This window comes from Dipteris shenzhenensis, chromosome 16, assembly GCF_047967505.1.
Source record: "Dipteris shenzhenensis isolate YYH24624 ecotype China chromosome 16, Dip_SZ_1.0, whole genome shotgun sequence".
NCBI lineage: Eukaryota > Viridiplantae > Streptophyta > Polypodiopsida > Gleicheniales > Dipteridaceae > Dipteris > Dipteris shenzhenensis.
The window spans coordinates 12,374,497-12,446,585 of NC_141611.1; the positions used below are offsets into that span (position 1 = coordinate 12,374,497).

General features: G+C 41.1%; 1 pseudogene; it reads right to left on the reverse strand.

Annotated features, from left to right (window-relative positions):
* Positions 1–19,515: 19,515 nt before the first annotated feature.
* Positions 19,516–59,609, reverse strand: LOC147892561 (uncharacterized; annotated as a pseudogene).
* Between the last annotated feature and the right edge of the window lie 12,480 nt (positions 59,610–72,089).

The window sequence follows — 72,089 nt, forward strand, 5'->3', positions numbered from 1 at the left end:
TGGATAGGTTCTGGGGAAACATTGCACCTCCTTCATAGATACCTTTATAATTAGCTCAAAACACTCTACAAACTATCATTAGACACAGAGGCCTATAACTTTCAGTAGAGACATGATATCAAATATTCAAACCCATATCTAGATGCGTCTTGAAATGGGCTTCGCTTTGATATAAGTTTTGTAAGAAACAGAGAAGCAGTCAAAAAGATATGGGTAGTTTACTGGGCAGGGGTAAAAACTATCTGAAAAAGAAATAGTCACACACAGAGTCAGATTTTTGGTTTGACATCTAATACAATAATTGAAGACTAACATGATGCTTCTTGAAAAGAGCTTCGCACTGATATAAGTTTCGTCTAAATCGGACCACTGACCAAAAAGTTATGAGCAAAATGCTGACAGGGGGTCAAACTATCATGAAAAACACCTACTCCTTCTACTGGTGCCGACTTGGGAGAATACTACCTCCATGATTAGACTTCATCAACGATCCAAGTCCCATAGAGGTCACCTAGGAGGGAAGGAAGAGCTCTTTTTGTGTCTTGGGAAATAGATAAACCATGTATGCGCAATGAGCGGCCAAATAGACAACACTTTTGAGCACCTTGGAAGAGAAAATAATGGAAAAAGGAAAGAGACACTCAAGAGAGAGAACCTGAAGTGACCTTCATTACCAATAGAGTGAGACTCCACTCCAATGCAACTCAAAATACTACAAACACAAGGGAGAAGAAGAGGTTTCATACATACAAGAGTGAGCGAAAGCTCCAAGACTACTCATAGAGAGAGATGGACTCAAGAGTCTACATAAGAGAATATCTACAAGAGGGAGAGAAGGCTCTTGTAAGAGGCTTGAAGAGACAAGAGCTACAGCAACATGAGGCCTAATGGTGGAAGAGATGTTGAACAAGGGAGAGGAGGGCTCTTTTTATAGAGATTTTGTCACCCTCCTTCACCCATTTAAAATTGATGCCTGTAGATTCTTTTCCCCATCAATCACATAAGCCCGTATGTCACCATCCATGTCCTTTTTGGCTACTCTTGCCATGTGTCCCATCAAAAGATACCTCTTAAAATATTGAGAAAGTCAAGAGTCTCCCCACATGGAGCCCATAGGGACCCTCTCTTTTCCATATGTCCACATCCTCCTTATTTATAATCTTCTCTCTAGAGTTACCAATGTATAATTTGAAAGCCTCTCTATTGTCTTCACATGTGGTCCTATATAAAAATTATTATTGAAAAATACATCCATGCAGACTACAATACAAGGCTAACAATCCAAAATACACATGATTCAAAAAATAATAACACAATTATGAGCTTTTTTTTTTGGAGCAGAAAAAGTTTTTGTTATATTAGAATATCATCATCATCATCATAAATATTTACATGTTCTTTGGTAAAGAACAACCAGTCCCCATGGGGAGAGTTTCATCAAAACATTTCTGACGTAAAACATAAACAGTGTTATGGATAAAATTGTCTAAGGAAAAAGGCATTAATATGTGTGTGTGTTTGTATGTGTGGCAATAGTATAATAAAATATGGTGTGCATAGGGCCCAAGGTTGAGGTGGCAGGGCATGACCATGTGCCACCCTTCCATGTAAGAGGACCCATAAGATGTGTTGTACATAATCCATGGTAGTAATATTATAAAATGTAAGGTGGCATGGCTCCTCCATGTGCCACCCCTCCACCTAGGCTGCATTTAGTGAGATATGGCTCAAAGTCCATGGGAGAAGTAATATAAAATAGGTGGAGATGGATATTATATTGGGTTATTCCCGCCATATAGGATAGGCCCATGTGGGGGAGGTATAGAAGGTCCAAGAGAGCAAGTTAAATAATGGGGAAGTAGGATGAGGTGGCAAGATTCCTTGTGCCAACCCTCCACTTGTCCTCCTAGATGTTTGAACATATTATAAAATTGGGAAGAGACCAAGGGAGTATCATAGACTTGAGATATGGGGCTTGATTTATGTGGAAAATTGAGGCAAAGTGTTGTCGCACACAATTGAGAGTGCGTAACCGCCTAGTCCACATGGGAGACTTTTCCACACACACCATGCATGTGGGAGGATGCATTAATTGGGAGAGACCCCCTCTTTTGGCTACAAAAGGAGGGGGCTATTCCTTGATGAGACACGCTCATTCTTGTAAAGCCACCTAGCTAGTACTTTGATATTTCCCTCTCATCCTTTCTTTTAAATAAAGTATGGTCCTCTTCCCTTGATGTCTCCATCTTTACATTCCTCCTCCTATCATGTACATGCTTCTCTTCCCCCTCTCCCTTTCCCCTTGTGTCATAGTCTCCCTCTTCATTCCTTCCCCTTCTAATTCCTTTTCCCCTCCCATGATAACGTTTCGCCCTCACGATCTCCTTTCCTCTATGGCGCTCGAGCGTCGCCATGCTTAGCCTCTAGCCTCTGGTCTTGATTTTTTTTTTTGCTAATAGAAATCTTGTGGCTGCTGGGATCGAAATCTCCATGGCTAGTGGCAAATCTTCTGCTCGTACTGGTCGCATTTGCAAAACTGTACCATCTGCACTCCTTCTAAGCTACTGCACATGCATTCGATTCGCACGTCTACTGTGTTCACCTGCACGATAGTTTTCTGGACTCATGTGCCTTCTGGTCGCGGACAGTTTTCTCACTTCGCACGTCTACTGTGTTCACCTGCGCGATAGTTTTCTGGGCTACTCCGTCTTTTGGTCGTGGACAATTTTCTTGCTTCGTGCGTCTACTGTGTTCACCCACGTGACAGTTTTCTGGGCTGCTACATCTTCTGGTCGCGGACAGTTCTTCTGAGTTTTTGCAAAATTGTAACAGTAGATCCCGCACCCCCCTCTCTCTTCTCTTCTTCTTCCTCTCCTTCTCTTTGTCTTCTCCTTCTCCTCTCCTCTTCTCTCTTTTTATTAAAGAGTAGGATTTGAACCCAAGACCTCCCCCTCCACAAAAGGGAGACTTATCATTGGGCCAACAAGTTGGAAGTGATGAAAATGTAATGATTTTTGTTTATATATTGAAATCTCGGGAACTGTAACTCTCTAACTGTGGGGAGTTTGCTCTTGCTGTAAAAAGCAAAAGTACTTGATTTCATGAGCTCTATTCACATCTCCTACTAGATCGCTGATTCAAAACTTCTCCAAGTTCACTTCACGGATGCATGCCACATGAGGAGGGTGGATATTTATGTCACTTCTCGATGCGTTTAAGGATTTAGTGCCTGGTCCTCTATGCCTTACGGCTACCAATGCACGAGATCTCTTCCTTGATCTTCATGTCAACCTTCAACGGCTGATTGTCTAGTGCATTGTTCAAGGAGATGACGGGTGGAATGATACAATGTGGATGATTCATGGTGAAGAACTACTGATACGATGGGAGAACTTTGATTTTACTTCTACTCATTGTGTGGTGATCGAACTACTTGCTGCTTCAGAGGTAATTAAAACGATGTCCTTCATCGAAGGGTGGGATGCTCCCCAAGCTTGGGGGGAGATTTGGCACATCTGCTTGTTAATTCCTGTGGATAAGCTCGTCCTAAATGGTTTATTCTCAATCTCACTACAAAGGTTTCTAGGCCTCGGCTATGGTTGGTAATGTTTCGACCAAGGAATCCATTTGTACCTAATCAACCTTTTGTGCCTCGTTTCGAGCTTCAAGTTGTAATTCTTTTTGGTCTAAAGATAAACTATCAATAAAGGATTGCAAGTTTATTTGGTGCTGAACGTTTGGCTCAAGTGTTCAATTCTCCCCACCCTCTCCTCCTACCTATCTTGGACTACCGAGAAACTTGGGATGTCTGAATTTTAGTCTTGGTGTGATGACATCTTGGATCCTTCAATTTGATGGAGCTTACAAACCTTCGACCAAGGCTGCTAGTGTGGGTGTGAAGCTCACTTCACCAGGTGGTGAGGAGTATTGTTACAGCAAGTCTGCACCTGCAAGTACTTGCAATCAAGCTGAGTACTCAGCACTCATTTTTGGGCTACAAAAGGCACAAGAACATCACGCCAAGCAACTTGAAGTGCAAGGAGATTCTTAACTAGTGTGTGAACAAATTAGTGGAAGGTGGAAGATGTGGAGCAAAGGCTTGGTTCCACGACATCAACAAGCATTGGAACTTTGCAACCAATTTGAAGAGGTAAAAATTCAGCATATCCCTCGAGCTCAAAATCTAGTTGCTGATTTCTTGGCACGTGAAGCTTGTACTTCAATCACGCACGACGCGAGTGGAAGCACCACCCCAACAAAGCCGCAAGCCACGAAGGAGGGTGATCTTTTGTAAGGAATGCAAAGGTTGTGGTCATCATGAAACTAAGTGTTGGGCATACTTGATACGAGTTCATCGGCTTTGGAAGATCATCAGAAAGGTCCTCAAAGAAATTGCTCAAAAGAAGGATGCTAGACTGCACACCCCTTAAAGAAATAGCATGGCAACTACAAGAACTCGAAGAAGCTGAAGGTGATGTGCAAGCTCTCCAACTGTTGACATTTGTCATGGCATTCTTATTTGCCTTAATGAACAATCTCATGCAGCGCCATGTCTCTAACCCTCGCTTGTAAACATGGATGTGATATCATGAGGGTTAGTCCTTTTAAGATTGTCTATGTGCTATTCTATGCTGAAGATTCTTCCCGTGTAGTATTTCACAATACACCAGTCACACCCTACCCTGCCTATGTGTGCTTTGTGGATGTATCTTCACCCGATTTTCAGTTCAAGCTTCCTCTTTCTATTGTTTGTCCATAAATAAGCCTCGTCTTGCCACTCTCTTTTCCATCTTCCAAGCATGGCTGACATTCCCGTGTTTTGTGGATGAGTGGAAGAAAATCCAAATGAGTAGCTTGTGGCCTTCAAGCGCCGTTGTGTTTCTCTCAACTTTCTTACTGAAGACAGATGGCTATTGGTTCTTCCCACATTTCTAGAGGGTTTGGCTCAAGTGTGGTATGAGAAGCAAGCTGAAGACATTCGCCAAAGCTGGCCAAGATTGACAACAGTGATGATTGAGTTTTTCGGCAAAGAAGAGGAGCCAGAGAATGTGTACCTGCAGGTGGAAAACTTGAAGCAGTCAGAAGGTGAGATGGCGCATCGATATGTGGATCGAGCAGCCATGCTCCTGAACCGTTTAATTGCCACATAGGAGGACAATGCCGGATTTCGAGCTGGAATGACTCAGCATGTGGGGGATGAGCATTTTCTGAGCGAAATCTTCCGAGCGTCCGAGCGAAGGAAAAAAAAAGCTTCCAACTATGCATAAATATGGCAAAAATCGATCAGAAGAAAACATAGTTTCACTTAGAAATATGCAAAGTATTATAGCAATGCCTATTTTATAAAAAAATCTTTAGGTGAATCTGTAGGAATGGTGAGAGCATAATGGGATGGCTTTTGAAGAAACCCACATGTAGAGTAGACTTCTCTATGAAAATTCCTTTATGATCCTTCTTACAACTTTTACTTAATAGGGGGTGACATTGAAAACCCTCTCTCAACCTATCTTCATGAAAGAGTTTCTTCAAAGAAAACTCATTGAAGCAAGCCATCCAGGTAGTTTCGCCAGCGAAACCCCTTTGAAGCAAGTCTCCCAAGGTAGTTTCGCTGGCGAAACTACCTTGGACAGCACTTTTAAAAGTGACATAACTTTCATATCCAATGTCCAAATATAGTCATTCAACCACTCAAATTGATCGGAACACCCCATTTGAGCACATCTATGGAGTTATATTTTGGAAAATCTTTCATATATAGGATTAAATATTACATGTATTTTATGAGAGTGATATATAAGCCTAAGTTAATACTTATTTATAGTAATTTAAACTTCTTTAGAAACATGTCCATAAATATGCTATAAAAACACTAAAAAGATATTGCCATATGATATAAATGTGTTAATAAGTAATTATATATGCATAGTATTATTACATTGAGAGTGATTATGAGGAATGTTTCTTAAAGGAATCAACACTTTTTTAAGGTAATAACAGGGGTACAAAGGGATGTCTCTAAATAAGAAAATTATGATGTGTAAAAATGAATGAGTGACTAGTCTGTATATTTTTATGATAAAGGGATCTAGTTCTAGTGAAAATAAAAGTGTAAAAACCATGTTTCCTAAAGAAAAACATTTTTAAAAATCTCTTGAAAAACACGCTCGGATAAACCTGCTCATAGGTTTTTGCTCGTAAAATTGACGCATCCATGCATGTGCTAGGCTACCTTGTAGCAAGAGCAAGTGATGAATTCCGCCTCAAGCTTAAATGGGAGAATCCAGAAACTATGGAGCTAGCACATGAAATTGCTCAAAAGTTTGATAAAGTTCAGTCTGACCCCGCTTCAAAGAAGACGATTGTCCCTCCGCAACCCCCTCAATTCTAGCAACAACAACCTGGGGGGTCTAACTCAGGGGCATACCCCCACCCCTCATCAGGGATGTATCCACCGCCTCTACCTCAAATGTATGGTCCTCCCTTAGATGCTTACCCTCAACAAGGTGTATATTCTCACCCTCCGCCTCGAAGATTTCCCCAGCCTCACCCACGAGCCCCCCTCCTTTCTACTCCCTCGGCCCCTCCAGCTAAAGAGGCCCCCCCTACAACAGAACCTAGAGTCAATGACCTAGCCAAGGCCCTTAATGATCTTCGACTTGAGATGGTGGGCATCAGAAATCAAGCCAACCGCCCTCCAAGAGACCGTGCTAATGTTGTATGCTACGAGTGCCACCAGAAGGGTCATTATTGCACGGAATGCCCCAATATTCCAAGGGTGAATCTTCTAAGTGAGTCTGGCACTGAGGATTCTGATGTAGAGATCCTTGACCTCGGGAAAAGAAGTCGTACCACCTCGGACCCCTCTCGAAACTGTGGACCGGGCCGCCCCAGGAAGAAGGTGTCCTTCTTAGAGCCCTCAGATGCTGAGATGGCAGACCCACCAACAGAGAAGACTAAAAGATCCCGCAGGAGTAAGTGGTCACCCTCGTATTTTCCCATCAGCTCGGGGCAAGAAGACTATTCGATTATTCAGGACCTTGCTCATCGTTCTTTGAGCATCACGCTCCCTCAACTAATAGCATTAAGCCCTAAGGTGAGATGTGAGCTGCAGCAAGGGCTCTCAACAAGGAGGAACAAGAAAAAGGGAAAGGTAAGAGAGGTATCCTCTATCTCTGAAGAAATTGATCGGCACCCACATACAATCGATGTCATCATAGATTATTGCCGTTTCAAAAATGTGTGTGTTGATGGGGGAGCTGCATGTAATATCATGGTGCCCCGAATCATGAAGAAATTGAATTTGAAATGTACAAGGCATTCCTCCACTCGAATAAAGGTAGCAGATGGTCGACGACTCGCCACCTTGGGAGTCATTGAGGATTTGCTCATCACTGTCAATGGGTTGACCACCACTGTCAATTTCTATGTAGTGGACATTGAAGATATAGGCAGGAGTTACCCAGCTATACTCGGAAGACCATGGTTGAGAAAGAGTGATGCAGTCAGCTATTGGAAGACAGGACACATGTCTTTTGGTGCTTCTAAGGAGAAGATCCCGGTGCAACCCGGTGCCATGGAACCGGAAGAAGAAGAGGAGCAAGATAGTGATACTCTCTCATCCTCGGTGTCTGAATCAATGGAAGAATCAGACGGGGGGGAGGAATTCTCAGAGGAGGAAGTTTACATGATGGGGGTGTCTCCAACCCCGCCACCTGCAGAAAAGGTAACAGCTAGTCCTCAACAGCTTGAATCTATGCTTTCCCCAGACCTCACTCCAAGTGAGAAAGACGAGTTCCTAGAAATGTTCAAAGATTTCCCTAACCTCTTTGCAACTAGCTACCACCACCTTTGCCATGTGACTACCATAGAGCACAAGATAGAGCTGAAGCCTGATGATGCGAAGCCTGTGGCTCAGAAGTATCGAAGATTAGGGCCCCTGCAGACGGATGCTTTGCACTCAAAGTTGCAGAAGCTTGTAGAGGCTGGGTTTATTGTTCCGGTTCACAATACTGAATGGGTTTCACTAGTGGTAGTCACCCCAAAGAAAAACAACAAGTGGTGGGTCTGCATTGACTATAAGAAACTCAATGCAGCCACCAAGAGGGATCATCATCCTTTGCCCTTTCAAGACCTCATTCTTGAGAAGGTAAGTGGTCATGAGATGTATACTTTCTGTGATGGTTACTCTGGGTTTTATCAAATCAGAATTGCCGAGGAAGATGTGTTAAAACCACATTGGACATTTGCATTCAAAGTAATGCCATTTGGCCTCACCAATGCTCCTGCTACCTTTCAAAGATTTATGCAGATGGTGTTTGCTCCTTATTTGGGGGATTTCTTGGAGGTGTTTTTAGATGATTTCTGTATATTCTCATCACGTAAGGAGCATGTCATGAAGGTTAGATTGGCCTTCCAAAGGGTCAATGATGCAAACGGCAGTCTCAACCCTGAGAAATGCACCATTGGAGCCACTCAAGGGAGGTTATTGGGACATATTGTCTCATCCGAGGGCGTCAAGCCTGACCCCAAGAAGGTAGAAGCTATCCTCAAGCTCTCCCCACCAACAACCAAATGTCAAGTACGCTCATTTGTCAATCTAGCAGGATACTATCGCTGCTTCATTGATCAATATGCTGCTTTGACATGACCCATGACTATGCTATTAAAAGATGGGGTTGATTTCTCTTGGGATGAGAATTGTGATCATGGGTTCGCACAAATCAAGAATGCTCTGGCTTCAGAACCCATTCTATGCAAGCGATTGGTCAAAGACTTTCTATATCAATCCTGGGTTTGGTGAGCACACTCTGGCAGGTATTCTTCTCCAGCAAGGGGAGGATAGGTTCATGTATCCCGTTCGATTTGCTTCTCGACAATTGCTCGACACTGAGCGATGTTATTCAGAGGCTAACAAGCATGCCTTGTCTTTGGTGTTTTGCATTGAGAAATTTAAGCATTATGTGGCTGGAAAGTCCTTCATTATACTCACTAGCACTGGTCTTGCAAAGCAGGTTCTTCAATCACCAAATCCCATGGGCCGGTTGGCCAAATGGTTGGCAGTTCTACAAGAATATGATTTTTCTTTTAAAATTGTAAAAGGGGGATGTTCCAACTTGAAGAATGCTTTGATTGATTTAGAGTGCCTTGATGTAACCCTTGTAGCGGCCATAGAAGTTGGGGATCCATGGGATGGTGGTATCTACAGGTTTCTGACTGCTTTCTCCTTTCCTCCAGAAAGTACTACCTATGAGAGAAAGAAGATCCGCAGAGATAGTAGGCGCTACACCCTCCTTGATGGGGTGTTGTACCGTCAAGGCATGGATGGGGTACTAAGACGGGCCATTGATGCAGATGAAGTGCCTAAGGTATTGAAGCATTATCATGATGGATTTTGTGGAGGCCACTATGCCAGTGACTATACAGCTAAGAAGATTTTACATGCTGGATATTATTGGCCGACCTTGTTCAAGGATGTCACTTTGTATTGCAAAACCTATGAACCATGCCAATTCTTTGGTAGGAAGGATTTGCGTCCTAGGAAACATCACCCAGTGATGTCCATCCATCCGTTTCAGAAGTGGGGAATAGATTTTGTCGGGCCCTTGCCCATGACTGCCTGCAAAAAGAAGTATCTTTTGGTAGCCACTCAGTATGTCACTAAGTGGGCTGAAGCTATCTCCCTCCCCATTACAAATGGTAAGGCACTTTCAAATTTCATATTTGAACGTATCTGCACAAGGTTTGGGACACCCATGGAGATTGTCTCTGACCATGGGAGTCCATTCTTAAATGAAGCAGTGGAGTTACTCATGGATCGCATGGGTATTGATCATCACACTTCTAGCATCTATTATCCGGCATCCATGGGTCAAACAGAGCGGACCAATGGCCTCTTTTGTAAAACCATGGGAAAAATGGCCACAGGGAACAGGAGCCAATGGGATTAGAATGTCACTGAAGCCGTGTGGGCTTACAACATCACTCATAAAACATCTATAGGTCACACTCCTTTTGAGTTGGTGTATGGTACTGAGGCAGTTTTACCACTAGAGATAGAGATTCCGGCCTTGAGATTGGCATAGGAACAGAGGATGACAGAAGATGAACATGTAGAGGCCAGATTGGTACAACTTGAGAAGTTAGATGAAACCCGATGCCTTGCACTACACCAAACAGAGGTCCAAAAGAATCGACAAAAGGCCCGCTTGTGTTGAGATATCGAGCTCCACTCGCAATATGCCAGGGTGACCGTTGTGTATTTATGTCACCGACTTATTAGCTGGAGATGCGGTTGGTACACCGCCCACGAATAATAGCTGGATGATAGCTATCCTTATCTACACTAGTTCGTGGCTCAGTTAGTATGCCACCTTAGTTAGTTGAGTTTGGTTTGAGACCCACATATAGGGTTCTTCTATTTCTTTGTACTAGAGTTCCTTTTGGCTTACACAACTAAGAAGAGGAAAACTGTTTTCAGCCTCCACCTTTGTGTGTATTCCCCCATTGTGATTGTGAGAAAGCCTCAAGTGAGACTCCTTCCCTCTCTCCCACTATCTTCACATGGTATCAGAGCCTTGTTCGTGGTAAGGAGCTCAAGAAAGCAAACCAAGTTCGCAGTGTCCTGGTAAAAGGACCAGTGTTGCTTTCCTTTTTCGAGTTTGGGAGCAAATCTCTGCAGGTAGCACAGCCAGAAGTGCAAGAGTGCACTGTCTCAGATTGAGACACCCTTCGCGGTGTGACTTTATTTTTCTGATTCGAGGTCATTTCGGGGCCCGTTTTGGAGGCGGAAGTTCTCCGCAGGCACTCAGAAAAAGGCCTTGTTTTTGTTGTGCGACCACTATTCTGCGGGTCGGTGAAAAGTTGCCGCAGAAATTGCATCGTATGCCTGTGTGCAGAGATATTGGGAGTTGCAGATTCATGCTTGTTGCCTGTTGATGCAAAATCATCACTAGGAAGTGACTGTGTGGTGAAATACCACTTTCGTCAATTTTGCAGATCTGCCCGTGTGAGGGAAAAACTGTGTTCTTTGCAGTGACAGAATATTTTGCAGTGTTCTGTAATGGCATCTGATTCTCTTTCACAGATTGTCACTGAAAAGCTTGACAAGAACAACTTCCAGGCATGGAAGTTCAGAATGACGAATTTCTTGATGGGAAAAGGCTATTGGGAGTTCATTACAGGAAATGAAGAGAAGAGCCTGTTCTTCCTAATGTTCCTAGTCAACAGGAAATGCAGGCATTTAAAGGATGGCATGAGAGAGCCAGGAAAGTTATGTACTAGCTGTCTATCAGTATTTCCAACTCCATGATTGTGCATATTCAGGATGCAAGTATGCCAAAGGAGGCATGGGATACTTTGGCAAAAATGTACAGCACAAACACGCAAGCCAGGAAAATGCAACTCAAACAAGAGTTGCACAATGTGCAGAGAGAAAACATGAGCATCAATGACTACCACATGAAGGTGAAGAAAATTGCGGATGCACTTGCTTCCATTGGGTCACCAGTGGATGATGACGATTTAGTTTCTGTGACCTTGAATGGTCTAGGAAAGGATTATGCATAGTTCTGGACATCCATTGCCGTCCGTGAAAATTTTCCTGATTTTGAGGAGTTGATTGCTCTTCTAATTTCTGAAGAGCAGAGAAATGGGGGTGCATCTTCTTCAGCAGGAACTTCAAAAGAAACTGTCTTCTACTCAAATGCTGGCAGAGGTAGAGGCAGAGGTAGAGGAGGCCGATCTGCAGGCCGTGGTAGAAATCAGAATATGCAGCAAACGCAAGAAAACCAGTCCTATGCAGGAGGATGTGGTAACTCTAGAGGCAGGGGTAGCCAAAGAGGCCGTGGTGGATGGCAGAGAGGCCAAAATGCAAACAGCAATGTTGAATGCTACTATTGTGGCAAAATGGGTCATATGGCTAAGGACTGCTACAAAAAGCAGAATGACATTATGAATGGAAAATTGCAGCAAGGCAATTATGCATCTTCAAGCAGGCAGGGTGATGATAGAAATGAGCATCTATTTATGGTGCAGCATATGACGAATTCTGTGACAAGTGCAGAAGAACAAAATGATGTGTGGTATGTTGACTCAGGTGCGTCAAACCACATGATAGGTCATGCACATCATCAATGCTCTGTTCTGAGCCACTGGATTCACCATCCACACAAGAGTGACCTGCATTCACATCAAACATGGGCTGATCTACCTTCTCTTTTCCTTTTCGTGATACCTGCGTACCACTATCTGCATTGCTTTGAGGAGATTCTCCTGATCTCAATCTACCTGTCCATGGCGAAGTATGTGAACCACTGCTAGAGGACACTGCAGGTCCACTTATATTTTGTGATTGCCGCTGTGAATTCTGTGCAGTATTACCATTTTGTGCATCTACATCAATCATCACATTTACTGGTTTATACCAGCTGCTCATCTCATCAAAAACAACATCTCTGCTCACTATAAACTTACGAGTAGAAGGGTTATAGCATCTATACCCTTTCTGCTGTAGAGAATAACCAATAAAGATGCACTTCTCAGCTTTTGGATCCAACTTGGACCTCAACTCATCTAGCACATGGACATAGGCAATGCAACCAAAAATTTTCAAATGAGAAATATCTGGTTTCCTACCAGTATACATCTCCTCTGGCGTCATGCCATGTATTGCTGCAGTGGGAGTCCTGTTCATTATATAAACTGCTGTAGCAACTGCTTCAGCCCAATAATAATCTGGTAGATCTTTTTCATTTAGCATAGCCCGAGATACCTCTCCAATATGCCTGTTTTTCCTTTCTGCAATTCCATTTTCCTGTGGGGTATGACTGCATGAATATTGCTGCTTTATACCATGCTCTTGCAAGAACCTTGCAAACTCATTTGAGAGGTACTCTCCCCCTCCATCTGACCTCAGGCATTTTATTTGCAGGCCTGTTTCTTTTTCAACCATAGCTTTGAAAGCTTTGAAGTGCCCAAACACTTCACTTTTCTTTTTCATAAAATAAACCCAAAGTTTTCTGCTGAAGTCATCAATAAATGTGACAAAATAGTGACAGCCACCAATAGATGCAGCTTTAGTAGTCCACACATCAGAGTGGATTAATTCCAATGGCTTTTTACTCTCTTGAACATGCCTAGGAAAAGGTTTCCTTGCCTATTTCCCAAATTGACAGGCTTCACAAACCTTGTGCATTTCTGCAACTTGAATTTAGGCAATCCTGCAACAATATTTTGGGCTTGCATTGATTTAAGTCACTGTATATTAACATGACCAATGCGTTTGTGCCAGATATCAATATCTGCAACTACACCGGTCCCATGTGCAAACATTGCTGCACTCAATTCAGGCATGTCCGCATCCAATGTAAACATCCTGCCCTTCTTCTTTCCTTTTGCTATCAAGCGACCATTATTTTTCATATCCTCAACAAAGCATCCATGAGGATTAAATCTGACCTGCAAGCCCTGCTCAACCATCTGACCAACAGAAACCAGGTTCTTGGTGATGTTCGGGACATGAAATACATCAGACAAGTATTTCTTTTTCCCATCCTGCATAGACAAAGGAATTTTGCCAATCTGCACAATAGGATGTGCAGTATCATCACCCGTCTCCACAAATCCTGGTTTTTCCATTTTCCTTGCATCTTGCATCCATTCTGATGAGTTGGGTATTCCTTCTGTTGTTACACCTGGAGTAAGGAAGACCAGGGATGTTTTGAGAGCACCTGGAAGTGAGCCTATTTTGCGCAGGTCTACCAGGGTTAGGTATCCTGTGGATAGGCTGAAATATGATGGATTTACAACCATTCACTATGCCTATATGGTCAAAGTGATACAGGAACCAGAACCCACTTCTTTTGAGCAAGCCATGGGAAATGAAAAATGGGAGAAAGCCATGGATGAAGAAATGGATGCCTTGGATGCTAATGCTACATGGGAATTGGTGCCTTTGCCTAAAGACAAGAATGCAATTGGCTGTAAGTGGGTTTATAAGATCAAGCACAATGCAGATGGTTCTGTGAATAGATACAAGGCAAGATTAGTTGTCAAGGGGTATGCACAGACATATGGCATTGATTATGTATGCACAGACATATGGCATTGATTATGAAGAAACTTTCAGCCCGGTTGCAAGGATGGCAACCGTAAGAGCAGCCATTGCTATGGCTGCATCAAAGGGATGGTCTTTACATCAGATGGATGTAAAGAATGCCTTCTTGCATGGTGATTTGCAAGAAGAGGTCTTTATGGAGCAGCCAGCAGGTTATGTTCATGCTATACATCCTGAGTTTGTTTGTAGGTTGAAGAAAGCCTTGTATGGCTTGAAGCAAGCACCTAGAGCATGGTCTGACAAGATAGGACAGTATCTTGTCACTATTGGCTTTCAGATTTCCAAGGCAGATTTCTCACTCTATGTGAGAAAAACAGAAAAAGGGATTATGCTGCTTGTCATTTATGTTGATGATTTGATCATCACAGGTGATAGTGATGAAGATATCCTTCATGTGAAAATGCTATTGAGGCAGAAGTTTGAGATGAAGGATTTGGGAGAGCTGCGTTATTTCTTGGGCATTGAGGTGATTAGATCACCAAGTGGGATACAGCTCTTGCAGAGGTAGTATGGACTGGACATGCTGTCCAAATATGGGATGACAGGCTGTAAGCCTATTTCAGTTCCTTTGGAGCAGAATGTGAAGCTGAGCGCAGATGCAGGTGAGCTTCTGGAAGACCCTACTATGTACAGACGCATAGTAGGAAGTTTGATTTACATGACTATTACCAGGCCAGATTTGAGCTATGCTGTTGGGTTGGTAAGTTAGTTTATGCAGGCTCCAAGGAAACTGCATTTGGATGCGGCTAGACGCATACTCAGGTATGTGAAGTCCACATTGCAGTATGGACTATTTTATGAGGCTGGGGTTCAGATACAGTTGCATGGATACACTGATGCTGGGCTGGTAGTATTTCTGATAGACGATCTACCAGTGGATATGTGTTCTCTTTTGGGAGTGTTGCAGTCACTTGGAGTAGCAAGAAACAGCCTACAGTTGCCTTGTCGAGCACAGAGGCTGAGTACAGGGGTGTAGCAATGGCTGCATGTGAGGTAGCTTGGTTGCATAAGCTACTCTATGATATGCATCAGTCTACAGATGGGCCAGTTGTCATTTATTGTGACAACATGAGCAGCATACACTTGGCAAAGAACCCAGTCTTTCATGCTAGAACAAAGCACATTGAGGTGCATTATCACTATGTGCGGGAGAAGGCTTTACTAGGTCTTATTGATCTAGTTTATGTCAGCACAGAGGATCAGGTAGCTGACATATTCACAAAAGCATTGGGCGCAGAGAAACTGCGCAAGTTCAGAGACCTGCTTGGTGTGCAGGAATTGGGATTGAGCTCGAGGGGGAGTGTTGAGATATCGAGCTCCACTCGCGATATGTCAGGGTGACCATTGTGTATTTATGTCACCGACTTGTTAGCTGGAGATGCGGTTGGTACACCGCCCACGAATAATAGCTGGATGACAGCTATCCTTATCTACACTAGTTCGTGGCTCAGTTAGTATGCCACCTTAGTTAGTTGAGTTTGGTTTGAGACCCACATATAGGGTTCTTCTATTTCTTTGTACTAGAGTTCCTTTTGGCTTACACAACTAAGAAGAGGAAAACTGTTTTCAGCCTCCATCTTTGTGTGTATTCCCCCATTGTGATTGTGAGAAAGCCTCAAGTGAGACTCCTTCCCTCTCTCCCACTATCTTCACAGCTTGGATGCTAAGATTCGCAAGGGATGGGAAAGACACTTTGCTGAGGGGGATGTTGTGCTATGAACAGATTGGACCACCAAATGGATAAGAAGTTTCTGCCACTGTGGACTGGTCCATACAAAGTCATCAAGGAATGTAGCAATGGGTCTGTACAAGTTCAGGAGCTACATGAACCATATGGCAAGAAGGTGATCAACAAGCGTTACCTCAAGCCTTTCTTTGTGCGTGATGGACCCACGCATGGAAATGATGTGCATTCCCTGCCTGGGGGGGGGAACTGTTATGGATAAAATTGTTTAAGGAAATAGGCATTAATATGTGTGTGTGTTTGTATGTGTGGCAATAGTATAATAAAATATGGTGTGCATAGGGCCCAGGGTTGAGGTGGCAGGGCATGACCATGTGCCACCCTTCCATGTAAGAGGACCCATAAGGTGTGTTGTACATAATCCATGGTAGTAATATTATAAAATGTAAGGTGGCATGGCTCCTCCATGTGCCACCCCTCCACCTAGGATGCATTTAGTGAGATATGGCTCAAAGTCCATGGGAGAAGTAATATAAAATAGGTGGAGATGGATATTATATTGGGTTTTTCCCTCCATATAGGATAGGTCCATGTGGGGGAGGTATAGAAGGTCCAAGAGAGCAAGTTAAATAATGGGGAAAGTAGGATGAGGTGGCAAGATTCCTTGTGCCAACCCTCCACTTGTCCTCCTAGAGGTTTGAACATATTATAAAATTGGGAAGAGACCAAGGGAGTATCATAGACTTGAGATATGGGGCTTGATTTATGTGGAAATTTGAGGCAAAGGGTTGTCGCACACAATTCAGAGTGCGTAACCGCCTAGCCCACATGGGAGACTTTTCCACAGACACCATGCATGTGGGAGGATACATTAATTGGGAGATACCCCCTCTTTTGGCTATAAAAGGAGGGGGCTATTCCTTGATGAGACACGCTCATTCTTATAAAGCCACCTAGCTAGTACTTCGATATTTCCCTCTCATCCTTTCTTTCAAATAAATTATGGTCTTCTTCCGCATCTTTACATTCCTCCTCCTATCATGTACATTATTCTCTTCCCCCTCTCCCTTTCCCCTTGTGTCATAGTCTCCGTCTTCATTCCCTCCCCTTCTAATTCCTTTTCCCCTCCCATGATAAGGTTTCGCCCTCACGATCTCCTTTCCTCTATGGCCCTCGAGCGTCGCCATGCTTAGCCTCTAGCCTCTGGTGTTGATTTCTTTTCTGGCTAATAACAGTAGCAGCAGATTCAAAAGAGAGGACATAGGAGTCCTCAGTGTCATCCGTATTGTCATCATTAAAGTAATCAAAGTAATTTAAACTCTCTGAATCTCCAGCTATCAATGTCATCTTCCTGGGCTTCACAAGGTGAGTCACGTTCCTTTTTGACCTTTGTGGAGGGTACCTAATTAAGAAACTCAGTGATCTCATCAGGGACTTCAAAGGGTGTGGAATTATCAATCCCAAAGTAGCTTTGAGTGTGTTCTTATAAGTCAGCATTAAAGAGGGCAACCTCTGCTTGGTGGAACGTGTGAATCAGCTCAATGATTTTCTTCTGGTCCTATTCAGCCTGTTAACAAACAGTAAGTCAACTTGCAAAATAGCTTGATTAAATTGAATATTATTCCTGGTTACCCATATAAACCAAAGTGCATGTGATCTCAAGGGTGACCAAGTGTCCTGTTTTGTCCTTGAGGAGTCTCCAAGTAAGATGGCCTTCCAATTCACTAGCTCCCCTATCTCCAATTGGACTATTTTCCATACCTTTCTGGCCACTAGACAAGCCACAAAGAGATGGAAGATATCTTCATTGGTAGAGGGACAATTCATACATTTACCATTACTCTTCCCAATCCTGAGTCCTCTGATATTGGTCCACATAGCTTTATGCAATATGAGCCACATCAGGGTAGATAATTTGTGTGGAATTGAAGGAGACCAGATGGCAAAAAACCTAAATTTCCATTTCTCTTTGGAGTCATGAAGTTTCCACCTATCATTAAGAACCCTACAGAGATCACCCATGTCCCTACTTGGTGTGGGTATAGGGAAGGAAGAGGTACTGTCCACCCAGCTGAACTCCCTACTGTAAACAAGGAAAGATCCCCCCTTCCATTGTTGGCTGCCACTCCAAAGTTGTATTCTACTCACAACAAGTGACTGGCCTTTGTTGTTTAGAATGAACTCTCTTCTAATCTCTACCCAAGTTTTCCACCTTAGTTTAGATCTGTTCCACAGTTGCCCCCAGCTTTGCAAACCCTTTTTAAAGAGAAGAGTTGCCTTAGCTATCTCTTCATCAGAGAGCATAGCTTCTTTGAAAATAACAGAAATCCAAATTGAGTCCAAGGTCATAAAAGCTCCTTTACCTAAAAAGACAATTTGGCTTTTAATCCCTTCAAAAGCTATCCAAAGAGAGACCCAAAGCTAGCTGCCTTTAGGTTTGCAGGGTTCTGGGTTACAAATAGCTGATAGCATGGGGTAGTTTTTCCACTTGAGGACTCTGAGGGGTCTTAGCCAAACTTCAATAGGGTTTAGGATTGCCTTTAAAATCCAGGTTGAAGAGAGTTTCAGAGCAGCCTGTTCTATGTCAATAACTCCTAATCCACCCTACTGCTTGGGTTTGATACAAAAGTCCCACCTGACCTTGGGTATCTTACCTCCCCATAGAAAATATATGCAAGTTTTTATGAATCTGTTAATTCCGGCTTTGGAGGGGGACTAAGCTGTGAAGTAGAAGATAACTATAGGATAAATGCAATGGTTAAGAATAGTTCTTCTTCCAGCCAGACTAGCCTGAAATCCTCTCCATTTCTCCATCTTGTTTTGGAATCTGTTCATGAACCAGTCCCACCTTTGCTTGAGAGAAATATCAAAACCCATGGGGATACCCAACAGTTTGAAGATTGAGCCATGCTTCACCTCTTGCATCCCATCCCTTCCAACACTTGCTGTTCATCACCTTTCAGAGTTGCATATCTAGTTTTAGAGTGGTTGATTTTGGACCCAGAGGCTTTGCAAAATATCTCTAAAGACTCCATGGCCACCTTGATATATTGTGACTCATTCTTGAGGGTTAAGTTTGTATCATCAACAAACTACTGATAAAACTACTGACAGATAATGTGCTTGCCTGAGGGTATAGCTCAATACCTTTCAACTTGTTTTCTTGGCTTTATTGATGGAGAAGCCATCCCAAGGAGTCTACAGCAATTGCAAAGAGTAAAGGGGCAATAGGGCACCCCTGCCTTATAGATCTTTTAAGCTCAAATGGTTGGCTCATGATCCCATTAACACAAATCTTTGCTGTAGCATTTGTGAGGAGGAGTTTGATAAAAGAAATGTAAAGGGGGCCAAGACCCATATCAGCCAGAGCTTGGATGATGAACTCTCATTCAAGTCTATCATATGCCTTGTCAGAGTCAACCTTCAAGAAGCATATGTCCTGTTTTGTTTCTCTGGCATACTCACATCCCTCCCAAATGTTGATGATAGCTTCAAGTAAATGTCTGCCCTTTATGAAGCTTTTCTACTCTAGTAGGATCCACTTGGCCATTCTGTTTTTAATCCTCAGAACCAGAGCTTTAGCAAAGATTTTATAGCTACAATTGAGCATAGTAAGAGGTCTCCAGTTCCTGAGTTCAGTCTTATCTCCTTCCTTAGAAATAAGTTTTATAACACCACCATTGATATGAGTATGCAAGCACCCACTTTCAATGCTTTCCTACCATAAGAGAAGGAGGTATGGGCAAACAGTGGAACAATTTTTTTTGTAGAATTCAATGGGTAGTCCATCCTCTCCTGGTGTTTTACCATCAGCCATCACCTTGACAGCTTTAAAAAGCTCCTCTATAGTCAAAGGTTTCTCCAGGTACTTGTTATCAAAGTTGAGAACATTGTTTTTTCTAGCTTCCTTGCAAAGTTCTTTGGCTTTAATCACTTCATTGTCTACTTGAATGGTGGAGGACAGTATACTCTGAAAATGAAGCTGAATGAGGTCAATGTTCTCCTCATTAGAAAGGGCCAAAGAGTTGTCAGCTTTTCTAAGAAACGGTACCTCTTCATTAGACCTTTTCCTTCTAATACTTTTGAAGTACTCCTTGGTTGGTCTGTCAGCTTTGCCAGCCTGCCAATCTCTGAAGTATACTTTAGAGTCATTTAGAAGAATTTGCTCTTGAATCCTAAACTCATTTCTTTTGAGCACCAAGTCAGCCTGTGGCTGAGGGTTCCCCTGTCTAGCTAGGGTCTCCAGGGTAGTAATCATGCTCTGAATGTTGTCCATCCTCTTGGCCCTTATTTAGCTCTATCCTTTCTAGCTTTTTTGAGGAGCTTTTGGGTTTGGTCAATTGCAGTATACCAGGATTCACTGACAGAAGGAGAATCAGTGAAAGCCTTGAGCCAAATAACTTTAACACCTTCTTGCACACTCCTTAAGTCAAAAATTTTGGGATTGCCTTAAACCATGATGTGGCTTTTTGGCCCAAGCCAAAGTCACACTTGAGCAAAATAGGACATATATTGCACAGAATAGGACACAATGCTCAAAAGTCAACCACAAAACAAAACACAAATGCAACTAAGACGAATGGCCTCCTCAGGGATTAGTTTTGCCCAACTCACTTTAGGACAACTAACCCAAGATTCTCATCCACTACACAATACCTATGTCAGAAATGTCACACGAGGACTACTATTGCCCAATAATAGGACTAGTAGCCCACAATACACAACAAATAGCATATGATCACAAGCAACACGTGAGAATAGATATTAGAACTACTCGTGCCCAAGAAGGACAAATGGCCCAAATACCTAAACACAAACTCTACAATTAACAAACTGAGTGTCAAAGGTCCTTGCAATGATATGTATCATGGACTACCGTTGCCCAACAAAGGACAAATAGCCCAAACCGCATAACAAGCTAGGTCTCATCAACACTCTAAAGAAATGTCTATATCAAGGGCCAACACAGCCCAAGAGTAGGACAAATGGCCCAATCAACAAATCATTTCATAGCTTAGTTCTAAGAATAGTGAACAACCAAGCCTTAGCAAGGATGTGCTACCCAAGGAGTTGTCTCTACACGCTTCTCCAAATCTGGGGACTATATTATGTATTAAGAAAGCCCGCCGGGATTTAGACATCTCCTAGCGGGCCTGCTAGGCTATTGCAATAGCCCACTGGGATACTCGAATATCCCACCGGGGCCCGCCCATTGGGAAAATTGCTCGGTGGGATAATCCATTTTCCTGGTGGGATAATTAAATAGCCAGTTTACCGGTTAATCTTTGTGGTTATGATAATACACACGTTATTAACATGAGTTTATAATGTAAGTACACAAGGTTAATAACATGTTCATGTTAAGTACACAACGTTAATAACATGTTCACGTTTACGATATTATGTTAACGTAATCCCTGATCCCAATATGCCTATCCTTTATGGAAGATGCACAACATGCACTTTAGATAATATCACCAACCATATCACCAACACAACCATCATGCAGTCCTATTTGAGCATGGTTAGATACAATAGCCAACCAACTTCCATGTTCGGATTTAGACATATTGATAGTAGAAATATTTGCATGCTCGTTTTCTCCCAAGATCTACAAAACCAAAAAAATCCCATATTTGGTCAAGTTAACACTTGCATTGTAACTCATTTCAAAACAAGAAAATCTCAAAAACTTGCCTCCTTTATGTGTTGGGGACCGTAGTAGATATCTACACATGCACACAATTACTAAGATCAGTGTGCCTATTGGTCACCAAATTATTGAGAAGTACTATACATGTACAAAAATCATGAGAAATCCTACACATTGTTATTAAGAAGTAATGTAAACAGTCTCTCCAGTGATGCTTTTCAATTGAATTGTGCTCTCACTCCTACAAAATGGGTGTTGTAATGTTTTGTTAATAACAAATGAAGAGAATGAATGAATCATGTAAATATAAAAAATGAAGATAATAAAGAACCGATTTGTAAACATTCTATGTACCTTTCTATTGTTGATAATGAATGCGAATTTTTTCAGAATACTATCCTCTATCTCCACAAGAATTCCATCATGCAATTGGGCTAGCATACAACACTGTCTTATTGAGATTACACTTACCAATATTCCATCTTCATAGACCCTAATCTGCAATAATTCATCTTTAAGTCCAAATGAGTTAAGATCTTGGTCCATTTGAACTAATTTTTCCGGAGTGAACCTACTGCATTTGTAGTAAAAAGAAAATAAAAAATTATGGCTTGCAATCATATACTTCATGGTAACCGTACTTAGCACCACCTCAAAGTAGACCTTGTTAGATATTGATTTATCCCAACCATCATCCAAGAAGTTGAGGTTATCTTCATTTTGAGTTTCTCTCTAGGTGACATTGTTTTGCACACCTTAACTGGATACCTGTTAAACAGGTCAACAAAAACATTGATTGGCATGCATACATTGATTTTTACAATTATTGTAGCAATGCCTAGATGTAAAACTCGTTGAACTTTTGCAAATAGCTTAGCCCTATACATATTTGTCACACTACAAGGAGGCAATCTATCGTATTCCATGGCAAAAGATCTTATTTCCTCAACACAACGTGAGTGTTTTCTTTGTCCAACAATTCATAAAAATGGTCATAAAAGAAGATACCTTCTGCACTAATTGAGTTGTAGATCTACCTTGATATTTTCATTCTCCTATTTCTCCATGCAAGACATCCAAGAATCCCAAAATGCACTGCATTGGTTGCCATATGATGATGGATACGAATCTGCCCGCTTTCCAAGATGCCAGAAATATATTATTCGATTGTGGTTCTTTCCTCCTTGTCACTGGTTGCATTAGCGCCCAACTGCCTTTTGACACAACCATATTTTTCTAGCGACCATCTACATTCACCTTATTGGTAAACTCTATAGATGATATGCATGTTGTAGGTCGTTGAGAAACAACTCTCACACCTATGTCTTGGTCTTCTTTATTTTGAGTTATACACTGCTTTGCATTCAGACACCTTGGGTTGCCTAGTCACATGGATGATTCATGAAAGAGAACCAAAATTGCAAATCGGCGAAATGCAAGTGAGAGAACTAGGAGGAAAAGTAGGAACAGAAGCAAAAAAGCCCATTTAGGCAAGAAAGATGCCTTGGGGTGCCTATTACCATGGATGGAAAGCACAAGCATGAGAACTAGGGGGGAAAATAGGCCCTAGATTCGAGAAAGCACATTTGAATCTTTGATTCGTACAAGCAGGATAACTAGTTTAGGAGCGAAATCATATTTGAGCTCGTGGCCTTTCTTGAAAATGACTCCTTGTCAGGTTTATATAGTTGTACATCCGTAATTATGTGAAATTATTTTGTATTTTCTCTATTTTTCCAACATTACATTGACCTTCTTATGATTGGTGGAGAGGGAATTTTCATTTTGGCCAAAAGGCCCCAAGGTGAGTTCCATTTTTGCATAATGGGTGTGGAATAGCCCCCCATTGATTGATTTTCTCACTTTAGGGTGTGGACTACCCCCCTTTGAATTTTTTCTCATAGAGGATTAAGTTTTTCCCAATGGGTGTGGACTACATCCCTCTTTTATTTCTCACTTATGCGTCATAGAATACCCTTGGAGTTTTTGTTTCATTGCAGGCTTCGTACATAAAGATAACTTTTGCTTGAAACCAATATATTTAGATATTGTCACATGGTATTGTTGAAAATATTATAAAATACCATATGATTTTTTACTTTAGAACTCGAGCTTTAGAATCTAGATGTATATCTCATTCCTAGGTAAAGCAATAACAAGCTTGGGAAAACATGCATTATAGTAACTTATCTACCCAAATGAGACTATGATGTTTTAACACCTAGTTTTATTTTGGATGGTGGCAAAAAAGTGGACTTTGACCTCGGAGCCTGGACTACCTTATGGATTTGGCATGTTTTGCACCAATTTTGTGCTTATTTTTTGCAAACCCGATATAAAAAAAAAATCTTCAAGTATTTATTCTCCATTTGAGTAATTGCTATTTAATTTATTAAGCTTTTCTATGAGTAAGTTGATTGTATGTTTCATATATTGAAGGGACAATGAAATCTAAATGCGCGCGCGTGCACACACACACACACACACACACACACACACACACATGCACACACACATGTATGTATGTGTGTTACCTACTCTTTCAATGAATCTAAATCTCCACTACTCAACATTCTTAGTCATAGCTTCAATAGGCCCCTGGTAGCCATTGTTTCATCATGACTATAATTACATTTATGTTAATGCTTAAGGGTGCAGCAAAGAGAATCACTGAGCAAGAAGAATTCTATCTAATTACTCTAGTTGCATTTCTAATCAAGAATCTAAGAGAATAATTTCTAGCTGCATCTCTAATCAAGAATCCAAGAGAATAACTCCTTATCAATTTCCTCAATGTTAAAAACCATAACATAGTTTCTAAATTCAACAAGTTACAAGATAGTTCAATTTTTAGTTCTCATTGTTAACAGATACATTTTTGTAAGTGTGCATGATGTTGAGGAGCTGAAGGGAAAGCATGAAGTGAACACAAAATGAGAATTCTTGATTATGGAATGAAGAAAGGTGAGGTCCTTATGTAGGCACCTCTTACATGATCACTGACATCACTGATGACCTCTGAGCTCCACAATCATCTCCTCAATCAGCTCCTAGAATCTCTCAATCATCCTATGTGGCATCTACCACCTAACAGTGCTTATGGGCACCTAACTATGCCTCTAGCACACACACATAGAACCCAAGGTGTGCCTAAGGCATACACCTTGAGATATCCCAACAAACCCCCCCTCAAGGGAATGCCTCAGGCTATGTCAAGGATTCATCTAGTCTCATATTTTCTCATGCCATCTCATGGTGGTCAAGGATTAATCTATGGCTAGGATCTCATGCTAGCAAGGGTTCCCAAGGGTGTGAGGTAAACAAAAGGGATATATAAGACCTTCCAATGGTTATCTCCCCTACATGTACATGCACACAATGTCTGCAGGAGGTACCATGGAGCAAAACACATACACATGGCCTACATCATATGGTGACCAGAGGTGTTTACAAAGAACACAATAGTTTATTTCATTCATTTTGGAGGACTATCCAGGCTGAGTACCTTGACTCAACATAAAAAGAGAGATCCGGAGCATATGTGGAGATGGTTCAAAAAGCATAATCTTCATCATGTGGAGACTCATCAAATGAAAGTAGATTGGCGGTTTTTGACTTTGTAGTTGCTTCCTTTTTGGCTCTATAATACTTTTCATGGTGATTGTTTTTGCCACAGTGTTTGCATGGATTGATCTTGTAGTCTTTTGAGAGGTGATTAGTCTTCCCACAATGTTTGCAAGGTGAAAACTTGCCCTTTTGAAATTTTATGGCATAGGCTGTGTCATTGCCTCTCTGGTATGCTGTGTCATTTCTTCACTTGAAGAGCAGAAATAAGACCTTCAAGATTAGGATTAGGAAGATTTTTCAAAGTGGTAACAATGTGATCATAATCTTCAGGCATACTTTTGAGCAATACTGCCATTGCATCATCTGTAGTGATTGGAGAGTTGATAGAAGCAAGTTGAGTCATGAGACTCTACATAAGATTGACATGGGCAGCTAGAGGAGTGCCACTAACCATCTTCAATTCAAAGAAAGCAATCTTAAGTGACAATTTTGAGATGTGAGAGCTAGCACCAAAAATAATGTCAAGCTTCTGCCAAGCTTCTGAAGGAGACTCTAAGTCAAAGATGTGATGAGTATAGTCATCTCCTAAGGCAAGAGCAATGATGCCATAGGCTTTCTCCTCTCTAGCAGGATCTCTTGCCGGGGTGTGTTGGAGCTGAGGATTCTCCAGCATTAGAGGGTTTTGAAGAAGAAGTTGAAGCCGGTTTGACAAGACCCCAGAGGTTTTCCCTCATCAATGCAAACTTAACCTTCATCTGCCATGTGTGAAAGCCTTTACCATTGAACTTATCCATATTCAAGATGGTAGCCATGAGAGGGTCTAACCCAGAATGGGCAGTGTCTACTCTCTTACAAGGCTAGAAACAGTTGAAGAGCTTCAAAATACAAGCATTTAGAATAGCAAAGACTTGTAACCAAATTCCATACTACAAATCAATGATGCTTTCACTTGCATGCTTCATGGAGGTGACTAAATCATTGAAAGTATTCTAAGAAAATCCAGGTATAGCAACTTGAAACAAAGTTGTAGCCACAGTTGTACTGATGCTATTCATCACTTTAAAACATTAGAAATGCTAAAGTAGCATCTAATGTAGCATCAAACTCACAACCTTGTCAAAACTGTCCAAAACAGAGGCCTAAACTTGGAGGGCTTGTATCTCACTCTTCAAAGCAAAGAAAAAAGGGCTTTCTAGGAAACAAAGCTCATATACTAGAGAAGATCCACTGAGGAGGGGAGGCACAATTCCACGTCATGTTGCCATAACTAGCTGCTTGAAAGTCGACTGGTTTTTCCATGTTTTCTCCTTGAATATGCAGCCATTGCTGCTCAAATTTCAACACAAGATATCCCAAGATATGGAGAAGCTTCCCCTGAAAGGAATTAGAGAAAGGTGGAGCAAAAACAGAGAATACGCAAAAGAGTTTTAACGATTTTTGGGAAATGGCGACCAGTAGAGATGACCTTTCTTCAATTCCTTACAGGTGAAAGTTTGCCCATATGAGGGGTATCTCCAACCAGAAGGACTTGGAGAATGGTGAAGTGATGAGGGAGAACAAGCTCTAGCAAGTTTTGGGAAGAAGGGGAAGAAATGGTGAAGACGAAGAAGAAGAAGAAGATGGAGAAGAAGAAGATGATGTGGCACAAATGGGCTCAAGGAGGATCATAGGGCTATGATACCATGTTGAGGAACTGAAGGGAAAGCATGAAGTGAACACAAAATGAGAATTCTTGATTATGGAATGAAGAAAGGTGAGGTCCTTATGTAGGCACCTCTTACATGATCACTGACATCACTGATGACCTCTGAGCTCCACAATCATCTCCTCAATCAGCTCCTAGAATCTCTCAATCATCCTATGTGGCATCTACCACCTAACAGTGCTTATGGGCACCTAACTATGCCTCTAGCACACACATATAGAACCCAAGGTGTGCCTGGGGCATACACCTTGAGATATCCCAACACATGATAGGGTCGAGAGTACTATATCTCTCATCATAAGTCTCCCAAGTGTATCCTTTAAGGTTGCCAATCATATTAGGGGAGATTTGGGGGCTCAAAAGGGCCTCATAAGGAATGGATTAAGAAATGGATTAAGTTAATTGGAAGTGAACCTACTATGGTAACCTAGCATGGTCTAGGGGCCCCATAGTAATGAATCAATTGACATGAGTACCTTTATTTTGAAATAGAGAAACCTTGGCCTCTAGATGGAGGTAGATGGTGGATAGATCAAAGGCCTAGGATGTCTTTGGTGGATGGTGGATGGCCTTTGGTGGGCTCTAACCTGCAAAATTTGACTTTGGGGAGGCCTAATTAAGAGGGGGAAGGCGCTTTTAATGTGGACCCTTGATCTAAATCTAGGATCAAGGGCTAGGATGGAAGTGCCTGTTTGGAGGGCTAGGATGCAAGTGGCTTTTGGATGGTGGAGATCAAGATTTGAAATGAATGGACCATATTCAAGCACCTATTTGGACGTCCCAGATTCAAGCGCATTTTGAACTAACCTCCTCCCTTGATTCCCTTGCTAATCAATGGCCCAGATTGGAGCACATTTTGTAGTTATCTCCTCCCTTGGATTTCCATCTTTATCACATTAGGGGAATTTTGGACTCAAAAAGGGCCTCATAAAGAGTGGAATAGAAAAATGGATTAAGAACTAATAAGGCCTATAAAGGGTCCCATCACCCCCATATGAGTCCAAAAAAGTACACCTCCCTAGGCTTTGGTGGTTCCAAAAAGTGCACCTCCCTATCCCACTTGGAGGATCCCCACCATTGCAAGAAGTCCACCCTCTTTATACCCCAAGGTGGTCCCCCTTCCTAAAAAGTATCTCGCGGGTACTACTCCCCCCAAAAATTTGAAAATTTTCAAAAGTGCCAAAAATGACCTAAAACCCTTTCAAACCTTCCCTCAAACCATGCATATGCACACAAAAACCCTTGAATCCTTCTTCTACTCACCATAGTCACTTTCCAATGCCTCAATCCTTCTTCTTCTCACCTAATCACTTTCTGACCCTTGAATCCTTTTTCTTCTCACCATAATTATTTTTCGTTGCTTTTCTAACCCTCTCATGGCTCCATTGCAAGATTCTCCTACAATGTGGTGCTTGCTAGTTGATAGTGTAACAATAAAGCTATTTTGTAATCCAATTTTTTTAATTACTTTCACTTAGTAACTCAAATCTATTTTCTCACATCTCTCATTGTTCCATTTCAACATTACCAACAAGAAGTAGAAGTGTTTCCTGAGTTACAAGCACATGTGACAAAATGTGTTTTTGGCAGGTTGTAGTGGAGCAAGCAATCAATCAAAGGGTGCAAGTTCATGAGGGCTATGTCTAGGGATTATGAACTACCTTCTCCATGTACCTTATTCGGTAAACATTATTCAAATCTTTTCAAATATGTGGAAGTAATCACGGTTGGATTTCAAGGAACTTGAGCATGGATGGATAGAACATTGAGGAAATCAAAGGTAGAGGGAAGAATCTTCTTCAACATGATGGAAGTGGTCATTCTTTAGCATTTACCACTATACCCATCAACATTTATCTGTCTTGTATGTGTTATTCTCCTTTAGAGGACACCTATTATATTATAGTGTGTCCTTTTGTAGACACTATGTTTTGGCTCCCCAATGGAGGTTGCTTGTACTTGCCCTTTCTATGGTAATTGATATTATTTCATTCTAAAATAAATAAATGTTATCATTCTCATGAAATAAAGTAAAATCATAATCTATGTTGTTTTATTATTGTTGTCTTATTCTTTGTTGCTTCTTGAAGTTTACCCAAACCTCAATTTCAAAAAGGCCTCTTGGCCTCAATGTGCATGTGGGTGTGCAATTGGATCAAACAATGTAAGTTTGGCCCAAATGTGTGCTTGGCCACGAGGAATTTGTTGTGTCTTATGACATTACTTCTTGCCCCTAATCAGCCCCCCCTTCTTGGTGATTAGCATGTTTCTCTATAATGAACACCAGTACACCCCATTAGCCACACATCTATACAAAAAATCAGTTGAGCCAAGAAGAACAAGTATTGTGTAAACAAAGAAAGGCAACCACTTGAACTAGGCTTCAACAAGATTGAGCCCCAAATAGTGGTTCCCAATAAGTAAAAGAGAAAAAAGATGATTTGGAAAAATATTAGGCAACCTTGACCCCCACCCCCAAAAAAAAAAAAACTATTAGGCATCCTTGATTTGTTGGGAACCAATATTTGGGGAATGGAGAGACATTCCCCCAAAAAAAATTTGAAAGAAAATGGCCAGATGGCCCTAGGTGTGAGCAAGCGCGACTTTTGGCCAGACGCCATCTGGCCATTTTCTTTCAAAAATTTTTTGGGGGAATGTCTCTCCATGCCCTAAACACTATTAGGGAATAGTGTCTGGGGCATGGAGAGACGCCCCCAATAGTGTTTGGGGCATGGAGAGACATTCCCCCAAAAGAAATTTGAAAGAAAATGTCCAGATGGCCCCCAACAGTGTTTGGGGCATGGAGAGACATTCCCCAAAAAAAAAAATGAAAAAAAATGGCGAGATGGCCCTAGGTGTGAGCAAGTGTGACTTTTGGCCAGACGGGGTCAGTTTGGGGCATGGAGAGACATTTCCCCCAAAAAATTTTGAAAAAAAATGGCCAGATGGCCCTAGGTGTGAGCAGGCATGACTTGGACCCTGTGTGGCCAAAAGTCACACTTGCTCACACCTAGGGACCACCAACAGTGTTTGGGGCATGGAGAGACATTCCCCCCAAAAAAAATTTGAAAAAAAATGGCCAGATGGCCCTAGGTGTGGGCAAGCGTGACTTTTGGCCCCGCCCTAGGTGTGAGTAGGTGCGACTTTTGGCCAGACGGGGTCCCTGTCTGGCCAAAAGTTGCGCCTGCTCACACCTAGGGCCATCTGGCCATTTATTTTGGGGGGAATGTCTCTTCATGCCCCAAATACTAGTCCCCAATAGTGTTTGGGGAATGGAGAGAAATTACCTCAAAAAAATTTTCAAAAAAAATGGCCAGATGGCCCCAGATATGAGGAGACGGGCCAAAAGTCGCACCTACTCACATCTGGGGCCATCTGGCCATTTTTTTTCAAATTTTTTTTGGGGGAATGTCTCTCCATGCCCCAAATACTGGCCTCCATGCCTACATGCAGGTGCAATTGATTTGATCTACACTGGGAAAAAACAGCCCTGTTTGGAGGCCCATATCTTCTAAATGGTGCAAGATATGAAAATAATTCATAGTATAAATTTTAACTGTCTTTTGATTCCCTACAACTTTCATCATCATCTCTTTCTGCCCAAACTCGCCATCTAAGGCTTCAAATTTGCATTTAGAATTGGGCACACAAATCCAAGCCAAGAAAACACTTGAGTGCCTTTTTTACATCTTCGGGACATTATTTGTCCATCTGAATGGTTGAACCATGTAAATCACAAAGTATCAAAGTTGTAGCTTGGTGTAAAATCTACAACTCTCTCTTACATACTTTTCCCAAAATCAATCATCTTCTCAAACATATTTGCCTTTCCAAAGTGCTCACTCTCAACTTTGTTGATGAAATTGTGAAAACAAATCATGGAAGCAAAAATACAGTGCAATGAGCTATGGCCTCACAATGGGTACTCACAAAAAGTACACATATTATACTCTACAAGGTTGATCCACAAACTCTATTCATGTTTTATATATGTCCCATGTGCATTCCTTTCACTTTTGCATGCATATGCATATTATACTCCAAGATTGATCTATTACATAAATTCAATCATATTTATTTCTTATGTATTATGTCTTTCTCTAGTTATTGTTTTAGTGTTTACACTAAAACCAATAAGAACAAATGTCACTCTTAAACTTTTAGAGACAATTTGTCATTATAGATAATACCTTATACAAGAATCATCGACATTATACAGATGTATGCCCCTAATAATCTCATTGTACCTCAATTCAATAGCATGGATATGCATGGACATGTTCTATGCTTATGGTACAATTGATCTACAGGTGTTTCTTCTTTTAGATGCTCAAATACTTTTACTTTTGGATGCCAAACATTAGGATATGATATGGATATATTTCATTGGGTCTTGATGGATAGTTAACTTTAAACCTTCAAAAGCTTTCCACTTCTTTTAATAAATAAAATTGAACATTTTTTTCCCACCCTTGTCCTATCCTGTCTTCTTATTGAATCTTTGCATGCTTGATTTCTACATAATTTAAATTTAAAAATGATGCATTGTGTTTATTACATCCAAATTTTTGGTACATTTGAAGAAGATCTTTTAAGAATGTTATATAATTGATAAAAATTATAAAAGCAAAGTTTTTAAATACATATTCAATTATAATATCCCCTCTAACGTATATTATTCATGAGTCAAAGTTATTAATTGAATTAAAAAATCAATCTAGCTCTAAATATAAGCAATACCTAAGAGTAGAGCCTTCCCAAAATGTTACTTGGAGTATTCCATCAAAGCATGTATTACTTGGGGGTTCAAGTTGCCAACTCCCATTCTATGTAAATAATAAATACAAGTGATCACATGTAATTATGTTTGATTGTTTTCAAATGTGATGTAATGTCCAAGAAGTAAATATAACTTCCAAATAGCTACATACATATTTCATATACACAACATAATACATATTAATTTGTCTCATCTATGCATGAGGTGGTATATTTTGGCACCATTGGGATTTATTAAGTAAATAAAGACTCATATCTAACTAAACCTACATAATCTTTAAAAGTAGTACATTTTCAAAGACCATATACCCATCGATTTAAAATCCCAAACACAACATGTACATCTATAGCTCATCCACAAGATCCCAAAGACAACCTACTACCTAATAAAGGAATCCATGCCCCATTAGTTGTTTTTAAGGCTTACATCTACACCTCATTGACAAGATCCCACAAACAACCTAGCTACTCTCATCCATGCACAACCTATTGTTCTTCATCACTGATTCATGTAGTAATTCAAAGTTGTCCTGGCTAACTAAATACAACAGTTAACCTAAAGTAATACATTCTGAAAGAATTAATATGATAATTTACAGAACAAAATATAGATATCCAATGTGGTATAAAAAATTTCTTGGTATGTTCAATCAAATCATTTTTAGCCAATGTACATGAATGCTTCCATTCAATGAAAGATAGTATTACATCCATGTGCCTTTCCAATAACTTATTGATCTTTAACTTTTTTATCTATAAAAGAAAATAATAATCATTGTAAGGCATGCCCCATTGTGGTCATGAATTCACTTCTCATAGATATTGTAGTAGCAGTGCTTGGCACATCCTTAAATGGTCAATTTTGATGCATCTTGACAATTGCAAGAAGTAAATCATTAGTATTTCTTTAAAATCATTAACTTAGTAATAGAAATCAGAATATCTACAAAATAACTTCAAATCAAACAAAGCCTAGGAATCAAATCAAATCTTTATTGTGTCCACTACATCATGATCCATAGGAATCCATTGGCTTCTCTCTCTCTCTCTCTCTCTCTCTCTCTCTCTCTCTCTCTCTCTCACACACACACACACACACACACACACACACACACACACACACATCATGGGAATCCATCTCTCTCTCTCTCTCTCTCTCTCTCTCTCTCTCTTACACACACACACACTTTTTTTTTAGTGAAATCACACACACACACACACACAATGCATGGGAATCCATCTCTCTCTCTCTCTCTCTCTCTCTCTCTCTCTCTCTCTCTCTCTCTCTCCCTCTCCACAACATAGTCCTCTTACCCTCGTTCCCATACAAGCCCCTTTTGAGCAATCCCAAAATGAAGTACTCCTTCAAAATGTGTCTTACATCTGGTCTAGGAGAAGAGGAGTGCTTCATAAATATGGAAAGAATGGGAGAAAGAAAAGAGGAAGAGATTGAGAGGACAAGGCTAAGAGTAAGAAGAGGTTGTGAGGATGTTGAGAGGAGGCTAAGGATATTGAGAGGGGGAGGATGAGTGGAGGTTGAGAGGAGGAAGCTGAGAGGAGGTTGAGAGGAGGAGGTTGAGGGGAGGTTGGTAGGAGGAGGAGGAGGAGGCTGAGAGGAGGTTGAGAGGAGGAGGAGGAGGCTGAGAGGAGAAAGAGGCTAGGAGGAAGGTCAGGAGTCAATGGGATAGTTTGGGGGGCCTCTTGGGAGGTGTTTGGGGGGTTGGGGACACCTTTGGAAAATTTTGATTTTTTGGAGGGAAAAAAACTCGTGATTTTGGGGGCCCACAGAGTGAGGGAGGAGGGTAGGGGGGCCATTAAAAAGTCAAGGGGGGGAGTAAATGCCCCAGGAGGTGGTGGGGGAAAGAGAGGCAAGTGGGAGCCTAGTGGGGACCAAGGGAAGTCTCTCCACCAATGAGAGGCCAATATGGAATCCTCCATTCTTTTAATGCCCAAGTCTTCCCATTGGTTGGTTTACTAATCACAAATCTTAAGGGACTAAGCCAAGAGGCCCTTTTTGAGTCCAAAATTCCCCTAAGGGCTTATATTGACTTGTCTTCTCTTTTGATCTCATCCGTTGGATCTTGGTCTTGATCAAGGGTTGATATTTGGTCCCCCTATCCTTTGATGCTATCCCTTAGATCTACCACTTGATCTAATGGCTAGGAGTGCTCAACCTTGAATTTGAAAGTATCCCTTGGATTAGAGATTGGATCAAGGGCTAGGAGTAAAGACCATGGATCCAAACTTTGGGTTAGAGGTCTCCCCATCCTTAAATGCTTTTGTCAACCTAAACATGGCATTGCCCCACAAAAAGGAGCACTCCCATTGGTACACCTCAAATCCCACACTAACCCCTTGAAATTAGGAAACACTAATTGGGGGCCCTTTGGAGACCCCAATTCTCCCCTAACAATGATCCTTTTTTTCGCAATACCATGCCCAAGACTACTTGCAAATGTGATGGAGAGGTGTGTCAACTCACCTGGCACCATCACAACAAAAATGAAAGTTAGGACAATACATTTTTGATGTGGAAGCTAGGCTTCAATGCCAGCATACATTTGTTATCCCTGTTACTCAACCAAGATAAGAATTAATAAAATCTTGGCATTCTTATAGCAGTTGGCATGTATAACATTAATGAAGTGCATATACAAAATGGTAAATGAATCCCAATGGGCTAAATGAAACCCCACAAGCATGGGATCTGAAATCAAGTTTCCAAGAGCATTTCGTTTCCTCCCAAAGAAAGCAACCTCAAACCATAAAGTAAATTGCCCAAGAATATCCCTAGTGTACTGTGACATGAAGTTGGGGGAAATGAAACTTCATGCACATCTTAGCTTCCTGCTCTTCCCAATCTTAATAATAGAGACCCTTATCACTTGTAAAGAGAGATGAAGATAATATTTTCATGCAAAGAAAACCACAACATATCTTTCTCCTTGATTCCCTTAGAGGAGAATGAATATGGTAACATCCCAAGTGACATTGTAGTCCAGCACTGGGAGAAGAAAAGGATCCGCAGAGGCCATTATCTCACCAAGCCGGTCGACGCCAAAGAGAACAGCGATGCATTGTTGGAAGAAGATCTTTCGGCTCAACATGACTTGAACTGATATATATCTAGGGCTTGAAAGGGCTGATTTGGCAAGATGGGTAAATTCCGGGGAAACATGGCACTTCCTTCATAGAAGCCTCTAGAAATGGCTCAAAATCATTCTACAAACTGCTAGAAAACATAGAGGTCTATAACTTCCACAAAAAAATTGATATAAAAAATTAAAGTACATACAAGGATGTGCCTTGAAGTGAGCTTTGTATTGATATAAGATTTGTTGAAAACAGATAACCGATTGAAGAGATATGGACAGTTTCCTAAAAGGGGGTAAAAACTGCCATAGAAATAAATAGTCATACACCGAGACTCATAACTTCTTGTCCTAGACCCAATGCAAAAAACCAATTACATGCGAGGGAGATCTTAAAGAGAGCTTCGTGTTGATATAAGTTTCATTGAAATTGGACCATCGAGGAGAAAGTTATAGGCCAAATATTGACAGGGGGTCTAACTGCTATATTAACTACCATTTGCCCATGCAGATTTTGCCTAAGCAAACTGCTCCCTCAAGGCTCCACAATTATCAACTATCCAATACCCCTCAAGGCTCCACAATTATCAACTATCCAATACCCCTAGAATTTGCCTAAAAGAGAGGAAGAAGCTTGCATGGTGGCTCAGGAAACGGATGGACCATGTGTGCACAGTGAGCAGCCGAACAAGAACTACTTTAGAGACTTGAATAGAGAGAGAAAAGAACATAGCAATTTAGAAAAGGAATGGAGACTCAAGGAAAATGATAAGAAGTGAATTTCATTGCCATGAGAGTAAGACTCCACTCAAATACACTCAATCTACTCGAAAGACAAGCGAGGAGGAAAGGTTTCATACATACAAGAGGGAGCGAAAGCTCCAAGACTACTCATAGAGAGAGAATGAACTAGAGAGAGATGGACTCAAGAGTCTACATAAGAGAGTATCTACAAGAGGGAGAGAAGGCTCATGGAAGAGGCTTGAGGAGACTAGAGCTACAACAACATGAGGCCTAATGGTGGAGAGATGATGAACAAGGGAGAGGAGGGCTCCTTTTATAGAGATTTTGTCACCCTCCTTCACCCATTTACAATTGTTGCCTGTAGATTCTTTTCCCCATCAATCACATAAGCTAGTATGTCACCAGATCCATGTCCTTTTTGGCTACTCTTGCCATGTGTCCCATCAAAAGATGCTCAAGACTCTTAAAATATTGATAAAGTCAAGAGTCTCCCCACATGGAGCCCATAGGGATCCTCTCTTTTCCATATGTCCACATCCTCCTTATTCCACATGGGAATTCTAGAAGGATTTCTCTTAACTCCACACTCCTCCACATGCCTTCCACATGCTTGGCATGTGGCCTCTCTTATATTATTGGAACACATGGACATGAGCCCACGTCTTTGTATGACTCACTCTTTCTATTTTCTAAAAACCCCATAATATCCCATACACAAATAACTCTCACCCCATACCAAGGTATTTATAATTCATACCTATGGTATTTACAATGATCCATTCCACTCATCCTCTCAATCCCATACGATATCTTAGAAAATAGAAATAAGTGAGAGCTGCTAGGCTATCACTTGATACTCATAACTCTTATCAAACAGAGAAGAAAACAATACCAATGCCAAATAAAAAATATCAATTTTTGGCATCACATCTTTCCCCCCAGTAGATCCTCTCTAGTGACAGAGAGGGTCTGCTAGCCCTCAAGGTGGTCGAGCATAGAAGAATTTAAGGCAACACTCATTGTTGCATCTGGGTATCACCATGCCATCAACATCCTCAAGCTAATAGGTGCCATTCGTGAACTTCTTTTTGACTCGATATGGTCCCTCCCATCGGCCAATAAACTTTTTGTCTAGCTGCTTGTCTAGACAGCTATCAAATCTCATGACCAAATATCCTTCTGCAGTATCGTTCTTCTTGCATAATTTGGTGTCAAAATGGGCCTTGCGCCTTTTTTGAGAAGCTTCCAAGTGTTGTAAGGCGTGTAATTTGCATTCATCCAAGGCTTCTAGCTGTAAGGCATCCTCCTTTCCTTCTTTTCTTGTGTTCCAAAGACTCGAGAGGATTGCGAGAAGACTTGTGTGCTATGAATAGGATGTCTCATTTGTGGCCCCAAGTACAAGCTTTAGGAAAAGTTATCCTCCTGAAAGCAACATGGGGGCCTCTCTATGAGAGAGGAGGCAGCGGTCAAGGCGGACATTGCCTCTTTTCAAACACCCACAGGATACATGCGTTGCTTGAAAGGATCATTTTCAAAGGACAATAAGCTTAGTGGGCCCAAGTCCCATGATTGGCACGAGGTCTTATAGGTATTCTAAGCTATAGGATTAGTGTATCGATAATTGTGATGTGTTAGTGTAATTATGATTATGTTATATTGTTGACATGACTTCTTTGTTGCTTTGATAGTTCATCCTCCCAATTACAATATAAGGGTGCTTACAAGAAGATGTTAGAAATGCTATATTCAAGATCAATGGTATTGTGAGGTATGCTTACTATCAAATTGCATTGATTGCATTTTCTTATACAAGCTAGAGAGCTTCTCTCTCTGCATGTAGGAAGTGTAACACATTCTCTCTCTACATGTAGAAAGTGTAGCACATTCTCTCTCTACATGTAGCAAGTGTAACACATTCTTTCTCGACATGTAGAATGCACATGTACAAGTCATATGTAGGAGTTGCATATGGAACTCACATGTACAACTCACATGTAGAACTCGCATGTACAACTTGCATGTACAACTCGCATGTAGGAGTTGCATGTAGAACTTGCATGTACAACTCACATGTGGGAGTTGCATGTAGAAGTCATATGTAGAACTTGCATGTAGAAGATGCAAGTTGGATTTCTAAGAGGTATTATTTCTAGCCTTATGCAAGTACAAGGCTCTTTCCTACTGCTTTCATAGGAAGAGCTGGGTTCTCTTAGTATGCAGGGTTCCGAGGCTTTTTGTCACCTACAGATATATCGGGGTTGTCGGTTGTAGTATATGTGTAGCTTAGGACCTCAAGTCGTGTTCCGGTGAGAGACGTAGGCTTAAGTGTGGTAAGCAAACAAAGTGCATGCATGTGTAAAAGAAACATGTATCATCATGATTGAGGTAATGAAGGCTTTCGCCTTCATTGGGGGTTGCAGGGTTTAGGAGGAGTTTAAGGATTAGAAGGAGGTTGCAGGGTTAGAAGGAGGTTCCAAGGTTTAGAAGAAGGTTCCAAGGTTAGAAGGAGGTTCCAGGGTTTAGAAGGAGGTTCAAGGTTTAGAAGGAGGTTCCAGGGTTTAGAAGGAGTTTCCAGGGTTACAAGGGGGTTCCAAGGTTTAGAAGGAGGTTCCAAAGTTAGAAGGAGTTCTAGGGTTTAGAAGGAGTTCCAAGGTTTAGAAGGAGTTCCAAGGTTTATAAGGAGGTTCCAGGGTTAGAAAGAGGTTCCAAGGTTAGAAGGAGTTCCAAGGTTTAGAAGGAGATTCCAAGGTTTAGGATAGAGTACATGGTGGAGAACTCGTGTACCAAGGTATTTATAATTCATACCTATGGTATTTACAATGATCAATTCCACTCATCCTCTCAATCCCATACAATATCTTAGAAAATAGAAATAAGTGAGAGCCGCTAGGCTATCACTTGATACTCAAACTCTTATCAAACATAGAAGAAAACAATACCAATGCCAAATAAAAAATATCAAATTTTGCCATCATATCTTTCCCCCTCCCAGTAGATCCTCTCTATCTAGTGATAGAGAGGGTCTGTTGGCCCTCAAGTTGGTCGAGCATAGAAGAACTTAAGGCGATACTCATTGGTGCATCTGGGTATCACCATGCCATCAACATCCTCAAGCTGGGTTCCATTCGTGAACTTCTTTTTGACTCGATATGGTCCCTCCCATCGGCCGATAAACTTTTTGTCTAGCTGCTTGTTCAGACGGCTATCAAATCTCATGACCAAATATCCTTCCGCAATATCGTTCTTCTTGCATAATTTGGTGTCAAAATGGGCCTTGCGCCTCTTTTGAGAAGCTTCCAAGTGTTGTAAGGCCTGTAATTTGCATTCATCCAAGGCTTCTAGCTGTAACAATCATTGAGCATAGGCATCCTCCTTTGCTTCTTTTCTTGCAACAGTAGTGCAAAGACTATGTATCTCCAATTCAATGGGCAAAATGGCATCTATTTCATACACTAGTTGGAATGGTGTAAACCCAATAGCTAGCTTGTGTGTGGTTCTGTAAGCCCATAAAACTTCTGCCAAGTGCCTATCCCAATGCCTTTTCTTAGTGTCTACAAGCTTTCCCATTGAATTGCACAACAATCCATTTGTTTTCTCAGCCAAGCCATTACATTGGGGATAGTATGTCATGGACATGCTATGATTTATCTTTAGCTTATGCACCACATCTTCAATTAGTTCATTTCTAAAAGAGGTTCCTCCATCAGTGAGAATTTCCAATCAGGGGGCTTCAATATTGGGCCCTTACTCATGGCCTCCTTAAGTTCTGAAAAGACTCTTGTTGCTCCACACCCCATTGGAAAGAAACTCCTTTCCTTGTCAACAAGTTCATGGGATACACTATCTTTGTGAAATCATCACAAAAGCATTGATAATACTTGCTCTGCGAACACCAGTGACACTCTCAGGACTTGGCAATGCCATGATTGCTTGAACCTTGTCAGGATCCATTTGGAGGCCTTCTTCAGACACAATATGCCTCAACAAGACTACTTTTGGTTAAAGTCATTCTAAATGGACTAGGAGAGGGATACGAGAATCTAGTCTAGAGTATTGCCATCCAATGGCAAATTCTAACACTAGAAGAACTTCAGTCAGTTCTATTTGGTGAAGAACTCAGGACCCAGGTCATTCAAGCACATAAAGGTCATTCTAATGATCAGGCATTCACAACTTGAGATAGAAGCAAAGGCAGAGGAAGAGGTAGATCATACCAGAAAAGTGGTCATCATCAACAAAATCAAAGTCAGAATCAGCATCAGCATCAGCAACATCAAAATTAGCAAAGAGGAAATCATTCCAATCGAGGAAGATTCCAAGGATGAGGGAATGCATCCACCAATGTCTCAAACATTCAGTGCAACTACTGTCACAAGTTTGGACACGCGGGCTCAAGTCTAGAGATAGCCAGCAGATAGGAGAAGGACCTTGTGGTTAGATCAAAGGACCGCACCATTGGTGGGACTCTGGATCTATATCTTTTGTATTGTGTCCATAGTCTTGGACGGAAATATATTTTGGTGGTTTCTCTATCTGGCTGGTTCATTGTGCCTCTGCCAGGCCCTCTTCCCAGCCACGTGTGCAGCACCATACACTGCTGATGCCATCGCGCCCTGCCAGGTCAAATCTAGGGCTTGCTGTCCCCGCCTTCTGCTCCTTCCACAGGTTCAGTCCTTTGCAGCCTTCTTCTCTTGTGAGGTGCTGCCCATGTGGCAGCCCCCTCTCTCTTTCTTCGCTGGGCATCTTCTGCCCTAGGTCTCCCTCCCCCACGCTCTCCTCATTTGGGGGCTTACAGATGGGGAGGTGACCTTTCCAACACCTGTGTGCTGCAGACAAAGCTTGGCATGGGCTGCCCACCTAGGCTGATTCACAGGCAGTAAGGTGGAGAAGAACACACTGGACGAAAAGTCTAGAGAAGCTCAAGGTGGTAAAAATCATCCAAAAACACCCTTATGAACGTTCCCAAGTAAGGCTTGAGCACTTGACTCATGAACCTTTGAAATGTAGCTAGTGCATTGGTCAACCCAAAAGGCATCACTCTATAAGCAAAAAGTCCCCAAGCTATGACATGATAATTTCTTTTGATCTTCCTCCCACCAAATACGAATTTGAAAGTACCCAGAATACCCATCACATACAAAATACATCTCATGCCCTACTACTTGGTCTAGTATTTTATCTTGGAATGGCAAAGGAAAATGATCCCTCTTAGTGCATGCATTCAAATGACGAAAGTCCACACAAACCTGCCACTTATTCCTTTATTTGGTGTGACAACTACAAGAGATATCCATTCTGAATCATCAACAGGAAAGATGAATCCCGCCTCAAGTAGTTTTGTTACCTCTTTCTTTAGTGCCTTAGCTTGGATCACCCCCAATCGCCTTAAGCATTGCACAACTGGCTTGCTTTCTAGCTTTAACTCAATCTTGTGCTCCACAAGAGAGATTGGTCGAACCTGTGAATAGCTTGTTGCAAAGAGACATGGAAAATCATTTAACATATCCAAGTACTGGAGCTTCTCACTACCTGATAGGGAATCATTAAGAAGCTCTTCATTGCATTGGTGTCGTTTAGTGTGCTCCACATCCTCCACATGAAGTGTCTCTACAGGATCTTCTTGTACCACCACCTTGTTCCCTCCTGACTCATCCCGATCAACACCAAGACAAAGACCAAAGGCCACTCCTTCCACCTCACCCTCTGAGCTAGGATCCTCGGAGCTTCACCCTGTCTCTTCTTCTTTATCAGTTAAGTCAGAGCTCGAACTCTCTGATGTTGAAGACTCCTCCTTGACAACTTTTTTTTTGTGGCTTCTGATGTTGTAGTGCACCTTCTTATCATTTCCCTACAAAATCAATTCTCCAGTATCCCACTTTTGAACAACCTTCACCTTGCATAGCTAAGGCCTTTCCAAAATCAATGGGTAGGCACATGCATCTGGCTTGGTAGGGATCACCTGAAAAGTAGTCGGCATAGAAATTCCACATACATTCACTTCTAGATTCCTCACAACTCCCAAGGTCTTTACCCTAGTGTTGTCATCCAATTTGATGTGATAAGGAGAGGTCATACTAGAGTATTCTAAATCAGCATCTATCATGGTTTTCTCACTCATGACATTAATCGATGGCCCTCCATCAATGTAAACATTAGAAATCACTTGACCATCAATGATCACATCAACAATAGGTACATCATCGCCAACATCTATATCTACCTTTTTAACAACAGGAATGGCACTTTTCTTCTTTTTCTTCTTTGACACTCTTGTGCTTGCTAGCTTTCCCCATTCTTTCCGTAGTTTTGGAGACAAAGCAAGTAATTGACCAAAGGTGATATGAGCTTCCTTTTCTTTAAGGTCAGACAACAAGTCATAGCTTCCAATGCCTTGTCCTAAAGTAAAGTCTGACTGGCTAATTCTCCTTTTAGAAGCCTTCTTTTTCTTACTATGGTGTTCCTCTTCTCGATTTCCTCATCTACTTCTTCCTTGCTTTCTTCTTCTTCTTTTGCTTTACCACGCCCCCATTTAGCCATCATTACCTCTCTTTCCTCATCCCTTGAAGAAGCTTCTAACAAGGATACTTGTTTTTCTTCTTTCTTTCTCAACCTAGGACACTCAGGGCGATAGTGACCTTTTTCATTACATTCATAGCAAGTGACCCCACTCTTATCTCGAGGCCTATCCTCACTCTTTAGTGCTCTAGGTTGTCATGCATTAACCAAATGCAATTTCAAATCAGCAAACTCTGCCATCAATTGGGAGATATTATGATCTAACTTAGAGGACTTTGGTACCTGAGGAGTGCCCATTACCTCCACTTTAGGAGTTGAAGCTGTTGAAGACACAAAAGAGGATTTGATCTTTAGGGAAGCTTATTTCTTGGTCGTAATGTGAAGTGCCTCCATGTATGTTGTTGGATCTTTACTCATTACTTTTGAGCGAAGACAAGGCTCCAAAGCCATAACAAATTTACTCATCTTTAAGTGCTCCATCCCTGAGAGACTTTGAGGGGCCGATGATTCAGATGCCACAACTCGCAAAGTAGACCTTTCATACTTTGTCCATAGAGTTTCATATTGGATTGCCAACACACAGACCATCTCACCCTCTCCTTGATATAATCGGTCCAACTGCAACATCAAAGCATTTGGCGACTCCACTGCCCCAAATCTCAGCTTCATTACTGCCATCACTTGGTCCCAGTCCTCCTTGGTAGAGTCCAGCAAGGCCTCATGCCTATACTAGGCATAACATGCAATCAAGTACACCCGAGACCGTTTAGTAAGGTGGGATGAATCCAATACCAAACGTACTCGGCATCTCCACAAAAAGATGTGACATGAAGTTGGGGGTAATGAAACTTCATGCACCTCTTAGCTTTCTGCTCTTCGCAATCTTAATAATAGAGACCCTTATCACTTGCAAAGAGAGATGAAGAGAATGTTTTCATGCAAAGAAAACCACAACATATCTTTCTCCTTGCTTCCCTCAGAGGATAATGAATATGGTAACATCCCAAGTGATGTTGTAGTCCAGCATCGGGAGAAGAAAAGGATCTGTAGAGGCCATTATCTCACCAAGTCGGTCGGCGCCAAAGAGAAGAGCGATGCATTATTAGAAGAAGATTTTTCGTCTCAACATAACATGAACTGATATATATCTAGGGCTTGAAGGGGATGATTTGGCAGGATGGGTAAATTCCAGGGAAACATGGCACCTCCTTCACAAAAGCCTCTAGAAATGGCTCAAAATCATTCTACAAACTGCTAGAAAACACAAAGGTCTATAACTTCCACCAAAAAACTAATATCAGAAATGAAAGTACATACAAGGATTTGCCTTGAAGGAGCTTCGTACCGATATAAGTTTCATTGGAAACAGATAACCGGTGGAAGAGATATGGATAGTTTACTGAAAGGGGGTAAAAACTGCCATAGAAATAAACAGTCATACACAAAACTTCTTGTCATGGACCCAATGCAAAAAACTAATTACATGGGAAAGACTCTTAAAGATATGTTCGCGCTGATATAAGTTTCATTGAAATCGGACCATTGAGGAGAAAGTTATAGGCCAAATACTAACAGGGGTTCTAATTACTATATTAACTGCCATCTGCCCATGCAGATTTCGCCTAAGCAAACTACTCCCTCAAGGCCCCACAATTATCAACGATCCAATACCCCTAGAATTTTCCTAAGAGAGAGGAAGAAGCTTGCATGGTGGATGGACCATGTGTGCACAGTGAGCGACCAAACAAGAACTACTTAAGAGACTTGAATAGAGAGAGAAAAGAACATAGCAATGGAGAAAAGGAATGGAGACTCAAGGAAAATGATAAGAAGTGACTTTCATTGCCATGAGAGTAAGACTCCACTAAAATACACTCAATCTACTAGAAAGACAAGCAAGGAGGAAAGGTTTCATACATACAAGAGGGAGCGGAAGCTCCAAGACTACTCATAGAGAGAGAATGAACTAGAGAGAGATGGACTCAAGAGTCTACATAAGAGAGTATCTACAAGAGGGAGAGAAGGCTCATGGAAGAGGCTTGAGGAGACTAGAGCTATAGCAACATGAGGCCTAATGGTGGAGAGATGATGAACAAGGGAGAGGAGGGCTCCTTTTATAGAGATTTTGTCACCCTCCTTCACCCATTTACAATTGCTACATGTAGATTCTTTTCCCCATCAATCACATAAGCCCGTATGTCACCATCCATGTCCTTTTTGGCTACTCTTGCCATGTGTCCCATCAAAAGATGCTTAAGAATCTTAAAATATTGATAAAGTCAAGAGTCTCCCCACATGGAGCCCATAGGGACCCTCTCTTTTCCATATGTCCACATCCTCCTTATTCCACATGGGAATTCTAGAAGGATTCCTCTTGACTCCACACTCCTCCACATGCCTTCCACACACTTGGCATGTGGCCTCTCTTATATTATTAGAATACATGGACATGAGCCCACCTCTTTATATGACTCATCTTCCTATTTTCTAAAAACCCCATAATATCCCATACACAAATAACTCTCACCCCATACCAAGGTATTTATAATTCATACCTATGGTATTTACAATGAACCATTCCACTCATCCTCTCAATCCCATACAATTTCTTTAAAAATAAAAATAAGTGAGAGTCGCTAGGCTATCACTTGATACTCAAACTCTTATCAAACATAGAAGAAAACAATACCAATGCCGAATAAAAAATATCAATTTTTGGCATCATAGTACCTTACTATAAAAGATTCCCGTGTAAAAGTCCTCAAGGGGGATCTTCCTCCATTTGCCTGCTTAAGTAATCTTGAAAAGGTGTAGTTCCCTTCACCAATAGACAGTCTGACCACCAGTCAGTGATAAGCATAATAAGGAGATGTACTAGCCTTCCCCATCTTCCTAGGAAAATCATATAGAGAATTGGCCCAAGCAAAGAAAACCTTAGTAGTGGCTCAAGGAATATCAATACCTATATAGATCAGAGGTAAAATATGTCCCATGGGTTAATTCCTATCCAAGACAATCCATAATGTGAATATGAAATGAAAAGCCCAAAGGCTCCATAATGTGAGTATAGAATGAAAAAACCAAGGAATCCATAGTGTTAAGCCATTAAATATCCATGGACATTTTTTGTATTCCAACCAAGGTCATGAATTCATATGGTAGGGGCCATAAGTAAAATGTCAACCTATATATAATGACCATAAGCAATCATGTAACAAGTGCATAAAGGCCATAAGCCATATCTCTTATCATTTTTAATTATGCCATAATTATAAAACTACCTTTCAAGGGGTGATACGAAATGTCTCCTCTTCATTCTTCAAAGTGTGCTGTAATATATAAGAAAACTGCCTATTCAAATTCACCAAAGCCTAAACACATCCTATTATGACCCATAAACAACTAGTAAAGGCTTAAACAACATAATGAGAGATAGAGCTCTTCATCAAAAGGAGTCTTGTAGTAGCTACTACTCATGTGGACTCCAAGCAACAATGTTGAGAAGGATTGTCTGAGCTTAAGACCCAGCAGATCGTTGTAATCTTAAGATCCCATGCATAATGGTTTTTATGTTATAGCAACACTACCATTGGGTGACTGTAAGTGATGATCCTTGCATGTAAGTCCATTGGCTATTACAGATGATCCCAAAACTACTTTCATGATGAGCCCACATGAAGAGGTATGTAGAGGAGTGCTCACATCATATCCTCTTATATCACTCTTTGAGTACCACCCTCTTATATCACTCTTTGAGCATCATTTGCGGGGTCTTATGATGCCAAAAACTAAATGCTCTATGTAACTTATAAGTACACAAACTGGGATGAACCAGTAGACAAGATAGCAGATTGGTCTAGAGCGGAATCTGTGCAAAGTCTGTGAAGCCAAAGGGAATTGACAGTGATATAATAAAATAAAACAATGCACAGGGTCCAGGCTCTCTTATGCAACTTCTTGGCCCCAAACATCTTTACTCTCTCAACTTGTATACTACAGAGAATCTTTGCCATGCCATGGTAAAGACTTCCTTATTGGGTAGACAGCGAGGCCAAGGCAATGTAGCACAACCAGGATCTCTATGTGTTATTGTCTTTGCTCATTTCTAGATGAGCTTACTGTAGATGATGCAAGTCAAGTTTACTATTTCCAAGCTCCCAGTGAATGTAGCCAGCAGGCCCTCTTAGTGAACGTAGCTAGCACGCCCTCTCACAATAATCTATAGGAAGTATTGCTTCAAGACTTTTTGCCGACCCACAAAGGAAGCAAGAGGGAGTATAGAATGTCACGTTGCCTCACGCAAACCACCCACACACTCTCAGATGAATCCACACATCTACAAAGTCTCGAGGCCAAGGTGGTGAGAGCTCTCTTAGCTCTGTGTATCCCGGTGTTAGATAGGGGTAGGAACATAGGTATTCAAGCATGAAGAGGCCCCTGCACTCAGCTTTGCTCCACTGTTCCAACCAACTCCAAGGGCAATGCTCTGAGCATGCTCTTGAGAACTTGTTATGAGTTCTAGAATAGAGAGCTCAAAGGGGACCTCGATTGTGTAACTATCTATAGGGAGAAGTCTATGTAAGCTTGGGCAGAATGGTGCTCGTCTTTTGAGAGACGTATTCAAGCTTGCATACCTGAGTTTCTAGCATGGACATCCCAATTTCCCTCCCCGCAAGAAGGGTAGAAGTCCTCCAAGTGTGAGCTCGAGTACAAGCTCTACCACAACTATGGATCCAATCTTGAGTTCCTCAAATCCTCGAATGGTCTCCTCATGAATCCGCTTGCATGGGTTTCAGATTTCTCATTCACCTCGAGCCATGTGCTGCCAGTCTTGGCATCTAGGCTGTAAGAGGAGCTCTTTTTCACATTAGGGTATTCACTCCCAAGACTACAAACTACGTCCTCCCAAGCATTATCCAAGGTCATTTTCGAGTTGTGTGGGAGTTCAGACCAAGGAGGGGGATGATGTACCTCCCCATGTGTTCCAACCCCTAGTGGAGCATTTATTGAACCATTAGTTCAGGTTCAGGCTCTATGGAGTACTTGACTATGCTCCATTTACTCCTGAGCATGATTATTTGGATGGACCTAGTGGTCCAAGGCCACCAATAATGTTCCTCCTATATGTCTCGATTGCACACAAAGGATCCCATCATACCACCATGGGATACCAATAAGTATCCTTGTAACCATGGCTCTCTAACTTTTTCTTTACATGCGCTCTCAACATGTACACTTTGGGATCACAGGGGTCCCCAAGGGGAGGTGTGTGTGTGTGTCCCCTCTTTTGCAATGTTGATGGATATTTCCACTATTTCCACCTCCGTATGAGAAGTGGAAGCTTGTATATGAGAGGTGAAAGCTTTTGTATTAGAGGGAAGGACATACTTGATAGGAGATAGACCATTTATTGAGAAAAATTCTGTTAGCAAATCGTGCCAATTTTTTGGAGATGTGACTCACAAAATAAAATTCCCTTAAAGGCAGTGGAAATACCTTCATCTTGTGATGAAAGCTCTCAAGATCTTATGGATTCCATCCTCTCATCTCCTTGCCACATGTCAACATATTGTGAATCTAATCCAATTTATTTCTTGAACATCACTCTAGGGGACTCCACCATTTCTGGTCCAAAACATTTTGGGCCAGATTACCTTTGTTTGCTTAAAAATGGGGGTGGTGACCCCATCTACAATCTTTTTTCTTGGGCCCAAAAATGGCGGTAGATGTCCCAAATGGTTATAGACCCCCCAACGTCAGAATTGGGGGTTCTACAACCATATTTGGGCCCAAAATTTTTTGGTTATAGACCACCAATGTCAACATTGTGGGGTCTACAACCTTTTCTTTTTTGGGATCAACAATGGCAGTGGAGGCCCCAAAATGGTTGTAGACCCCCAATGCCAAGGTTGGGGGTCTATGACTATTTTTTAAAGACTTGAAAATGGTGATGAAGGCAATAAAATGGTTATATAGCATTGCCATATCATTCTCGAGCATAACTGTAAGCGCTACCATCAACATCAAATAGCTTTCATTCTCATGTAACAATGCTATTTAATTGTTAAACATAATTTCCAACATAGTTCTAGCATTTGGAGTATCCCATTCAACATTTTCCATTCAACTATAGAGCTAATTTTAAGAAATGTACTACTATCATCCACAAAAATGGACTTCATTGCTAAAATGAGTTGGCTTGAGAAATTTTGCTCAAGAAATGGACATACTCATCAAGAAGCAAGTCCTACGCTGACTTGTTTGCATTTTTCACCATAGCCAGTGTTGTTATTAGGAAATCTTCTATTGTTTGCTCATCGAATCCCAAAAATTTGGGATTTTTGACACTTGTCAAAATCAAAACCAGATAGGGTCCCCCCTCAAAATCCAAATAGCACCTTGATAGCACAAAGGGAAAATACTATTCTCTATCAACAAGGAGTGGAGTCAAGGACCATATGTCATCTAGTGGTTAAGGGAGGTAGCAAGCTAAGGGTGTCCACTTCCAGACCACTTGCCGGTGAGTGTGACACCCCCTCGAGTGAAAATACAAAGGTTTTTCTTCGGTGTGAAATACCTCGATCAAGGTATCGTCTCCAATGAAATTTGCACACGAGGACAACCGAACCAAGCCAATACCTCAATCGTGATCATAGACTTACTTTTACCGAACCGAGCCTATACCTCGATCGAGGTATCATGGCAAGCCACCTATACCTCGATCGAGGTATCGTGGACAGATGACATTGCTCGTGTCACATACCACGATCAAGGTATAGGTCATCAGACATGGCAGATGACATACCTCGATCGAGGTAGCATGGCAAGTCCAATAACCTCAACTGTGGTGAGCTCGACCGATGACTTGGTCGTATGTCAAATACCACGATCTAGGTATATGGCATCCGACATGGCAGATGACATACCTTGATCGAGGTATCGTGGTAGCTGACATACCTTGATCGAGGTATGCTGGACTGATGTGTATGTGGCATGTCAAACACCACGATTGAGGTATTTGGCATCCAACATCACAGTTCAAATACCTCGATCGAGGTATCGTGGCATGTCTATACCTCGATCGAGGTATGATGGAGCGATGTGTATGTGGCATGTGAAATACCACGATCGAGGTATATGGCTTCGCAGGTATTATGATGGACCGATGGATGATGGCATGTCCAATACCTCGATCGAGGTACATGGCATCTCGATACCTCGATCGTGGTATTGAAACCCTAAATTTTCCAATATAAAGAGAGGGACCCCCCTCATTCTCGATACCTCGATCGAGCTCCTCCTCATCAAAATCGACCAAATTGCGGGAGCGACGGACCCCGGGGGATTCATAGGGAAAAACTTATGATATCATGTGAGTGTACAATAGGAGGGTTTTTTGAAATGAGGCATAAGCTTATACATTAGGGGTGGGGGCCCTTTTTATTTTTTCCCAATATTGAATTTAAGCTAGGGGGGCCATGCCATATTTACAAGGGGGCGACGTAGTAAAGGCTACCTTGGGTAACTAGTCTAAACAAGTTTGGTTTTATTTATGGTTTTAAATAGTCATAGGGAAAGTAATCTAAATAATCTAAATTTGCTTATTGTGTAATCTAAATGCTTGAGAAAGAACATAGGTTTAAGGAAAGGGGGGGACATAATATAATTTTGGTGGTATCTTATAAGCTTAAATAGGGGTATTTTATCATCCTACGTGGATCTTAAATAGGGGTTTTTCTTTAAGTTCATGCACGCAGGTGATGTCCCCCTTTAATGAAGAGTGAACCCCCCAGGCGACGGACAAGGACCGATAGACAACGACGGAGCAACGGAGATGGACGGAGTGGGAGATTCCAGGTAAGGTTTTTTTTATGTAGCTTTTTTTTTTGCAATAATTTACTTAAAATTTAGTTTATATGAGATGTAATTTAATTATAAAATATTTCAAAATTTAAAATGCGTTTTAAACTTTTTTTAATTAAATTTTTAATTACGTAAGTGTTTATTTAAAATGTCAAAATGTATATATTTTATTTTTTTAATTATCTTTTTAAAAAAAGGGATTGAAGTAGTTTTTATGTTAATTTTCAAATTAGTGCTTTTTTTATTTAAATAAAAAACGTTTAAATTTTATTTTTAAAAATCATCTTTAAGAAAAAAAGACAATAAGAGTTTAAGTTAGGTTTTATATTATTTAAGTTAGTGAAGTTTTTATTTAAATGTAAAAAACACATAAATTTTGTTTTTTAAATTCATGTATTAAAAAAAAAAGAGATTAAAGTAGTTTTTATGTTAGCTTTTTTTATTTAAATAAAAAAAGTTTAAATTTTATTTTTAAAAATCATCTTTAAGAAAAAAAGAAAATAAGAGTTTAAGGTAGCTTTTATATTATTTAAGTTAGTGAAGTATTTATTTAAATGTAAAAAACGCATAAATTTTGTTTTTAAATTCATCTATTAAAAAAAAAGAGATTAAAGTAGTTTTTATGTCGTTTAAATTTTATTTTAAAAAATCATCTTTAAGAAAAAAGGAAAAAAAGAGTTTAAGGTAGGTTTATATTATTTAAGTTAGTGAAGTTTTTATTTAAATGTAAAAAATGTATTTACCTTGTTTTTTAAAATCATCTATTAAAAAAAAAAAGAGATAAAGTAGTTTTTATGTTATTTTTTAAATTAGTCCTTTTTTAATTTAAATAAAAAAACGTTTAAATTTAATTTTTAAAAATCATCTTTAAGAAAAAATGAAAATAAGAGTTTAAGGTAGGTTTTATATTATTTAAGTTAGTGAAGTTTTTATTTAAATGTAAAAGACATATTTACCTTGTTTTTTAAAATCGTCTATTTAAAAAAAAAGAGATTAAAGTAGTTTTTATGTTAGCTTTTTTTTTTTAAACGTTTAAATTTTATTTTTAAAAATCATCTTTAAGAAAAAAAGAAAAAAAGAGTTTAAGGTGCAGTTTTTATTTAAATGTAAAAAACGTATATATTTTGTTTTTTAAAATCATCTATTTAAAAAAAAAGAGATAAAGTAGTTTTTATGTTATTTTTCAAATTAGTCTTTTTTTTATTTAAATAAAAAAACGTTTAAATTTTATTTTTAAAAATCATCTTTAAGAAAAAACAAAAATAAGAGTTTAAGGTAGCTTTTATATTATTCAAGTTAGTAAAGTTTTTATTTAAATGTCAAAAACTTATATATTTTGTTTTTTGAAATTGAATTTATTTAAAAAAAAAGAGACTAGGGTAGTTTTTATGTTATTTTCAAATTAGTGCTTTTTATATTTAAATAAAAAAACGTTTAAATTTTATTTTTAAAAATCATCTTTAAAAAAAAAAGAAAATAAGATTTTAAGGTAGCTTTTATATTATTTAAGTTAGTGAAGTTTTTATTTAAATGTAAAAAACATATATATTTTGTTTTTTAAAATCATCTTTAAAAAAAAAAGAGATTAACGTAGTTTTTATGTTAGCTTTTAAATTACTGAAGTTTTGAATTAAATATAAAAACGTTTAAATTTTATTTTTAGAAATCATGTATTAAAAAAAAGAGAATAAGAGTTTAAAGTAGCTTTTATATTATTTTTCAAGGAGTACGTGACTTAGTGTAATCAATCAAACAAATAGGATGATTTGAACAACACATTCACGTACACATCATTTTCAAATCATATGGTGCGAGAGGTTGATGCAAGGAGAGGGTAGATCATGTGGCTAGCAATCCCTTTAGGTGGCACGTGAAACTATAGAAATAGGGAACTAGGGAAGGTTGTAGATCTATGTATGGATATAGTTACGTAGACAATTACAAAGACTTATGTGATTTCATGAAACCTTATCATGAGCTTTTGCAAAAATTCAATCAAAATTGGCTAGCTAAAAGTTTTCATTACGCAGATAGATTATTAAGTCCCATTGAATAGAATATTAATTTTCATTACCCAAATAGAATATTAATTTCCATGTGTTTTTTTATGCATGCGCTAGCTGCCACGCAGGTTCTGGCACCACTGTTCATATGCAGATAGCGATTTTGAGAGCTGAGATGAGGGCACTGCAGGATGCTAGGGCACCCCCTCACTTGGTTGCGAGCCTAGATTCAGTCATTGATGCTCTAGGTCGATTAGACACAGTTGAGGACGTTTTGGATACCTTATCGGCACAGGCTGAGGCAGAGATCGATGCTCATGGCTTGGATTAGAGAGCCATTCGAGAGTTGCTTGAGCATGAGTCACCGCACATGCAGGCCTTAGAGGATATGTTTTGGGATGGTCACACTGAGGCGATGCGACCACGATCAGGGCAACCCTTTTATATTTTACATTGTAGGCACCCCGTCATAGCAGCACACAATTATTCGAGATATCTCGCTACAAATGGTGGTCAATTGCCTCACAACCATCAAATAGCTAGGTCATTTGCCATGCAGCTATACGCCGAGTTTGTGCTTGGTCATCGGGTAGACTACCTTAGTACCCGTCTAGGATCAAAAGCGAGACATGGTAGGATGGGGCATTAGGAGCGTTAGACTACAGGTGTTCGGCGTCGACGCGAGGCACCAGAGCTACACACTATCCCTACACCGGCATTGCGAGCTGTTGGAGGACAGATTAGGGGGATGTTCATTTAGTGGCCTCATCCTTGCACGACATGGTCTCTGCCCTATCGAGATCACTTTTGATTCCACCTCCCACATCTACACCACCTCCCACATCTACACTGCCTCAACATGAGTTGGAGACTCGAGACGCATGGATTGCAGAGTTGGAGGCATTGTTGGCCGAGTCTAGGGATGAGGTTAGTTATTCTGATTATTTTAGTTTATTTTTTTGTTGCGTGTTTTGAACTGAAGTTTTTTGGTTAATTCTCACCATGTACGCGATATGTTTGCATTGTAGGCCCATCTATTGCGTCAGGATATGGAGTCTCATGTACGATTGTTGGAGGCAGATTTGGAGGAGCAGAGGATTCGGACATGCATAGCCTACCATCGAGCGGAGCACTATATTTTGCAGTTGAGACATATTAGTCGTGATCCATCTCGCCATAGTTTCGACCCCAGTGTGGCCCTGTACCCCGCTCCTCTTGTAGATGTGCCGACTAGGATACCCATAGATGCACCAATCATAGCCAGGCTTCCTACCGTCGCTTGTGTCATTTGCCACGAGGATTTTGACACCGTAGGGTGGTTTGGACTAGGGTGTGGCCACATCGCACATCTCCATTGCATGAATCGCCACATGGTGGCACGATCAGTGTGCCCTGTATGCTTTGCTGACATTGATGTGGCCACATACAAAGGACTAGGCATGGATGATCTATATCCTGGTCATCGTCAGGCCATTACTCCATTTGCCTGCATGGTCTTGACAGAGCACTACAGGAAGGAGGCACAAAGAGCATTGCTATAGCAGGCTCGGGGGGGTCATTCATCATATGTAACCCTATCACGTGAGTTCAACAGAAGGATATTTTTTATTTCTAAAATTTACTGAATTAAATATACATAAGGGACTATTTAAAATAGTTTTGGGAAAAATTTACAAATTTGTATAGAAAAGGGGTATGTTTTATTAACAAAATCTTTTACAGATAAGGGATTTTAAATATAGGCCTTGAACGCACGTGATATAGAGGGTTTATACATAGTGACCCCCCCGAGATAGCAAGAGGGTGCTGATACGTCAGTGGTTGTAGCATGTGTTCCGTGACACTTCTCATATGGTGATTTCATGCCAGGTGATGAGGCACGAGCAGAGGAGGCATGCCGTATTGAGCAAGAGGCAGAGCTTCAGATATCATTGCAGCAATGGGTGGAGCAGCAGCTTGGGCGGGGCCGAGACCAGTGTCTTCTACATGTAGAGACAATTACTCGTGCTATATTTGAGGCACGAGTATTCGCTGATGCACCACTTTGGGAGCTGAGGTGCGCATACATAGAGGAGGCGAGGGAGGCAAAGATGGCAGCGGTGGCTTGTGCAGCATGCCCTCCTCTTCATCAGGATGAGGCTGGCCCATCTCATGCAAGAGATGAGGCTGGCCCATCTGATCCGGCTTTGCCTGAGGGCACACAGCAGACGGTTGGATAGCGGGTCATACAAGAGCCACGTGAGAGGATGACTAGAGGATCATATGTGGAGTTATCAGATTCTGATTCAGGATGATTGTTTAGGCTTCACACATATTGTTTAGGGATGCACTTCTGCACGATGATGATGATGATGTACACATTCATTTTGGTACTTTCATGATATTGTTCTTACTTTTATGATGTATGAGCATTTTGGTACTTTCATGATGTTCTTCTTACTTTGTTTATCTCAGTTTATAGTTTGTTCAAATCTAACATAAACATTTAAAATTAGGAGTACGATTTTGAATTTTAGATATCTCAATTCACACATCTAATATATAAGGTATTTTAAAAATAATGCCATGTGAAGTAATTGTAAACATTAAGCATTGAAAAGTTGTTCTAGTATAAGGTCTCTCTCTCTCTCTCTCTCTCTCTCTCTCTCTCTCTCTCTCTCTCTCTCTCGTGCTATGAACTTTATCATTTTGAATATCATTGAATTTCGTATATATCAATGCTTGTAATTATTACACTAAACCTAAGAGCCGTGCGAAGTTTCATCCCCACGTGCATATTTAAAACTAGGAGTATGATTTTAAACTTCAGATATCTCAATTCACACATCTAATACATAAGGTATTTTAAAAATAATGCCGTGTGACGTAATTGTAAACATTAAGCATTGAAAAGGTGTTCAAGTATAAGGTCTCTCTCTCTCTCTCTCTCTCTCTCTCTCTTGCTATGAACTTTATCATACGTCCATGTGCATATGATAAGTCCACGTGCATATTTGGTTAGTACGTGCACCATTTTTCATGCGGTCACTAGTGGGAATGTAAAAATGTACGCATTATACCTTCCATGTGGCACATACCAAATAAGTTGGAGACCAAATCTTGCATGGATGTACGTCTAGGGTAGCCTAAGAGCTGTGCAAAGTTTCATCCCCAATAGATAAGTCCACCTGCGTATTTGGTTAGAACGTATGTGCCATTTTTCATGCGTAGTCACTAGTAGGAATGTAAAAATGTACGCATTATACCTTCCGCATGGCACATACCAAATCAGTTGGAGACCAAATCTTGCATGGATCTAGGTCTAGGGTAGCCTAAGAGCCGTGCAAAGTTTCATCCCCAATAGATAAGTCCACGTGCATATTTGGTTAGTACGTGCGCCATTTTTCATGCATAGTCACTAGTAGGGATTGTAAAAATGTATGCATTAATACCTTCCACGTGGCACATACCAAATCAGTTGGAGACCAAATCTTGTGTGGATGTAGGTCTAGGGAGCCTAAGAGCCGTGCAGAGTTTCATCCCCAACAGATAAGTCCACATGCACATTTGGTTAGTACGTGCGCCATTTTTCATATGTAGTCACTAGTAGGGAGTGCTTGCAAAAATGTACGCATTATACCTTCCACATGGCACGTACCAAATCAGTTGGAGACCAAATCTTGCATGGATGTACGTCTAGGGTAGCCTGAGAGCCGTGTGAAATTTCATCCCCAACAGATAAGTCCACGTGTGTATTTGGTTAGTACGTGTGCGCCGTTTTTCATGCGTAGTCACTAGTAGGAATGTAAAATGTACGCATTATACATTCCACGTGGCACATACCAAATCAGTTGGAGAGCAAATCTTGCGTGGATGTACATCTATGGTAGCCTAAGAGCCCTGCAAAGTTTCATCCCCAACAGATAAGTCCACGTGCCTATTTGGTTAGTACATGCACCATTTTTCATGCGTAGTCACTAGTAGGAATATAAAAATGTACGCATTATACCTTCCACGTGGCACATACTAAATCAGTTTGAGACCAAATCTTGTGTGGATGTACATCTAGGGTAGCCTGAGAGCCGTGCAAAGTTTCATCCCCAACAGATAAGTCCACGTGCATATTTGGTTAGTACGTGCGCCATTTTTCATGCATAGTGACTAGTAGGGATTTTAAAAATGTATGCATTATATCTTCCACATGGCACATACCAAATCAATTGGAGACCAAATCTTGCGTGGATGTAGTCTAGGATAGCCTAAGAGCCATGCGAAGTTTCATCCCCAACAGATAAGTCCACATGCATATTTGGTTAGTACGTGCACGAATTTTCATACGTAGTCACTAGCTTGCAAAAATGTACGCATTATACCTTCCACGTGGCATATACCAAATTAGTTGGAGACCAAATCTTGCATGGATGTACATCTAGGGAAGCCTAAGAGCCGTGCAGAGTTTCATCTCCAACAGATAAGTCCACGTGTGTATTTGGTTAGTACGTGCACCATTTTTCATGCGGTCACTAGTAGGAATGTAAAAATGTATGCATTATACCTTCCACATGACACATACCAAATCATTTGGAGACCAAATCTTGCATGGATATAGGTCTAGGGTAGCCTAAGAGCCGTGCAAAGTTTCATCCCCGATAGATAAGCCCACATGCATATTTGGTTAGTACGTGCGCCATTTTTCATACGTAGTCACTAGTAGGGATTGTAAAGATGTACGCATTATACATTCCACGTGGCACATACCAAATCAGTTGGAGACCAAATCTTGCATGGCTATAGGTCTAGGCTAGCCTAAGAGCCGTGCGAAGTATCATCCCCAACAAATAAGTCCACGTGCATATTTGGTTAGTACGTGCGCCATTTTTCATACGTAGTCACTAGTAGGGATTGTAAAAATGTATGCATTATACCTTCTATGTGGCACATACCAAATCAGTTGGAGACCAAATCTTGCATGGATGTAGGTCTAGGGTAGGCTAAGAGTCGTGTGAAGTTTCATCCCCAATAGAAAAGTCCACATCCATATTTAGTTAGTACGTGCGCCATTTTTCATACGTAGTCACTAGTAGGGATTGTAAAAATATATGCATTATACCTTCCACGTGGCACATACCAAATCAGTTGGAGACCAAATCTTGCGTGGATGTAGGTCTAGGGTAGCCTAAGAGCCGTGCGAAGTTTCATCCCCAACAGCTAAGTCCACATGCATATTTGGTTTACACGTGCGTGAATTTTCATACGTAGTCACTAGTAGGGAGTGCTTGCAAAAATGCACGCATTATACCTTCCACGTGGCACATACCAAATCAGTTGGAGACCAAATCTTGCATGGATGTACATCTAGGGTAGCCTAAGAGTCAGGCAAAGTTTTATCCCCAACAGATAAGTCCATGTGTGTATTTGGTTAGTACGTATGCATTTTTCATGCGTAGTTACTAGTAGGGATTATAAAAATGTACGCATTATACCTTCCATGTGGCACATACCAAATCAGTTGGAGACCAAATCTTGCACGGATGTAGGTCTAGGGTAGCTTAACAGCCGTGCGAAGTTTCATCCCCAACAGATAAGCCCACGTGCATATTTGATTAGTACGTGCACCATTTTTTATACGTAGTCACTAGTAGGGATTGTAAAAATGTATGCATTATACCTTCCACCTGGCACATACCACATTAGTTGGAGACCAAATCTTGTGTGGATGTACGTCTAGGGTAGCCTAAGAGCTATGCAGAGTTTCATCCCCAACAGATAAGTCCACATGCATATTTGGTTAGTACGTGCGCCATTTTTCATAGTACGTAGTCACTAGTAGGGAGTGCTTGCAAAAATGTACGCATTATACCTTCCACGTGGCACACACCAAATCAGTTGGAGACCAAATCTTGCATGGATGTAGGTCTAGAGTAGCCTAAGAGCCGTGCGAAGTTTCATCCCCAACAGATAAGTCCACATGTGTATTTGGTTAGTACGTGCGCGAATTTTCTTAGTCACATTTTTAAAATATCCTAAAGCACAAAATACAATTACAACATTACTACTAATAAACAATTTTTTGTTTTACAAAAACAACAAATCCCATTGAGAAGACAACGGACATCATGTACAAACTAGAATCTAATACAATGATGTGTATGAATGGGTATAAAACCATCATAGTGAAATACAAAATATGAGTCCATGAAAATTACAATGGTATGGTCACACAGTGAGCCTATACATATCGAATACAAAAATATGTAATCAACTAGTGATACCCAAAAAAAATTTATCTGATCAACTGATGATTTCAAAACTATGATATGTAATGTGCTACTCCTCAGGATCAGCTCTCATGCCAATAGTTGCAAGTATGCTCTCGTGATCCTCCACTGCAAGGCGCCATCGTGGAGTGGACGTCTGCTTGTGAGTGCGAACATGACTCAAAATAATCTTGATCGCAACAACAAGATGAGAATACAAGTATGCCTCTTGATCCACCATGTACTCTTGGAACTCAATTTAGTGACCACACCTCTGTATCTATTGAAAATAGTGGCCACCTATGATCATGCTATGAGCATTGAAGTGCATTCCATGCCCATCCACTGTATCCTCATTCAGCACACTCTTCACCATAGAGCATCGCAACAAGTAATAATCCACACCCTCCTCATTGCCCTCTGAAGCAATGACCGCGAAGATATCACCAATACACAATATATCTGTAAGTTGGTCATAATCTCTAGAGGAATTGAATCCCGCGTCCTGATCATCATGTACCTCCTCCCAAGGCTGGAAGGGAGAAAGCACTCGCCGTGCCCATGGATTGGCCCATGGTATCATGGAGCACCCTCCCCAATCATCATCAATGCATGTAGAGCAAAAACATGCAAACCATTGACAAAAGATCGTGGGGTGAGACTCACCTATGCTCCTGATGGAATGGAAATCAAGACTGCCAGACACTGAACGACAATCAAAAGGCATAGACCGATCAAGAATCCCAATGTCCACACACCAAAAATACCGGCTCACCACCCTATCATCACGCAACTGAAAGGAGGACATAGCACTAGTGGATAAGTGCTGGCTGCACCACCGCACCACATCATGTGCATCCTTGAAGCGATCGGCACTGTGATGCAACTGGTATCGATGCAAAGCACGCTTCACGCAAGCACCTACACCATTGTGCTCTCCCTTACCATGCCCTGTCTCAAAGTACCATGTGATCGGAATGCTTGTCTCATGGTGCCATCTACAGAACCAATAAAACTGTCTAGCAGATTTGAACTGACCACCACAGCCATCTGACCAGATCTAGCGCCGCTTCCATGTGACACCATGATCCCTCAAGAAACTATCATGCAAAGTGAAGCAATGTTGCACAAAATGGGCATCATGCGATCGATCATCACTAATGTAGAAGTGATACTCTCGCACAGTGACGCGTGAGTCCATGGTGCTATCAATGTCATCCACATGAGCCTATGCATGACGATAGCTAATGTGCACAAATATAGCAACCTGCAATATGGCATTGAAAAAAAATATGACTATTGAAATAATTCAATATAATGAGGCCATAAAAAAACCAATAACTCAATCACACATCACATGTTCCGAGAAATAATACTTTGATTGGATCTCATGCTGTAGTGCAAAGGTATAATTCTCCACAAAGTCCACCATTGAGACAACCACCCCTATAGGAAATGTCCTCAAACATGCACGAAACTGATGATCCTCCCACTTTGCAGTGTGTGAGTGGTGTATGTAGCAGTACAGCTTCCCTTGAAAACTATCAATGAATACAACACGTGGTGTCCCCTTCCCCACAAGCTGCAACCTCCTCGACTGTGCACCACCATCTAAAGTCAGGGTACTATACTCGTACTGCTGCCAACGAACCATCTGCACGTCACAAGTATCTAGTGCAACTCGTGGCACTCTAGCAAAGTCACCACACAAAGCACACCTGCCTTCCACACAATCAAGGGAGTGGAATAAAGCATCGCCATCTCATGTACACAATATGGAATGAATGAAGTCACGAGGGCTAGTAGGAACCACTCCCCTATGACCATCAAGGGAACGGAATATGTCATACATCAATCCAAAATCCACGTGGTAGCGACAACAAGATGTGTCACGCTCCTGAGAGCATCTACAAAACCATGGCCTGCATTGCTCAAATGACCTCTGCCCAATCCTAAACTCTGGGTGTGCCTCTACAAACTAAGTGTACAACTCAATCTGGGTACACTCCAAAAAACATGCACCATGCTCAATGTACACACCGCACGACACCCTCTTCCGCAATGCCTTCTTGAACACCGGGGATGCTCTGCAATGCTCCTCCCAAAATTGTTGTATGAGGGACCTAGTGGAATCATCCAACAATCGATCACTGCGAGGTGCACGACCACTCGAAGCCCAAAGAGCATCAGTCTTACTATCCTCTAGACTTTGCCTCCTAATCATGCCTGCTCGCAATGTGCGCGGTGCAATCTGAAGAAGACGTGAAGCGGTACGCACATGGCCTATCATATGAGGTCTACTAATGGCAGCCACAATAGCACGACATGCTGCCAAGGCATCACTGGAGTCCCTATGCTTAATAGAAGCATAGAAACGTCGAACACTGCTAAGGATCTCGCTACATACAACCCTATCTCTATGTGCACCAAGACCAGCAAGCCTCCTACACTCTACCAAGTCAGGGTGATCAATCAGGGATGTGAGAAGAACAGACTGCGAAACTGGCATGAGGTCACTAAAAAAAGACTGCACGATCTTGCTAGTATGACGACGAATAGTGGACTTCGGCAAGTCACGTCCTGAAGCAACACTGCTATTGCAAGGTGGAGCAAGGGGATCAATGGGAGATGGTAGGGTGGAGGGGAGAAGGGAGGCGCCAAGGGGAAGGGGGGGAGGGGGAGGGGGAGGGGGAGGGGGACGGGGGACGGTGGAGGGGGAAGAGATAGAGGTGGAGGGCAAAATGTAGGTGGCTAGGGGAAGGGCGGAGGTTGGAGGTAGGGGAGTGGATGAGGATGTGGAGGGGGGGACAATGGAGGTGGGGGTGGGGGTGGAGGTGGACGTGGCATGTAGAGGTGGAGGTGGATCGGTGGTGGCAGCGCGAGCTCTAGCTCTAGAGGCTCTCTTGCGCTCATGAGCCTTCCGCTTGTAAAGGTATGATGCTTTCATTGTTTGTACCCTTATTGTTTGTTATACCCTTATTCTCTTCATCCAAATCTTCTTTCCCACCCACCCCAAAATCGCTATTGTTCTCTACATCATCCTCTTAAAAGTATCATTTCCATTGTTGAATTGATCCTAATGCAAAAGGCCCGAGAGACTATCATCATCATTAATGCAATAGCACATACATATTCTTGAGTCATCTCTAGTTTGAATTGTTCTCTCTTCTCAGAACTAAGTTTTTTTATTGGCCAATTGACCAAACTTAGATGTCGCAAGTTTAAAACACTATCCAAGGACGTATCCAAGGGCTTTTTAATCATGATGCCTAAGTGTGTTTCTCATGGATCCTAAACTTGATAGCTCATAAGGATGAACCAACAAAGTCATTGCATTATTAGGGGAGATTTGCGGTCTCAAAAAAGCCTCCAATTAGTGCTTCCTCATTTCAAGGGATTAGAGAGGGATTTGAGATGTACCAAAGGGAGTGCTAGAAGGTGTGAGGCAATGCCAAGTTGAGGTGGAGGGTGGGCAAGCATGCAAGGAGATCCTATGATGGGATATCTCAAGGTGTATGCCTCAGGCACACCTTGGTTTCTATGTGTGAGTGCTAGAGGCACAGTTAGGTGCCCATAAGCACAATTAGGTGGTGGAAAGCCACATAGGATGATTGAGAGAATCTAGGAGCAGATTGAGGAGATGATTGTGGAGCTCTGAAGTCATCAGTGATGTCAGTGAGCATGTATGAGGTGCCTACAAAAGGACCTCACTCTTCTTCATTCCATAATGCAAGTATTCTGAGTTTGTGTCCACTCTACTCTTTCTTTTCAGTTTACAAACATGGTATCAGAGCCATTTGATCCCCCTTGATCCATTTCTGCCACATCATCATCTTCTTCTTCATCTTCTTCTTCTCCCTTTTCCTCCTTCTTCCCAAAATCTTTTAGAGCTTGGTTCTCTGCCTACAAACTACCATTGCCCGAACCCTCTGAGCTGCAAACTCCTCTAGTATGGGCAAACTTCCAACTGCAAGCTTTCTGGGAAATTGCAACTGTACGTGAAATGCCAACACTTACACTGATCGATAAAAATCTGCGCAATTCTGCCTATGTACCTGTCTATCTGCAAATTCCTTTCAGCCCATGTTGGATGATATTGAGGGCAAGTTGCTATTGAAATTTGAGCAGCAATGGCTGCATATTCAAGGAGAAATCAGTGAAAAACCAGTCGACTTTGAAGGGGCAAGCTATGGCGCCCTGACGTGTTTTTGCACCTTTTCTTCTCAGAGGACCTTCTGTGGTATATCAGCTCTTTTTGGCCTTAGAAACCCCCTTTTCCTTTGCTCTGAAGAGTAAGATACAAGCCCTCCAATTTTAGTCTTTTGGTTTTGACAATTTGGACAAGTTTTTGAAGATGATGCTACATAAGATGCTATTCTAGCATTTCTGGTTTTTTGAAACTTTCAATAACATCAATACAAGTGTGGCTTCAATTTTGCTATGAATTTCTATACCTGGTTTTGATTGGAAAGTTTACATTTTTAGCCACCTCTATGAAGCATGTAAGAAAAAGCATCATTGATTGAATATTGGTCACTAGTTTTTTTGCTACATCAAGTGCTTATATTTGGAAGCCTTTCAGTTGTTTTTTGCCTTGTAAGAGAGAAAGACACTACCCAATATCTGGTTACACCCTCTCATGGCTACCATATTGAGTATATATAAGTTCAATGGAAAGGGCTTCCACACATGGCAGATGAAGGTGAAATTTGCATTGATGAGGGAAAACCTCTGGGGACTTGTCAACCGACTAAAACCACTTCTTCTACAGCTCCAATGCTGGAGAAACCTCAACTCCGACACACCCGGCAAGGGATCCCACTAGAGAGGAGAAAGCATATGGTATCATTGCTCTTGCTTTAGAAGATGATTATATTCATCATATCTCTGACTTAGAGTCTCTAAATTATCACTTAAAATCTCTTTCTTTGAATTGAAGATGGTTAGTGGCACTACTTTGGCAGCTCATGTCAACTACATGCGGAGTCTTATGACCCAACTAGCTTCTATCAACTCTCCTATTACTCCAGATGATGCTATGGCAGTGTTACTTAAGAGTATGCCTGAAGATTATGATCATATAGTTACCACTTTGAAAAATCTTCCTAATCCTAATCTTGAAGGTATTATCTCTGCTCTCCAAGAAGAGGAAAGGCATATGAAGCTCAGGAAAGGCAATGACACTGTTTATGCTATAAAAATCCAGAAGGGCAAGTTTACCCCTTGCAATCACTGTGGAAAGACAAATCACCTTTCAAAGGACTGCTTCAAAATCAATCCATGCAAACACTGTGGCAAAAACAACCATCATGAGAAGTTGGCCAAAGCAAAGACAGAAAATGCAAATCTACTTTCAGTTGATGAGCCTCCACAAGATGAGGCATCCCTTGAAGATTATACATTTTAAATCATCTCTATGTATGCTCCAGATCTCTTTTTTTATGTCAAGGTACTTAGCCTGGATAGTCCTCCAAAATGAATGAAATAAACTCTTGTGTTTTGTGTGTTTTGTAAACACCTATGGTCACCTTATGATGTAGGCCATGTGTATGTTTTGCTCCATGGTACCTCCTGCAGACATTGTGTGCATGTACATGCAGGGGACATAACCATTGGAAGGTCTTTTTTGTATCCCTTTTTGTTTACCTTACACCCATGGGAACCCTTGCTAGCTTGAGATCCTAGCCATTGATAGATCCATGACCACCATGAGATGGCATGAGACACCTTTTGCTAGCTGTATCCTTGACATAGCCTGAGGCATTCCCTTGAGGGGGGGTTTGATGGGATATCTCAAGGTGTATGCCTCAGGCACACCTTGGTTTCTATGTGTGAGTGCTAGAGGCACAGTTAGGTGCCCATAAGCACAGTTAGGTGGTGGAAAGCCACATAGGATGATTGAGAGAATCTAGGAGCAGATTGAGGAGATGATTGTGGAGCTCTGAAGTCATCAGTGATGTCAGTGAGCATGTATGAGGTGCCTACAAAAGGACCTCACTCTTCTTCATTCGATAATGCAAGTATTCTGAGTTTATGTCCACTCTACTCTTTCTTTTCAGTTTACGAACATCCTATATGTTTGTTCTCTTACACTAGGGACCACTTGAACCATCTCTTTCCCTTCTTAATTCATGCTTAGCCCTTCTCCTCTGTGCACCTACCCTAGATGAGTGCCAAATGACATTCAAGACATGCTAGGCCCTTTGAGGCAAATTTAAATTCTCTCCCCTCTCTATCTCTAGCTATTTCACTGATCCAAATGCCATTCTCTCTCTAAATTTGAATTTTTATTTTCCCCCGTCTTTCTGGGGCCCACTCCTACTCTTCCCTCTCATCTTCCCGCTGTCTCTTTGCCCCTACCTTCTCTGCCTTCTCCTATACCCAGCATTTCTCTCTTTGTCCCTAGCTACTTGCTCTATTGCTTCTCTCTCTATCTCTCTCTCTCTCTCTCTCTCTCTCTCTCTCTCTGCCTACTCTGCATGCATACTTTCCCTCTCTCTCTGTGCCCCCTCCTATACCCACCCCTACCCACTCTCTCTCTCTCTCTCGCTCTCTCTCTCTCTCTCTCTCTCTCTCTCTCTCTCTCTCTCTCTCTCCCTCCTGTACCCATCCTTTCCACTATTGTATTTGTTTTTTGTTTATTGGAGTTGTTATCTCCCTCCAAGCACCTTGTGTTGGATTTTTATTCCTTTTTTTTATACCTATATTTCTCCTATTACAATATCTTCAAGCATGGTGAGGAACAAGGCTACAAGACCATGCAATATTGTAACCTCTTGTGTGTTCCATGACAACAAAAACGCATTGAATGAGTGGATCCCTTGCATCTACAACTTGTACTATTAGGTAGTCATGAAAGGATCAGCCAAAGGTCCACATGCTACCTAGGAGCAAGAGAGGTGATATTTCACATGAATGGAATGATTGCATCTTGAAGTTTAAGTTTGCGTAGAAAGGATGGCTTGCAAAGGTGCAACAATTGTACATGGGAAAAGACGTGCTTTCCTCCATCACTTAATCAATCTAGGATACCATCATACTATAAGTGTACCTTCTTATCTATGAGTTTAATGAGCCCATTTGGAAATTTTGTGTTGATTTCAAAAGAGCTCTTATTCATGGCCAATGCATTCCCTTCATACTTTGAGGAGTGAGAACCTATCGATTCATTCATAAGCAAGTTAATTGTGATTCATGAGGATGTAGGTAAGCAAATGCATGCTAGGAATAACTATTCCTCTTCGAAAAAGAAGATCATGTATTGGTATAATGCAACATGCATTACACCAAGGAGAGTGTCAGGCCATGGCCATCTTGAAAGCATTGCACCACCACAACTTCAAGACATGGATTACAACTTGGTGGACTCAAGGACAAGATCACAAAGGTTCTGTGCATGGCCATGAACTCCACATTTGGCTCGAAATGGGCAAGGTTTTTTTGCTTTATGCCTCTACATATTCTAGTTCTTATATTAGAATATATAGCTGCAAAGAACAAAAACTATGTGGCCTTAAAGTGTGTAGATGAGACTTCTCCTTGAAGATTTAGTTGGTATGAATTATGGATCCCGACCGGTAACAAAAGAAGATTTGTGTATAAAATAGGCATTGCTATAATACTTTGCATATTTCTAAGTGAAACTATGTTTTGTTCCCATCTAATTTAGCCATATTTTTACATAGTTAGAAGCTTTTATTTTTCCTTTGCTCAAACGCTCAAAAGATTTTGCTAAAAAAATGCTCATCCCTATCCCTTGTTAGCATAGATCATGCATCTACATCAGAGATCAATTAACCACTAGGTGACATATGGTCCTTGACTCCACTCCTTGTTGATAGAGAATAGTATTTTCCCTCTGTGCCATCAAGGTGCTATTTGGATTTTGAGGGGGGGCCTATTTGGTTTTGATTTTGACAAGTGTCAAAAATCCCAAATTTATGGGATTCGATGAGCAAACAATAGAAGATTTCCTAATAACAACACTGGCTATGGTGAAAAATGCAAACAAGTCAACGTAGGACTTGCTTCTTGATGAGTATGTCCATTTCTTGAGCAAAATTTATTAAGCCAATTCATTTTAGCAATGAAGTCCATTTTTGTGGATGATAGTAGTACATTTCTTAAAATTAGCTCTATAGTTGAATGGAATACTCCAAATGCTAGAACTATGTTGGAAATTATGTTTAACAATCAAATAGCATTCTTATATGAGAATGAAAGCTATTTGATGTTGATGGTAGCACTTACAGATATGCTCGAGAATGATATGGAAATGCTAAATATAACCATTTTTTTGCCTTCCTCACCATTTTCAAGCCTTTAAAAGATAGTCATAGACCCCCAACCTTGGCATTGGGGGTCTACAACCATTTTGGGGCCTCCATTGCCATTGTTGATCCCAAAAAAGAAAAGGTTGTAGACCCCACAATGTTGGCATTGGTGGTCTATAACCAAAATTTTTTGGGCCCAAATATGGTTGTATACCCCCCAATTCCGACGTTGGGGGGTCTATAACCATTTGGGACATCTACCGCCATTTTTGGGCCAAAACAAAAGATTGTAGATGGGGTCACCACCCCCATTTTTTAAGCAAAAAAAGGTAATTTGGACCAAAATGTTTTGGACCCGAAATGGTGGAGTCCCCTAGAGTGATGTTCAAGAAATAAATTGGATTGGATTCACAATATGTTGACATTATGTTGACATGTGGCAAGGAGATGAGAGGATGGAATCCATAGGATCTTGAGAGCTTTCATCACAAGATGAAGGTATTTCCACTGCCTTTTAGGGAATTTTATTTCGTGAGTCTTATCTCCAAAAAATTGGCACGATTTCCTAATAGAATTTTTCTCAATAAATGGTCTATCTCCTATCAAGGATGTCCTTCCCTCTAATACAGAAGCTTTCACCTTTCATATAGAAGCTTCCACGTCTCATACAGAGGTGGAAATAGTGGAAATATCCATCAACATTGCAAAACATGGGACACACACACACACACACCTCCCCTTGGGGACCTCTGTGATCCCAGAGTGTACATGTTGAGAGCACATGTAAAGAAAAAGTTAGAGAGCCATGGTTACAAGGATATTTATTGGTATCCCATGGTGGTATGATGGGATCCTTTGTGTGCAATCAAGACATATAGGAGGAACATTATTGGTGGCCTTGGACCACTAGGTCCATCCAAATAATCATGCTCAGGAGTAAATGGATCATAGTCAAGTACTCCTTAGAGCTTGAACCTAAACTAATGGTTCAGTAAATGCTCCACTAGGGGTTGGAACACATGGGGAGGTACATCATCCCCCTCCTTTCTAGCTTTGGTCTGCTGAACTCCCACACAACTCGAAAATAACCTTGGATAATGCTTGGGAGGATGTAGCTTGTAGTCTTGGGAGTGAATACCCTAATGTGAAAAAGAGCTCCTCTTATAGCCCAGATGCCAAGACTGGGAGCACAAGGCTCGAGGTGAATGAGAAATCTAAAACCCATGCAGCTGGATTCATGAGGAGACCATTTGAGGACCTGAGGAACTCAAGATTGGATCCATAGTTGTGGCAGAGCTTGTACTCGAGCTCACACTTGGACTTCTACCCTTCTTGTAGGGAGGGAAATTGGGTTGTCCATGCTAGAAAATCAGGTATGCAAGCTTCAATACGTCTCTCAAAAGACGAGCACCATTCCGCCCAAGCTTACGTACACTTCTCTCTATAGATAGTTACACAATCGGGGTCCCCTTTGAACTCTCTATTCTAGAACTCGTAACAAGTTCTCAAGAGCATGCTCAGAGCATTGCCCTTGGAGCCGGTTGGAACAGTGGAGCAAAGCTGAGTGTAGGGGCCTCTTCATGCTTGAATACCTGTGTTCCTACCCCCATCTAGCACCGAGATACACAGAGCTAAGATAGCTCTCACCACCTTGGCCTCGAGACTTTGTAGGTGCGTGGATTCATATGAGAGTGTGTGGGTGGGTTGCGTGAGGCAACGTGACCTCCTTTACTCCCTCTTGCTTCCTTTGTGGGTCAGCAAAAAGTCCTGAAGCAATACTTCCTATAGATTATTGTGAGAGGGCCTGCTAGCTACATTCACTAAGAGGGCCTGCTGGCTACATTCATTGAGAGCTGGGCAACAGTAAACTTGACTTGCATCATCTACAGTAAGCTCATCTAGAAATGAGTAAAGACAATAACACATAGAGACCCTGGTTGTGCTGCTACATTGCTTTGGCCTGTCCATCCAATAAGGAAGTCTTTACCATGGCATGGCAGAGATTCTCTATAGTATACAAGTTGAGCGAGTATAGATGTTTGGGGCCAGGAAGTTGCGTAAGAGAGCCTGGACCCTGTGCATTATTTTATTTTATTGTATCACTATCAATTCCCTTTGCTTCACCTTCATGAACTTTGCACAAATTCTGCTCTAGACCAGTCTGCTATCTTGTCTACATCATCGGCCCCTCGAATTCTCTCAAGGATGGAGCACTTAAAGATGAGAAAATTTGTTATGGCTTTGGAGCCTTGTCTTCGCTCAAAAGTAATGAGTAAAGATCCAACAACATACATGGAGGCACTTCGCATTGCGACCAAGAAATAAGCTTCTCTAAAAATCGAATCCTCTTTTGTGTCTTCAACAACTTCAACTCCTAAGGTGGAGGTAATGGGCACTCCTCAGGTACCAAAGTCCTCTGAATTAGATCATAATATCTCCCAATTGATGGCAGAGTTTGTTGATTTGAAATTCCATTTGGTTAATGCATGACAACCTAGAGCACCAAAGAGTGAGGATAGGCCTCGAGATAAGAGTGGGGTCACTTGCTATGAATATAATAAAAAAGGTCACTATCACCCCGAGTGTCCTAGGTTGAGAAAGAAAGAAGAAAAACAAGTATCCTTGTTAGAAGCTTCTTCAGGGGATGAGGAAAGAGAGGTAATGATGGCTAAATGGGGGCATGGTAAAGCAAAAGAAAAAGAAGAAAGCAAGGAAGAAGTAGATGAGGAACATCAGGAAGAGGAACACCATAGTAAGAAAAAGAAGGCATCTAAAAGGACAATTAGCTAGTCAGAATTTCCTTTAGAACAAGGCATTGGAAGCTATGACTTGTTGTCTGACCTTAAAGAAAAGGAAGCTCATATCACCTTTGGTCAATTACTTTTTTTGTATCCAAAACTACGGAAAGAATGGGGAAAGCTAGCAAGCACAAGAGTGTTAAAGAAGAAAAGTGCCATTCCTGTTGTTAACAAGGTAGATATAGATGTTGGTGATGATGTACCTATTGTTGATGTGATCATTGATGGTCAAGTGATTTCTAATGTTTACATTGATGGAGGTGCATCGATTAATGTCATGAGTGAGAAAACCATGATAGATGCTGATTTAAAATACTCTAGTACGACCTCTCCTTATCGCATGAAATTGGCTGACAACACTAGGGTAAAGACCTTGGGAGTTGTGAAGAATCTAGAAGTGGATGTATGTGGAATTTTTGTGCCAACTACTTTTCAATTGATCCCTACCAAGCCAGATGCATGTGCCTCTCCATTGATTTTGGGAAGGCCTTGGCTACGCAAGGTGAAGGCGAGTAGTTACCGATCGGCATATGCAAATCACCCACTAGCACATGGCTCAAAGGTATTTTGTATCCATATGCAAGTAGTTACAAGTCAAAAAAAGTGGACTCCCCACTGGCACATAGATACTTACAATCAATCTCATATATATTTTTTTATCTAGCTTTTTGTAACCTATAGGTTATATAGCTAGTAACATATAAAAAATGTGAGATTTCACTAAATTTTAAAAGCTAATGTCTACAAAAAAAACTTTTTTCCTTTTCCTTTTGTGAAAATTACTTCAAACACATTTAAAATGAAACCGGGCAGTACACCAGCCCTTGTACCATACGATATATGGGTTTACTATGCGTTAACTGGCTGCAGTCAGTCTCGATAATAAACCATGGCAAGGTCGGTTTAAATCACTCCTGAGGGGTAAAATATGTTTAAAATGTTTTAATTTTGCGAATTAAAATGCCCATTTTAATTCCCCCACAAATCCCTGCTAGATGATGATGTAGATGACTCCCTATGCTAGGCTAGGTTACCAACAAAATCTCGTAGGTGGTTTATGTGCTCTCAGCAACAAGCGATAGGCACCAGAGTCACACAACTGACACAAGAAATGAAGGGGAAAAGAGTGGGAGGGCGGCAAGTCTAGCTATATAAAGTCCTTAACGGCAGAGAAACAATTCACCGCACCCATGAAAATTTCTCTCCTACACCCTTCCACGCTCTCTCTAGGCCCCTTCTACCCCTATGATGAATCTTTTTCTATAATCTCGATGCCCCTTCATAATGCTGCCCAAGTCATGGGATCCATTGTTTGCCTTTGATCTCCATCCTACAACACTCCACCAACCATAGCCATGACCAAGGGAGTTGTAGGATGGGGAGCCAAGGGAAACGGGTCGTCGTTGTTTCGTCAGGCACTGGTAGAGAACTAACCTTGTTGATGAGACTCTCATAATTGAGTACAACCTTCAGCACTAGGGAAGGAGAACTCAACTTGGTGTGATAAGATGTAACACACTGAGAGCATGCATCAGTGTATTGGAGCTCACCACAAGATTGAGTTCCTTGTCCACCATTGAATGTTGTGCTTGATTGAGCTCACTGCCAAGTTGAGTTCCCTCTTGATAATCCTGCCACTACCTTGAAAGAAGTTGCAAAGAAGAAAGCAATTCCTTGATAACCAACCATGTTGTAGAATGGGGAGCCAAGGGAAATAGGTCATCGTTGTTCTGTCAGGCATTGGGAGAGAACTGAACTTGGAGATGAGCCTCTTGTAATTGCACACAACCTTCGGCACTGGGGAAGGAACTCAACTTGGTGATCAGCTCTAATACACTGATAGCATGCGTCAGTGTGTTGGCGCTCAGCACCATATTGAGTTCCCTATCCACTGTCGAATGTTGTGCTCGAGTGAGCTGACCTCCAAGATGAGTTTCCTCTTCCAATGACTTGAAAGAATTTGCTATGAAAAAGGTTATTTCAATTATGAGGTGCTCGTATTGTCCCCTGCATACGAGGAGTTTTAGGTCAAAATTGTAAGAAAGTCCTACCTACCATAGCACTACGAGGTTCTTGTATTGTCCCCTGCATACAAGGCACCAGGTGAAAAGTGTAAGAAAGTGCTAACAAAGACAAAAAATGACACCCAGTTCTACCACAGTGGTGGTGTTGACAAGTTCTTAAAGAAGTGTCACAAAAACAAAGTGCTAGCATCTTTGTGTGTAATCTGTTTGTTTAAATGTTTGCTTCGGATGTAATTTATTTTGTTTCAATTTTGAAGTAATACTAGTATCGCAAAAACTATCATATGTAATTTATTTTGTTTCAATTTCAATGTAGTACCATTACCGCCAAAACTATTGTTGCTATTATTTCGATAGTGAAAGTGGCTCTAAAGAAGAAAAAATCGCAATTTTTTGCCCTCGTTTATATTTACTGCAACCATAGGGATCGTTGCATAAGAAATTGTTGAAAAAACTATTGTTACTATAGTGAAAATGGTTCCAATAACTAGCGCGATGGTTTAGAACTATGATAACTCCAATAACTAGTGCAGTGGTTGCAACAAAGAAACTATACTAAATTGCAAATGTCTACATTTTCCTTAGCTTGGAACTAAAATAGCTCCAAGAACGTGTGCAGTGGTTGAGAAATTGTTGCACAAGGAGTAATACAACTAAAATATCTCCAAAATAACACTATTTTCCTTGGTTAATAGCTCCAACATCCAACGCGGTGGTTGCAGATATGGACCTTGAGGGGTCCGATTAGAGATTAACATGCCACGGTGGTCTTCATGCCAACATGGTGGTCTCTCCATGCCAACATCATTGCTTGAACCCCAACACAGTGGTCAACGCAATAAAAAATTATGTTGTGCAGCGATAGATGGTGAAGCTCCGTAATGACAAGTGGTAAGGCAAAAGTTTTGTGCTATAGTTAGGCCAACGTGGTTGTGCTCGAGCCAACACAGTGGTCAATGCAACAAAAAATTGTGTTGCATAGTGATAGTGGCGAAGCTGTGCAAGCAAACATGGTAAGGCAAAGGATGTGTGATGTAGT